The 72,089-nt window shown below is 32.3% G+C and overlaps 2 protein-coding genes across 2 annotated transcripts; one reads left to right on the top strand and one right to left on the bottom strand.

The window, feature by feature from the left end:
- Positions 1 to 5,330: 5,330 nt before the first annotated feature.
- LOC135128881 (odorant receptor 33b-like) lies at positions 5,331 to 6,528 on the top strand. The gene is made up of 6 exons (XM_064055957.1): positions 5,331 to 5,619; positions 5,695 to 5,899; positions 5,947 to 6,020; positions 6,101 to 6,195; positions 6,274 to 6,429; positions 6,478 to 6,528. Exons 1-6 carry the CDS (start codon positions 5,331 to 5,333, stop codon positions 6,526 to 6,528), a joined length of 870 nt encoding a protein of 289 aa, XP_063912027.1.
- Positions 6,529 to 28,752: 22,224 nt separating this feature from the next.
- LOC135129017 (clotting factor C-like) lies at positions 28,753 to 45,276 on the bottom strand. Its single transcript, XM_064056100.1, has 7 exons — positions 45,168 to 45,276; positions 39,145 to 39,357; positions 38,810 to 39,087; positions 29,970 to 30,111; positions 29,491 to 29,914; positions 29,281 to 29,442; positions 28,753 to 29,018 (listed from the first exon to the last, which is right to left on the bottom strand). Exons 2-7 carry the CDS (start codon positions 39,340 to 39,342, stop codon positions 28,813 to 28,815), a joined length of 1,410 nt encoding a protein of 469 aa, XP_063912170.1. The 5' UTR covers positions 39,343 to 39,357; positions 45,168 to 45,276; the 3' UTR covers positions 28,753 to 28,812.
- Between the last annotated feature and the right edge of the window lie 26,813 nt (positions 45,277 to 72,089).

The raw sequence follows: 72,089 nt of genomic DNA, 5'->3' as shown, positions 1-72,089 counted from the left end.
ACTGTGAATTTACAAACAATAGATTAAATTTACACCACGTGTTGGCTCGGCAATCGGCTCGATTAATTTTCGTTAAACAAAGGCTTCCCTTTTTTCTAACTACCAAACCAACTAAACTTAATCTAGCTTCCTTACCGCGTGCTTTCGCTCACACCAAACAAAACAACAGTGACGTTGCCAACCCTTTCACTAGATACTACCCAGAAATTTTCTAGGAGAGCTACCAACTGCCAAAAAAGTACTAAACTTGCACATGGTTGCCTATGTTTAACGATTTTCTGAATTCATTTTTTTTCAAATTCAAATTATTATTCGAATGCGATTTCGCGCCGTTGTTTTTTTCTGCAGCGCGAAATTTTAATTCAGATTTGATTACCACACTATTGACTCTATTTTTTCTTTTAGAATTATATAGATTCGCCTTATTCTGTGGAGTTTTCAGGTTTATCGAAATAATAAACAACATAACCTCCAAAAGTTGATCTACGATGCTTCCACGTTCATAAATTGCTTTTTTCAGCAGCATTGAATTATAATATTCCTAATCATTCTAATCACCTTGCTAAAAAATAAAAAAAAACGGTAAACTTCTACATTATAGAGGAAAATTGTCACAATTACTAGCAGATTCAAGGAAAAATTTCTTTTTCAGAGAAAAAATTGCTTTGGTAGTGTTATTGTAAAATTCTATTTGCTCTCCACACATTTATTAAAATTTTTCTAAATTTTTGGATAGATAATACACTTCTGTTATGGTAATATTCTTGACATTTTACATATCATTTTGTTAACAACATCATAATAAAAATAAATAAACTGGGGGATAACTGACGATCAGATACAAAATATTGTAAAAGCAATACCGACTTATCCAAGGGTTAAATGACGGTATATATTTATACCTTGGATAACTAGTCCCATATTTATCAAGGATTTGTAAAAGCGGACCTAAGTGGGTTAAGAGCCGCCAAGACGCTAACTGACGCAACTGCTTTTACGACGAGCGAATCACACAGAGAGTCGCACTTCGACCCTATTCGTGACGAGAAGATTGCCCGGAGTGATTGATATTTATCAATCCGTATATTTGATTGGTGTATATAAAAATAACAAGAAATTGCTTGTAACTGCACTACTGTAATTAAATATTTTTGTATTTTTATAGAAATAATTTAGCAATGACTGAATATCAAAAATTGTGTTTCCTGCTACTTCTTGTTGTCGCTTGCTTTTTAAATAAATATTGAATCGGTATTTCTTTGCAAATAAATTTTTGTGCCTTTCCCCTATACATAACTGCACTTTGACATATTCATTTCTTTCAATTTGTGATATTCTTTCCCAAATTAAAGACAAATATTTAATTAGAAACAGAACAGGTTTTTCATTTTGTCAAAAAAATAATTACTTAGACTATCGATAAGAAAACTTCAAATGTACTAACTCGAAAAACCGAAAAAGCCAGAGCAAGATTTTCGAAATTTTCGGTTTCAAAAACAAATTTTTAAAATATGCAGAAATTACTATATTTCATCTTGATGATGCCAGTATAGTTGTTATCAACTTATCAGTCTTATACTATTATCCAAGCTGTATATTTGTCTCCAAAATTTGTTAAGAAAATGTCACTTGAACATAGAGCAGGGAATATTTCTTTACCTGTAGTTCGTCGACAGCATCACATCATCTTGACTTGACCTGACTTCTATACAAAGTCTGTATCCTTTGTGCAGATGGCGCGATAAATCCCGCCAGCTCGACTAGGAACCGCACCCTCCGCTTTTGCCACGTAGTTTAGTGTTATCTACCCTCAATTCCATTTAAATATTCAATTTCTATGACTCTGATATTAAACTCTAACTGAACAAGTGTGAAAGTTTTAAAAAGACCAATAAACAACATTTAAATTCGCCATACATAAATAGTTACAAACTAAAAGAAACTAGCAAAAATTGAAAAAAAAAACAAAAAAAGATCTGATGTGAAGTAAAACTTCAACAAACATTATGTGAGGTTAGAAACTGTAGAAATAGAAAGTATACAACAAAGAAAATTACTGAAGTTAAAATTGTGAGAGAGAAAAAATTGTGTGAGGTGAAAATTTGCAAAGCTAAGAAAATTATGTGAGTTTAATACTTATTTGCCACACTTTATCAACGATTCAAAAAAAGAATTTACATTAAGTTAAATTATGCCGCACTTTATCATAGATTCAAACAAAGAATTTAGATGATGTTACATTATGTCAGGATCCAAGTGATTGGTTACTTAGAACCATCAACTTTGAGAGTTTATATCGTGACTGCTCTCAGTTTATCCCAAACAAAACATATGATAAATAAACAACTCAACATGTATCCGGCGTAGCGAGAAAAGCTCTTTGGTGATGTAATTATCCATTTTATTAACTACCAAACCAACTAAGTTATCCTACTAAACGCACCACGTGGTTTTTACTCACAACAACAAACCAAAAGTGACCCTCTCTCCTCTCTACAAAGCCGCCATCTTCTCTCACTACCAACTCTCTCACTACCAGCCCTCTAACTAACGTTCCAAGCAGAACTACCAACACCAGAAAAAGAACTAAACGTGCACATGGTTGTCTATGTTTAACGATTTTCTTGATTATGTTTTTTTCAAATTCAAATTATTCAAAGTGATTTCGCGCCGCTGTTAATTTTTTTTTCGCGTGAATTTTAATTCAAATGTGCTCACCATAATGTTAATGTCCAAAATCCTTTGGATATCTCATTTGTCCTACGTGGTCCCTGATCTCTTCATTACTATCGATATCAAATATTGCTATCCCTAAAAATAACTGACGATCAGATAAAAAGTATTGTAAAAGCAATGCCGACTTATCCAAGGGTTAAATGACGGTATATATTTATACCTTGGATAATTATTCCTATGTTTATTAATGGATTTCTAAAAGCGGAGCTAAATGGATTAAGAGGGCTTAGGAATTGCATTTATAGCCAGTGCCGCCAATACGTTGACTGATGCAACTTCTTTTACTACGAGCGAGTCACACAGAGAACCGCACTTCAGCCCCATTCGTGACGAGAAGACTTCCCGGATCGGCGTACTTATCTCCGCGCCCTGAACCTCTAGAGTGTGTACATAAATATAACAAGAATTTGCTTGTAACTGCATTATTGTAATGAAATAATTTTGTATTTTTATAGAAATAATTTAGCAATGTTTGAATATCGAAAATTATGTTTTCTGTTATTTGTTCTTGTTGTCTGATTTTTAAATGAATATTGACTCGGTATTTCTTTACAAATAATTTCTTGCACCTTTCCCCTACACTTAACTGCGCTTAGACATATTTGTTTCTTTCAATTTGTGATATTCTTTCCCAAAATAAAGACAAATATTTAATTAGAAACAAAGAATAGAAAGATTTATTTCAAAACAAGTAAAAAAATAATAAAAATTCAATACGGTGAGGGTAAATACAAAAAAAATTACCTTCCCATCATAGTTTCTAATTTCACACATGTACATCTTCCTTCCAGAGAAAAATATTTTAGCGAAAATTTTAAGCAATGTAAATACAGTACGAATTTTATTTCATATTTCAAATTGGTTTCAAATTAATAACATTATTTACTAGAACTAGATTAAATACACAAAAATTAAGATGTTAAGAAGATTTCGTAGTAAAATCTACTACAGTGACTTATGTATGTTTATTATGAGTTATGGCAGTGCCGGTTTTTGAATCCGCGAATTTTATTTTACCCTGTTGTTAACTGTAATCTCATTTTTTTTTAAGTAATTTCTTAAATGAAACTGCAAACAGCAGTAAAGTTCTGGAAAATAGATGTGAATCCTCTGCAAAGTCAAAATCAAATTTATAAAATATCCCAAAAATTCTTTTAAGGTACTTGATCTTGGCGATTCTGCAAAAATGGTTGAAATTTACCAAGAAATGAAACCTAAACTAACTTGTACAATTCTAAGTCAATAAAATAGTCTGGTTACGTGATTTTCGGAAGTGATTGGAAAAAAGTCAAAAATTTCTTGAAAAATTGAACTTCTGACAAACTTGTTAAAAAATCCAAAATTATATGAAATACAAATGGTCGAGCTAATTGGGAAGACATAACCTGCTGATGAACTCTTACTAAGATTTTTCAAATTGAGTAATTTTCGAAAGTGCTTGGAAAAAGGTAAGTTCATAACGATGAAGGAAGGGCGTATTGAAAATTTGAGCTTTTGGCAAAGTTTCCTAAAACTATGCAACCTTTTGTAACAATCTCGCCAAACTAACTCGAAAGATCGAACAACCCGGACAAAGGTTTTCGATATTTTTGGTTTCAAAAACGAATTTTTAAAATATCCAAAAATTACTATATTTCATCTTGGTGATGCTGGAGAAATGGTAGGAAGTTTCGGAGAAATGGAGAACAATAAAAAATCTCTTGAGGTAATTTCCCAAAGTTCTCTCTTGAATTGTGTGGGATAATACGTACAATTTCTTAATCCATTTCTTTGCACTGATACAGGATATCATAAAACATACAATTTTGGGAACCCAGTATAGTTGTTATCAACTTATCAGTCTTATACTATTATCCAAGCTGTATATTTGTCTCCAAAATTTGTTAAGAAAATATCACTTGAACATGGAGCAGATGTTTCTTTACCTGTAGTTTAGTAATACACTCTTATTTTTTTAACATTCAGAGGTTAATAAACTAAATTTGTTGAACTAATCGTGAGAATTTTAAGTTTAAGGAAAATAACGTCCATTACAGGATTTTATAGTTGGATTTACACCACTAATCACACAATTATCACATAAATAAAATCCCGTATTTAAAACGATTTCATCAGAAACATGCACTTGAAAGAAATGCCGTTACGGACACAATAATTAATAATTTATGAAACCAAGATAATAATTACAGGGACTGGACATTCGCTATTACAAACGATAAAATGTGCAAGAGGAATGAATATTGAATAAAATTAACTTTTATGTTTTAGTCTTTTGATGAAAAATTTATAATCGTCTATTATTACGAGGTATAGCTGCTCATCCCTCCAACGAGTCAATATATAAAGATCAACCTATTGTCAACGTCAGTCTCAAGAAAATGCCGAGCATCACACAAGTTAACTTTGCCTTAAACCTACGTTGGATGAAACTTATTGGGCTCTACCCTCCAGAAAAACAAACACTTTGGCATAAGTTTTGGTCTTTCGTGTTATATTTCATAGCACTAGTGCCATTTGCAGTGCTCGGAGTTTTTGGTTTCGTTTTAAACGTTGGTATGCAGATTATGGATTATAACTCATTCATCATTGTTGGAATGGTGATTTATATCCCGAAGTTTCTGCCCTTTGTGACAAATGGAAACGAAATTAAACTGTGCATTCACTACTTCGATTTGGAAATATTCAGTCTGCTTGAGGATGCTGACGATGTTCTTGTTGAATGTACAAGAGTGTGTCGAAGAAATACGAAGTTCTTTTTCAGCGGAGCGATTTTCTGTTGGATTAGTTTGTTGATTAAGCCGTTCATTTGGGGTGGTAGTTACCGGTTACCAGTCGAAGTGTGGCTTCCGTTTTCAGTGGAAAATCAGCCTGTGTTGTATGTTTGTGTCTTTGCGATGCTAGCAGTGGATAAGCGATTTATTTTAATTTTTTTTTTGGTGTGGAAATTTTGATTTTCAGGGATCGGTTACTCGGGAATTGCTTGTGGAACTGTTGATCCGTTAATCTGGGGATTGGCTTGTAATACCACTGCTCAGTTACAAATTTTGAAATACAATCTTCGCCACTTGGATTATGATGAAGATCGGGAGATTAATTTATGTCCTAAAGTGACCATAATTCAGAAACTGAAACTTTGTATTCGTTATCATCAGGCAATAGCCAGGTAATTCTTGAGTTGATGTTATAAAAGTCATAAAAGTACTGTTTCAGTTTTGTGGGTCAGTATGAAGATTGCTTCTCCCAAGTCATCTTTAGCCAATTATCTGGAAGCATCATCATGATCGGTATTTGTTGTTTTCAGTTAAGTGCGGTCCGTTTTGTTATACAAATTATAGCCAAAATTAATCAGAAACTCGTATTTTAGGATTCACTTTCCAGCGTAAATTCCGTAACTATGATACTTTATGTATCTGTGATTTTGTTTCAAATTTACTGCTTCTGTTACTACGGTACAACGCTGTATGAAGAGGTGATTGTTTTTTGTAGTATGTAAGTGTATATATATATATAAAATAATATTGTTTTGTACTTTTTTAGAATAATTCCTTGCCGGTTTCTATATATATGGGACGATGGTACAATTATGACCATGCAACCAAGAAGGCTCTGATACTGTTCATGGAACGGTCCAAACGACCAATGGTGGTGACAGTTGGAAGGCTGCTTGGGCTAACTTTGGATACTTTTACTCTGGTAACGTTAAAGGTTGTGTCGTACTATTAATTTTCATTTATGTTTTAGATCATCAAACGGTCCTACTCTTTCCTTGCTTTGCTTAAAACATACGAATAATTGTTTAATTGCACAGTTCGACTGTTAAACGTAGGCAACACAATGCTGTAGTGTAAATAAATTATGATGCTCAAAAAAAAGTTTAGTTTTTCGAAAAACATTGAAAATATAACTCTTTATCAAAACAGTTTCTCTTCTAGATCGTTTAGATCTATTGTGATATTAATGTTCCTAACGTTTGTAAGATATTTTCCCTTTTAGCGAATGTTTTGTGTAGAATTCTTTAATAGTGAAATATTAGTTAACTTTCAAAATTTTTTCGTATCATTTGCACAGTTTTGTAAAGATAGTTGTAATTTTAGGAATATGGTTTCTAACAATTTTAAATGAGTTAGGGTGAAAAATAACACAAAAGGACTAAGGAGTCTGAAAACTTCATCGAATTTAAGGTGTAATTAATTTGTCTTGTAAATGGAATTATTTTGTTGGCAAATAAATCTTTATTAATTAATTAATTAATTTTTAATTTTTCCTCCTTCTCACTGCGGGTTTTCATAATCCCTTAACACTTAGAAAGAATAAAGTGGGCACGACTGACAATTTCCTGACGAACTTTATGAGATATTATTTTAAACCAAACCAAAATGATTTTTCAAATGATGAAACATGTTCCCGGTTAATTTATTTTTTTTAATGACGTTTAATGTTTTTTTTCATTTGTTGAGTTCTTACTCTAGATATTCAGCTTTTTTGAATAAAAAAATTAAAATTGTATAACAATATTTATACTTCTGCAGTTGTGGTTTACCGAAACTTTATAGCATCATATTATTTAACTTTGAAATTGTAAAACCGAATGCTCTGGAATCTTACAAAGGTTGGACTAGAAATTTTAATAATTATATAACTACAACTGGAAATTTTAACAAGTATGTAACTACAAATCTACCAGTTGCTAATATAATAATCGAGACAATAGTTCATATCTTTGAAAAGTTGCCGAAAAATCCATAAGAACTTTTTGTTTATGTTGTGTTTATGGTCCAGGATCAACATTTCCCAAATATACGGTTTTAAATTAAATTTGTTTTTTGAGTCGTAAAAATTGCCAAAAAATGGCCATAAATTTTCTGATACAGAAAAATTATGTGTATGGTTTACGAAAATCCTAAAAATTGCAAAAATGTCATTAGGGTCTTTCAAAGAAATGAATATTGAAAAATTGAGCTTTTGCTAAAGTTGCCTAAAAATCCACAAATAATTCAGAAAAATAGATTTTGAGCGTGTTTATGATCCCGGGGGAATATTTTCGAAATAGATACAGTATAACCTCGATTATCCGAATTAATTGGGGAAAGGTGTGTTCGGATTAGCGATTTCTTCTGAATTTCCCAAAAAGTTGAAAGGGGATTGAATAACAATTTCATACCCTGCTGAAAACAAATTTCACGAAATAAACCCTAATTTTATTAAACAGAAATAAAGTATTCTTAACCAACAATGGAATCAACACGTCTGAATTTATTCAAAATTTTTAGACAGCTTTTTCAAAAATGAAATTTTACTATGGTAGCACTTGCCAAATAACCTACCCTCTAAAAAAATAAAAGGAGGGTGGGCCAGGCTAGTACTTGCTAAAATAAGACTTATTTGACAAATGACATACTCTTCTAAGAAAAGTACTAGCCCCGCCCACCCACCCTTTATTTTCTTAGAAGAGTAGGTCATCTGCCAAAATCAGTCTTATCTTGGCAAATATGACACTGATTTTTGCAAATGACATATCCGCTAAGAAAATAAGGGTGGGTGGGCGGGGCTAGCCCTTGCTAGTCCTTGTCAAGATAAGACTGATTTTGGCAGATGACCCACTCTTCTAAGAAAGAAAGGGCGGGTGGGCGGGGCTAGTACTTGCCAAGATAAGACTGATTTTGGCAGATGACTTATTCTTCTAAGAAAATAAACGCTGGGTGGGTGGGGCTAGTACTTGGTAAAAATAAAAAAACTTAAAAATCAAAAAACGACGAATTGAAAAATTGGATAAATGAGAAATCGGAAAATTGTACAGCTGTTTAATCGGAAAATCAAAAACTGAAATATCGAAAAATTTAAAAAAGAAAACAAATCTTATAAAATCGATTTTAGTTTTTAGATTTTTCGACTTTGGAATGTTTCATTTGATATATAATTTGTTTGACAATTTTGAAGTTTTTAATTCCAATCTTTTGATTTTTCGAGTGTTAACTTTACAATTTTGGAATTTTTTGATTTTTAATTTTTCCAGTTAAAATTTTTCCTTTTCGCGATTTGTCATTTTTCGATTTTTTAACTAAAAGAACAAATTTATTCGAACCCGAAATTTTGAAAAATCGAAATATCCAAAAATTGAAAATTAGAAACAAAGTTTTCAGGTGCTTTAAAGTTACGGTAAACATGGCAATCGCTGATCAAAATTACTTTTAAAAATCGAAAATTTAAAGAAATCTATTTTCTTGATATTTTTAAAAATCAAATAATTGCGAAATCGGAAAACTGCCAAAATTGTAAAATTAAAAAATCGAAAGTTTTTTGCAGTTGGACAGAGAAATGAAAACTCGAAAGACAGATCAAAAAATTGAAAATATAATAAACGAGAAATTGAAAAATTCGAAAGTTGAAAATCGAAATATTGAAAAATTTAGTAGTACTCGCTACGATAAGACTGATTTTGGCAGATGATTTACTCTCTAAAAAAACAAAGGGCGGGTGGGCCGGGCTAGTATTTGCCAAAATAAGACTAATTTTGCCCAATGTTCTACTTCTCAAAAGAAATAAAGAATAAAAAAAATGGCATCCTCTAAGAAAAAAAGGGTGGGTGGGCGGGGCTAGTACTTGTTAAAATAAGACTGATTTTGGCAGATGATCCACTCTTGTAAGAAAATAAGGGGTGGGTGGGCGGGGCTAGTACCTTTTCTTAGAAGAGTAGGTCATTTGCCAAAATGAGTCTTATTTTGGTAAATATATACTAGCCTGGCCCAGCCGCCTTTTATTTTCTTAGAGGGTAGGTTATTTGACAAGTACTACTGCTATTTTAACTAAATATTTTTTCTTGTAGATTTCGGGGCGCAAAAGTCACTTCCGGCGTCATTTTTTCGATAACTTCAACCTTTTTTCCAGAATTAGTCAATTAATTCAAAGCATTGAAATATCACAATTTTTGAAAATTAAAAAAAATTCAATACAACACGTACAGAACGAAGATCTTGCGTCATTTTTGCAAGTAGGTGCATGTTTTCAAGTTAGTTCGGATTGCAGAATTTTGGTTCGGATTAAAGAGAGATCGACTTCAACTGGCCTCTCTTCGGATTACTGGATGTTCGGATAATCGTGGGTTCGGATTATAGAGGTTATACTGTATTTGATTTGTATATTAAAATTTTCAAAAATCTTAAGAAATGCCAAATTTCATTGGTGTGTGTCCTTTTCCTAGAGTGCGACAACGTTAATTTAATTTAACTGCCCTAAATGAACAACTAGCTAACTTGTGTGAGGAATTAAGAAGTGTCAAGCATCCAGAAACCTTATTGATAACTTGATATCAATGGATGACTCCTGAATAAGTGAATTTCATGAAATCTCCTAGCAAGTGCTTTATCTGAACAATCTCATGACTGTTAAATTGTGCTAGAACTAGTTAACGATTAAAATCCTAACATGAATTTACAAACAATGAATCAAATTTACCACGTGTTGGCATTGGTCGAAAATTCTCATATTTCCGATTAGAAAAACAGCAATAATTAGTTATGCTTGTTGAGAAAACTGTGATTTCCTTTTTGTCTAACTGCCAAACCAACTAAACTTAATATAGCTTCTTTACCGCGTACTTTCACGTACGTTCATATTTTGTCGACGTTCGATGATCCCTAGAGTGTGGAAAAGTAGGTCTCCCGTTTCCGTTTGCCTGCTGTCGTCTCTCTGATAATTTCCGAAACCACTGGACCGAATGTTGTCAAATTTTATGTAGATGTTAGGAATATCGTGTGGACCAACAATGTGATGAAATATTGTTTAGTAAATGTTATTTAAATGAACACTCTGACACAAAAGATATTTTTTAATCAGATGAGTGTATCAAAAGGATGACTTTGCATGTTCACAGTAACGTTTTTCATTAATGGAACAAAAAACCAGTGTCCAAATTATACTGAATGTTATAAAAAAAAATTAAATATTGACACAAAACTGGGCTTATAAAAATTTTAACAGCTAACTTAAGCAGAGCAATTTGTTTTCCAGTAAATATTTCTGGATAACAACAAAGTGACATTAAAATGTATTACAGTACTTACAGTAGAAGAAGGACTTTCCATCGTATTTTAAATTGTAAGATGATATAGTAATATTGCATTCGGACATTGTTTTACATTTTAGAGTACAGTATATAGCATCCAAGTTGAAAAGTAGTGTCGACAAATCCAACGTAACAAAATTTCTTAAATTTTCGTACTATTCATTATTTCTTTCATTTTAATTTTATATTTTACTACTGTTCTCCCATATGTCTCATTCTCTAATTATCATTTTTTTAGGATTGATTCAATAATTATTATTTTGACTTTTGTTCTAGTTTCTTTGCACAATATGGTGTTTTTTTATTACAGTTTCTCTTAAGTTCCTTTCAACACACATTTTGCGCTCTGTTAAATTCAATTGTCTCTACGTGTTTCTAATTTCAGTTAACGTTACAATTTGGTGGCATCTTTTCTGATCCCTCGACTTTTCCCACTAATAATAATAATTAACTTCGTTTGTCTTGTACCATTTTCTCCATTATTTACTTCCGTATTTTAAAGTCTTTGATGTAAAATTAATGTAATTAAAGGGAGAGATCACCGCTGGACTTGACAAACGTATTGATCACGACAAGCAGATATAAGCCCTGAATTGATGCAGTAACCCCCATTGTAAAAATGAAAGGCGTAGTTGAAACCAGTTTCAAACTAAATCTAACCGTCATGAAAATCCTCGGCTTATATCCCTTCGAAAATTATCCACACCTTTACAAAATTTACGCCCCCACAGTCTACGCTTTCGCCATGTTACCAGGATCCATTCTTGGTTTCATCCAACTGTTTTTTGAAAGAGACACGGATGGAGTGAAATACGACGACTTAATTTCAATGGTTGTTATTTTTCAAGCACCGAAATTTTTATCCGTCGTGGTAAACGGAAGCAACATTCGAAAATGCATCAACTATTTCGATGAATACATTTTTGTAAAACAGTCAGCGAAACACGAAAACATAGTTGAAAATTGTGTTAGTGTATGTCGAAGAAACTCAAACGTATTCTTTTTCGGGTGTGTCGCGTCTATTTTCAGCTGGTGTGGGCAACTTTATTTTCGGGGGAAGAATGACGATTTGCCTGTGAATGTGTGGATGCCACTGTCTTTGAAACAAGAACCAGTGTTCAACAAATTCTTATATTTCAACCTTGTGATAGGTATTTGCTTATTAGATAATAAGTTTTTCAAAAATAATAGTATTTTGGTTCAATTTTAGGAGTAATTTATGTGGGGCTTGCTTGCGCAACGATAGATCCTTTAATCGCTGGACTTATTTGTCATGCTTGTGGTCAGCTACAAGTTCTTAAAGAAAATCTTCAAAACCTTGAAAAATCTGTAGCGGGGCATATTTATGGGAAAGTTAAAGCCAACATCGTTCATTATAACTCAGTTTTAGAGTAAGTTATTTCAGATGCTTTATGGTAGGTATTTAAGTATTTTATTGTCGCAGATTTGTGAAAGAGTACGAGAAAAGTTTTTCGTCTGCTATATTTTATCAGTTCATGGAAAGTATAATAGTAATTTGCATTTGTTGTCTACAGATAAGTAAAGTAAGTGTAGATATCTTGTGATTAGATGAAAGACTGCTCAGTTGATTTTTTAGTTTCAAAATTTTGACCTCAATTCTGTCATTATGGTAAATTATTTATGTTTTTTGTTGCTGCAAGTGTACTTTTATTGCTACTATGGAACGATTCTCATCGAAGAAGTACGTTTATAAATTTTGTGATTTTTCATTTTTTAAGTGTGTTAATTTTAGAATAATTCGTTAATAGATGCAATTTATATGAGTGCTTGGTATCAGTACGAAGAAGACTCTCAAAAAGCACTAATCATTTTAATGGAACGTTCGAAAAGACCTTTGGTGGTTACGGCTGGAAAAGTTCTGGATTTATCGTTGGAGACTTTTACAGTGGTAGGAGGTTCGACAAGATGGTGATTCACTGAAATATGACTTTGTTGTTTTAGATTTTGAGACGTTCTTACTCGTTATTAGCAGTTTTGAAAAATTATTAGTGTATTTTTAGGTTTTTAGTGTAACGATTGTGTTCAAAATATTTTGTATGTACTGTGCAAAATTTAAAGATAGAAAACAAACTGTTTAATATATTGGCAGCTCTTCTATGTCTATATTTGAGCACTTGAAGAGAATAAATAACAACATAGGTGAAAAAATCCTAAATTGAGTTTATTTATCCCATCCAATAAACTAGTGACGTAAGAATAAAAGATTGTGAAGTGAAGGTATTATTTTTGCAAAATTTCGTGGAGACATATTTTGCACTTTTGCACGTGCAAGTAGTACAGTTACAATTACCACTGGTTTAAAATACACCAAAAAATCCCCTATTTAAATGAAAATATACTGAGATCAATAAAATCACGATTAAATGCAGTCATGGATTTTTGGAAGTTTGACTTTGATCATTGCATTTTCAACTCAAAATGGACGATATTCTTATAAGGCAAAAAATCTATCAACGACAAATCTTCAAAAATATATGGCTTCCTTCTGTAAGACGTGATTTTGCTTGTTTCAATGACAATCCCATTTATTATCTAAAAAAAAATACGTGGAAATTCTTAGACAGCTTTTCGAAAACAAAATTTCTCAATATGAAAATTTCGGCTTACTTTCGAATATTTTCGAAATTAACCAAAGCTATTCTCTTGCAGATTTTGACCTCCGAAAGTTACTTTCGGCTCCATTTATTCGAAAACTCCTATCATTTTCCTGGAAGCGCCAACTGAAATAGAGCAATTTTTATGATTTTTTGAACAAATAAGTTTCAAATAGAATATTTCCAAAAGGTACACCCGGGACATTAAACACCCCATGTTTTTAGAATCACCAAGTCGAGATCTATATTCTAGAAATTTTTTAACAAATTTCGATACATCTCTGAAACTTAATTATTTTTGTACATTACCTTGTATAAATTTTTATAATAAAAAAAACTTTCGATTTGAAATATTGCTAAAATATTGCTCCCTGACCTATTATATTCTTGGAATCAGTACGTCGAAATCTCTGCCCAGAATTATTTGAGAATTTTTAGGCAACTTTTAAAAAAAATTCCAAATTTTATTCGATTTTTGAAACTTAACTAAACACATTTTTTGTAGATTTCGGATTGCAGAAGTTACTTCTAAATTCGTTTCTCCCATTACTCCAACCCGTTTTCCCGAATGTTTCATTGAAATATCTCAATTTTTAGATTTTTTAGAATTTTTAAAAAAATGTAACTTTCAAATAGAATATTTCGAAAATATTGTTCTCTATTCATAAACGCGCAATTTTTTCAGGTTCAGTATGTCGAGATCAATGTTCCAGAATTTTTTAAAGATTTTTAGCCCATTTTTACAATAGTGAAATTTTCCAATACCCTTTTGCAAATTGTGACCCATTTTTGAACATTTTCGAAATTTAAATAAATACATTTTCTTGTTGATTTCCGATTCAAAAGTCACTTCTGGACTTGTTTCTCCCATTACTCCAACCGGTTTTTCAGAATGCGTCATTGAAATATCGCAATTTTATTTTTTTGTCAATTTAAAAAAAAAATTATTTTCAAATAGAATATATCGAAAATATTGTTCTCTGATCATAAATGATCTGCTATATTTTTGGAGTCAGCACGTCGATATCTGTGTTCCAGATTTTTTTGAGGATTTTTAGACAACTTTAAAAAAGTGTAATTTGCCAATTATTATTATGCAAATTTTGACCTACATTTGATCATTTTAGAAATTTAACTAAATATATTTTCTTGTACATTTCGGGCTCCAGAAGTCAATTCGGGACTAGTTTCTACCATTACTACAACTGGTTTTCAAGAGTGCCTCGTTGAAATATCGTAATTTTTGGATTTTTTTTTAATCTTAAAAAAATTGATTTTCGTACAGAATATTTCAAGAATATTGCTCCGAGATCATAAACGAGCTATATTTTTTAAATCAGCATGTCGAATTCTCCATTCCAGATTTTTTTGAGGATTTTGAGACAACTTTTATAAAAGTCTAATTTTCCTATGCCACCCCGTTACGCAAATTTCGGCCTATTTTTCACCATTTTCGAAATTTCAACTAAATATATTTTTTTTGTAAATTTCGGGCTTGAGGAGTTATTTCTGGACTAGTTTCTCCCATTCTCCCATTGGTTTTCCAGAGTCCTCATTGAAATATCGTAATTTTTGGATATTTTTTGAATGTTTAAAAAATTTATTTTCGAACAGAATATTTCAAGAATATTGCTCCGAGATGATAAACGCTCTATATTTTTGAAATCAGTACGTCGAATTCTCTATTCTAGAATTTTTTGAGGATTTTGAGACATTTTTTACAAACGTCTAATTTTCCTATGACACTCGCTTACGCAAATTTCGGCCTTTTTTGACCATTTTCGAAATTTTAACTAAATATATTTTTATGTAAATTTCGGGCTTGAGGTGTCATTTCTGGACTAGTTTCTCCCACTACTCCAACTGGTTTTCCAGAGTGTCTCATTGAAATATCGTAATTTTTGGATTTTTTTAAATCTTCAAAAAAATTGACTTTCGTACAGAATATTTCGAGAATATTATTTTGAGATCATAAACGCGCTATATTTTTGAAGTCAGCACGTCCTTTTCTCTGTTCTAGAATTTTTTGAGGATCTGTGGACAACTTTTACAAAAGTAAAATTTTCCAATAGCCCCTTATACAAATTTGGACCTAGCTTTGGAAATTTTTGAAATTTAACTAGATATATTTTCTTGTAGTTTTCGAGCTTCACAAGTCATTTCTGGACTAGTTTCTCCCATTGTTCCAAAAGTTTTTTAAGAATTTGTCATTGAAATATCGCAATTTTTGGGTTTTTTAGATTAAAAAAAAAATTGAGTTTCGAACAGAGTATTTCGGGAGTATTGCTTCGAGATCATAAACGCGCTATATTTTTAAAATCAGCGGATGGATTTCTCTATTCTAGAATTTTTTGAGGATTTGTAGACAACTTTTACAAAACGGAAATTTTTGAAATTTAACTAAATATATTCTCTTGTAGATTTCGGGTTTCAGAAGTGATTTCTGAACTAGTTTCTCCCATTACTCCAACTGGTTTTCCAGAATACCACATTGAAATATCGTAATTTTTGGATTTTTTTTAGAATCTACAAAAAATTGACTTTCGAACAGAATATTTCAAGAATATTGTTCCGAAATCATAAACGAGCTATATTTTGAAATCAGCACGTCGAATTCTCTGTTCTAGAATTTTTTGGGGATTTTGAGACAACTTCTACAAAAGTGAAATTTTCCAATAGCCTCTTATGCAAGTTTTGACTAATTTTTGGAATTTTTTGAAATTTAGCTAAACCTATTTTCTTGTAGATTTCGGGCTTCAGGAGTGATTTCTGGTCTAGAGTCTCCATTACTCGGTTTTACAGAATGCCTCATTGAAATATAGTAATTTTTGGATTTTTTTTAGAATCTTCAAGAAAATGGACTTTCGAACAGAAAATTTTAAGAATATTGTTCTGATCATAAACGCGCTATATTTTTGAGATCAGCACGTCGTATTCTGTTATAGAATTTTTTGAGGATTTTGAGACAACTTTTATAAAAGTGTAATTTTCCAATACCACCCTCTCATACAAATTTTGACCCATTTTTGGACAATTTTGAAATTTAACTAAATATATTTTCTTTTAGATTACGGGCTTCAGAAGTCATTTCTGGACTTGTTTCCCCTTTTATTCCAACAGTTTTTTCAGAATGCCTCATTGAAAAATCGAAATTTTTGGATTTGTTCAGACTAAAAAAAAAAAATGAGTTTCGAACAGAAGATTTCGGGATTATTGCTTCGAGATCATTAATGCGCTATATTTTTGACGTCAGCACGTCGTATTATCTGTTATAGAATTTTTTGAGGATTTTGGGACAATGTTTACAAAAATGTAATTTTCCAATAACATTCCCTTATGCAAATTTTGACCTATTTTTGACCATTGCCGAAATTTAACTAAATACATTTTCTTGTGGAGTTGAGGATCCAGAAATCACTTCTAGACTCTTTTCTCTCATTACTCCAACTGGTTTTCTAGAATGCCTCATTGAAATATCGTAATATTTTGAATTTTTTTTTAAATTTTTAAGCAACTTTATTTTCGTACAGAATATATTGAGAATATTGCTCCGGACACGTCAAATTCTCTGTTCTATAGTTTTTTGAGGATTTTGATACAACTTTTAATACCACCCCTTACGCAAATTTCGACCAATTTTTGATCATTTTTGAAATTTAACTCAATATATTTTCTTGTAGATTACGAGCTCCGGAAGTCATTTCTGGACTAGTTTATCCGATTACTCTAACTGGTTTCCACAGTGCCTCACTGAAATATCGTAATTTTTGGATTTTTTTGGAATCTTCAAAAAAATTGAATTTCGACCAGCAGGTCGAATTCTCCGTTTTAGAAGTTTTTGGGGATTTTTGGACAACTTTTACAAACCTGAAATTTTCTAATATTATGCAAATTTGACTTATTTTTGACCATTTCCGAAATTTAACTAAATACATTTTCTTGTAGATTTCAGGTTACAGAAGTCACTTCTACACTCTTTTCTCCCATTACTCTAACTGATTTTCTAGAATACCTCATTGAAACATCGCATTTTTTTTTTATTTTTATAAAAATTGATTTTCGTTAAAAACATTTTGCGAATTTTGCTCCAGGATCATAAACCCGTAATATTTTTGGAATCAGCACGTCGAATTCTCTGTTCTAATATATTTTGAAGATTTTGAGACTACTGTAAAAAAGTGTAATTTCGACCTATTTTTCACCATTTTCTAAATTTAATTAAACACATTTTCTTGTAGATTTCGGCCTCCAAAAAACACTCTGGACTAGTTTCTCCCATTATTCCAACAGATTTTTCAGAATGCCTCATTGAAATATCGCGATTGTTGGATTTTTTATAATCTAAATAAAAATGATTTTCGACCAGAATATTTTGAGAATATTGCTTCGAGATCATAAACGCGCAAAATTTTTGAAATCAGTACGTCGTATTCCCTGTTATAGAATTTTTTTAGGATTTTGGGACAACTTTAATAAAAGCGTAATTTTCTAGTACTACCCCCTTATGCAAATTTCGGCCTATTTTTGACCATTTTCGAAACTTCGCTAAAAACATTTTCTTAAAAATGTGGGTCACCCGAAATCAGTTCGGGACTCACTTCTTATAACTCTAACCGTTTTCCCAGAATGGCTCATTTAAATATGGCAATTGCTACAATTTTTAAAAATTTGGCTTTCAAACCCATTATTTCGAAAATACTCTCAGTGACCAGAAACATACTGTATATTTGGAATTAGGACGTCGAAATCTGTATCCCTATATTAATTTTAATATCAATGTTGCAATGAAGACCGAAATCTTTTATTATACTTTTTAAATGTATTACGTCATCAACGGCTTCTGAACAGAAAAATAACGTAAAGTGTAAAAATAACACTATAAATTGTCACCCGGAGAAAAAAAAATGTAAGTAACTTCTAAAATCTTGTTTCATTTTTTGCGAACACACTGTAGTTTCGACCATATCACTGTAAATCTCGACACAACACAGACGTAAACTTCGACCTTATCTTCTTGTATTTTAATTTACTAACCTCGTGAACCTTCTTTTGTCAGTTTATATTTTTTATTTGTTGTTTGTATTTCTTTGTAAATCTTTCCTGAGCTCCTTTTTGTATTAAATTTTACACCACTGCAACAACACAATCCTGATATTTGTCACAAAAATTCAAAGTCGTCCGTTAAAGTTACACCATGCCCACCCCGTAATTACATTACAAACAATAAGTTTGACTTTCATTTAATAACCGTGCTACACAAGTCCATTAATTAATTAAATTTTGACCAGTGCTCTTTTTACTAAAGCGAGCTTTAACTTTCGTGCTGCGCGGGCTTTTGATGTAAAATTAATGTGATCAAAGGGATCGACTACACCCATCCTTTCACAAAAAAAGAAAACAGGAATTACCCCTTACAATAAAACGCAGCTTCAATCGCCCTGCAAGCTCATTCTAAACTGAAAAATGAAAAGCATCGTTGAACGTAATTTTAAATTAAATTTATCAGTGATGAAGCTCATAGGGATTTATCCTTTCGACAAGGACAAACCCTTACACAAACTGTACGGATTTGTTTTATACACACTTGTTATGGCACCAGGAGCTTTTCTCGGTTTTATACAATTATTTCTCGGAGAAGACGCCACCGAAATTAAGTATGACGACTTAGCCACCATAGTGATGATTTTTCTCTCACCCAAACTTCTGTCCGTGGTAACGAAACGATCCAACATCTACAAGTGTATCCACTACTTCGAGAAGGAAATTTTTGTAAATCAAAGCAACGACCACTTTTACATCATCAACGACTGCGTTAAGACGTGCCGAAGAATGAACATTTTCTTCGTTGGATGTGTCATATCCATTGTAACTTGGTGTGGTAATTTGTTTTTCCGTCACGCTCATTACCAGCTACCCATAAATGTGTGGTTGCCGTTCAACTTGGAAGACATGCCTGTGTTTTTCTACTGTTTTTATTTTGATCTTGTTCTTGGTAAAAAAAATGTTTGATTATGCGTCATTTTGTTTTGGTTTAAATTTTAGGAGTGATTTATCTCGCTCTTGCCGCTGGAACAACCGATCCTTTGATTGCTGGGTTGATTTGTCACGCTGCTGGGCAAATTCGCGTTCTTAAAGAAAATTTGCGACAACTTAACGAACATTTTGTTAAAATTGACTATAAAGGTGATATTTTTGACTCGAGGTACATGTACAACATGATTAGAGAGTGTTTAATTCACTATGATGGAATTACTCAGTGAGTATTTAAATTTCGTTATACTTATTTAGTAAGTCAAGATATATGTATTTATTTTTAGGTTTGTTAAAGAGTACGAACAGAGCTTTTCAGTGGTTATTTTTTTCCAGTTTATGGAAAGCTCCATCGTGATTGGTATTTGCTGCTTTCAAATAAGTAAAGTATGTTAATAAAATCGGCAAGTTTTCGCATTTATCAACTATTTTTTTTAGATGCAAGTCTTTGATGTAAACTTTGCCATAACCGCAAATTATCTGTCGTTTCTTTTACTTCAAGTGTACTTTTATTGTTATTATGGAACTCTGCTGATCGAAGAAGTAGTTATTACAGAAGTATTCAGTATTAGTCATACACTTCGATTTATTTCAGAACAATTCCTTGAGTACTGTGATTTATACGAGCAATTGGTACGAGTATAGTAAAGATTCCAAAAAGGCCTTAATTATTCTAATGGAACGTTCTAAAAGACCTTTGGCTGTCAGTGCCGGAAAAATAGCAGACTTGTCTTTAGAGACATTCACTTTGGTGAGTTACCAATTTAAAAGAAAAACGCAGTAAAATATCTTTGTTGCAGATTTTGAAAAGATCGTACTCGTTGTTGGCTGTGTTAAAAAATTATTAATTTTAACAAAAACTGTATCCTATTCTCTGGTCAAATGTATAAGTGATAATAACTTCAATTAAATCTGCTGTCTATGTATTCATTATAAATTAGGTAACTCTTAATGGTAGAATTTTTATTTCACAACATTGTGTCTAGAACGAGATTTTTAATAAACTAAACAAAAATTTGAAATTGGAGAAACAAAAAAAAAATTAACAAATAGACATTAATTTTTAAAATTTATCACGTCATCAATGATTTTTTTTAAATAGTATAACTTTGATTGCATTATTTGATAAAGTTTATTTTTTGCATACGAAAATGTAGGTTGATGTGTATAACAAAAAAAAAATGGAAAATTAATAACAAACAAAATAAACTTGATGATGTATTTCAAAATCTAATTTCTTTTCAAGATCGGGACAGATTGTGAATCAGTATTACGGAATCTGCTTTTTCCCTTTCAAGTATGCATTATTTATTTATTTTTGTTATGTTATTTTGTTTACTTGTTATATTTTTTTCGTTTTTATTTTTGATACTAAAGTTATTATTACTATTAATAATAATATTAATAATATTATAAACAGAACAATACGTTGGAGTACAAATTTATGCAATAGAAGTTGTTCCAACTGTTCCCCATTCACTGTCTGACACAAACCCAGACGATGGTAGACCTGATTGACCGAATTTTCAGTACTCTGGGGACTTAAACGAATCATTTCATGATGAATTCATGCTTTCAAGTCATCTAAATTATCTGGTCTGTTCATATAAACACGACTATTTAAAAGTCCCCATAAAAAAATCAAGGGGTGTCAGATCCAGAGACCTAGGTGGCCATTCTATTGGTCCACGCCTTCCAACCAACCTTCCATAAAATTGATTATCCAAAAAAACCCTTACATTTACGCCATAACGTGGTGGTGCCCTATTCTGTTGGAAGTAAATCTTTTTTAACTTGTAATTGTACCTGCTGAGTTTTTATCTTTGACATTCGAAATTTTGGGAAAATTTTTGCAAATTACATTGCAAAAAACAAAATTGTGGACGACATCTTAAAATTAAATAAATTAAATATTATTTAAATAAAAAAAAATACAAACTCCTCCAATTTTAGTTTACCTGTGTTTAGTTTTCACCCTAGACATGCAAATTTTTCAAAAAAAAAAAAACAAAATTGTACAGAAACATTTTACAATTTAACCTTGAAATTGCAAATCAAAAAGTCTGAAATCTTGCAAACGTGTGTGTTGTAAGCATGGTAAATCATTAATGAAAATGTAGGCATTTGTTCCTTTCATTTTCCAAAATTGATAAGGCCGTCCCAAAATTTCGCCAATTAAATCCTATCTAAGACATGTAAAACATTGTGAGTCATACATTTTTTAGGATTACTTATACAGGCTGAGAAAAAATAAATAAATGAGGCAATCTATTATTGCATTGATCCAATCAAAAAGGGCTTATCCTCGTTTCTTCTTATCCTCTATACATTTGCCTATTTAACTAGCCATCATGAATTCTTCTCATTCTTCATCCACTATTTCCTTCTCGATGTTTCCCAATCGAGGTCTTTCTGGAATCCATCTTCCGTTTCTGGGCCTTTCTTTAGAGAACGCCGCTTCGAGCGTTTTTCTGGACGCCGCAATCGAGACTTCCGGTAATAATCTGCTCGAGGCCTGTCTTTGTGCGAGCGCTGTCTGGGTGAGGTCATCCACGATGCGTCATTATCGCCAGAAAACTCGGGAACCCATAGGCGGCGTATGGGTTTATTTCGTAACAATATTATTTTGTCTCTTATCAAATTTCTCGGCCTCAAACCAGTTTCATCCACATCCTTCTTAAGAACCTGGCATTCGGGGTAAAAATTATGGCCACGTCTTAAGCTTCAGGCCCCAGCTTATTGTTACTCTGTACGAAACGATTGAATTACCGTCTTCTATGGTAATTAAACACCAAAACACCAATTACAGAATATTTTTACTACCGATGATCAATCCTGTTTCAAATGTCACATAACTGGTCATATAACCAGTCAGTGTCCTACCCTAACCCTTACTGCTGCCACACCAATCACTACTACTGCTCTCAACTCCGCAAACTAATGATAAAACTCAAGATCCAACAAAAGATTGGTTCCCTTAGACGACACTCCTCTTCAAGGAGCTGGTAACGATATGATCAAGGGCGAATAAACAATGAGGGCCCTCAGGAAAGTACGACCTAGTGATTCCACGGAGAATCTTACTGGCACACTGGAATTGCTAGAACCCATAAAAGAATTTTGTATGAAGCCCGACTTCAATTTGCCGTTAAACTTTGATGAACTGGATAAAGTTGGATAAAGGACGCCTCGTGGATATTGTCTATTTTGACTTCTCAAAGGCGTTCGACAAGGTCCCTACTCGTCGACTGCTAGTTAAGTTTGAACATTTCGGTATAAGAAGCAATCTACTTAGGTGGATTGAAGAATGTCTTACCCATAGACTGTTCCGTGTCAAAATTGGTAACAGTCTTAGTTCTCACTGTGGGTACTCAGCGGTGTACCGCAAGAGTCCGTTTAAGGGTCTCTGCTCTTCATTGTATTTACTGCTAATTTTGCCCAAATTATCTCGAATCCCTTTGTTTTTTTTGAAGATGACTTAAAATTATACAATAGAAGATCGAGTGGCTTCTTCCGCTTAACGTTTCACCTCTACAAAATAATCCGAAATTTTGGGATTACTTTCTCCAGTGACTTAACTTGATCGTCGCAGATTCAGGCCAGTGTCAGAAAACCATTTTTTCCGTTGTCTTCCTCATCAAAAAGGTATTCCCCAATGTATCGGTAACGACGATAGCTAAACTACACAAAACCTGTGGCTGGTAGTATACGTGGGGATTTCAGTCTTTATCCCGAAGACGGATAATCCGCGAACAAACGCGGACTACAGGCTTATTTCCATCGGGTCTGTAATAATACGGCACTTCCACAAGGTTATCGCCTCCAGAATGCGACGCATTCCCAACTTGCTCACAAGTTTCAGAAAACCTTCGTCTAGGGCGTGCATGGTCCGGTAGATAATCTGTTTGTGCTGGATACTGTCTCGTCATTGGGTCGAAGGAACTTGAGGTGTAAAAGCATCTTGCCATAGTAGCCGCCTGCGAGAGGTCTGGACTGCCGGCTCCATTCGTGGAGTATGTCCGGTCTTTATATGGAAATGCCTCAACGGTACTGGAAGTTAGGGAGTGTGATGGAGTGCCGGTGACCATTCGCCTCGAAGTGAAGCAGAGAGGTCCGCTTTCTCCATTGCTCTTCAACCTGATCCTAGACCAGGCTCTGAGGAGTATCTCACCTGACGTTGGTTTTCGGGTGGATGATGCAACCGTGCGTATCTTTGCGTTTGCGGATGATGTTGTCATCGTCTCCTCCATGGTGTTCGGCCTCTAGAGTAATTTGGAAGTGCTGGACGCTGAGGTTCCCCAAGCTGGTTTCATGCTTAACCCGGGCAAGTACTGTGCTGTTTCTCTGGTGGCCTTAAGTCATGGCAAATACCCTCTCAGAAACTGGAAGGCGGGTGGGTGGGACTAGTAACTGTTAAGACTGATTTTAGCAAATGACATATTCTCTTATCAACTACTAGCCCCGCCCACCCACCCTTTATTTTCTTAGAGGATATGTGATTTGCCAAAATCATTTTTATCTTAGCAGTTACTAGCTAGGATGAGACTGATTTTGGCAAATGAGATCCCTCTAAGAAAATAGAGGGTGGACGGGCGGGACTAGTACCTGCTAAGCTAAGAGTGATTTTGGCAAATAACTTACCTTCTCAGAAAAAAAAAAGAATGGATGGGTGGGACTAGTAACTGCTAAGACAGATTTTAGCAAATGATATATTCTCTTAGCAGCTACTAGCCCCGCCCACCCACCCTTTCGTTTCTTAGAGGATGTCATTTGCCAAAATCATTTTTGTCTTAGCTGCTACTAGCTAGGATAAGACTGATTTTGGCAAATGACATACCTTACAAGAAAAGAGGGGATGAGTGGGCGGGGCTAGTACCTACCTGCTAAGATAAGACTGAATTTGGCAAATGATTTACCCTCTCAGAAAAAAGAGAACGGATGGGTGGGACTTGTAACTGCTAAGAGAGATTTTATCAAATGACATATTCTCTTAGCAGCTACTAGCCCCGTCCACCCACCCTTTCGTTTCTTAGAGGATATGTCATTTGCCAAAATCGTTTTTATCTTAGCAGCTACTAGCTAGGATGAAACTGATTTTGGTAAATGAGATCCCTCTAAGAAAATAGAGGGTGGACGGGCGGGCCTAGTACCTGCTAAATTAAGACTGATTTTGGCAAATGACTTACCTTCTCAGAAAAAAGAGAATGGATGGGTGGGACTAGTAACTGCTAAGACAGATTTTAGCAAATGACATATTCTCTTATCAACTAGTAGCCCCGCCCACTCACCATTTATTTTCTTAGAGGATATGTGATTTGCCAAAATCATTTTTATCTTAGCAGCTACTAGCTAGGATGAGACTGATTTTGGCAAATGATTTACCCTCTCAGAAAAAAGAGAATGGATGGGTGGGACTAGTAACTGCTAAGACAGATTTTAGCAAATGACATAATCTCTTAGCAGCTACTAGCCCCGCCCACCCACCCTTTCGTTTCTTAGAGGATGTCATTTGCCAAAATCATTTTTGTCTTAGCTGCTACTAGGTAGGATAAGACTGATTTTGGCAAATGACATACCTTACAAGAAAAGAGAGGGTGGTGGGCGGGGCTAGTACCTGCTAAGATAAGACTGATTTTGGCAAATGAAATATCACCTAAGAGAAGAGAGGGTGGGTGGGCGGGGCTAGTACCTGCTAAAATAAGACTGATTTTGGCAAATACCCTCTCAGAAAAAAGAGGCCGGGTTGGTGGGACTAGTAACTGTTAAGACTGATTTTAGCAAATGACATATTCTCTTATCAACTACTAGCCCCGCCCACCCACCCTTTATTTTCTTAGAGGATATGTGATTTGCCAAAACCATTTGTATTTTAGCAGCTACTAGCTAGGATGAGACTGATTTTGGCAAATGAGATCCCTCTAAGAAAACATAGGGTGGACGGGCGGGCCTAGTACCTGTTAAACTAAGACTGATTTTGGCAAATGACTTACCCTCTCAGAAAAAAGGGAATGGATGGGTGGGACTAGTAACTGCTAAGACAGATTTTATCAAATGATATATTCTCTTAGCAGCTATTAGCCCCGCCCACCCACCCTTTATTTTCTTCGAGGATATGTGATTTGCCAAAATCATTTTTATCTTAGCAACTACTAGCTAGGATGAGACTGATTTTGGCAAATGAGATCCCTCTAAGAAAATAGAGAGTAGACGGGCGGGACTAGTACCTGCTAAACTAAGACTGATTTTGGCAAATGATTTACCCTCTCAGTAAAAAGAGAATGGATGGGAGAGACTAGTAACTGCTAAGACAGATTTTAGCAAATGACATAATCTCTTAGCAGCTACTAGCCCCGCCCACCCACCCTTTCGTTTCTTAGAGGATGTCATTTGCCAAAATCATTTTTGTCTTAGCTGCTACTAGGTAGGATAAGACTGATTTTGGCAAATGACATACCTTACAAGAAAAGAGAGGGTGGGTGGGCGGGGCTAGTACCTGCTAAGATGAGACTGATTTTGGCAAATAAAATATCACCTAAGAAAAGAGAGGGTGGGTGGGCGGGGCTAGTACCTGCTAAAATAAGACTGATTTTGGCAAATATCCTCTCAGAAAAAAGAGGCTGGGTGGGTGGGACTAGTAACTGTTAAGACTGATTTTAGCAGATGACATATTCTCTTATAAACTTCTAGCCCCGCCCACCCACCCTTTATTTTCTTAGACGGTATGTGATTTGCCAAAATCATTTTTATCTTAGCAACTACTAGCTAGGATGAGACTGATTTTGGCAAATGAGATACCTCTAAGAAAATAGGGGGTGGACGGGCGGGACTAGTACCTGCTAAACTAAGACTGATTTTGGCAAATGATTTACCCTCTCAGAAAAAAGAGAAAGGATGGGTGGGACTAGTAACTGGTAAGACAGATTTTAGCAAATGATATATTCTCTTAGCAGCTACTAGCCCCGCCCACCCACCCTTTCGTTTCTTAGAGGATGTCATTTGCCAAAATCATTTTTGTCTTAGCTGCTACTAGCTAGGATAAGACTGATTTTTGCAAATGACATACCTTACAAGAAAAGAGAGGGTGGGTGGGCGGGGCTAGTACCTGCTAAGATAAGACTGATTTTGGCAAATGAAATATCACCTAAGAGAAGAGAGGGTGGGTGGGCGGGGCTAGTACCTGCTAAAATAAGACTGATTTTGGCAAATACCCTTTCAGAAAAAAGAGGCCGGGTGGGTGGGACTAGTAACTGTTAAGACTGATTTTAGAAAAATGAAATCTTCTCTTATCAACTACTAGCCCCGCCCACCCACTCTTTATTTTCTTAGAGGATATGTGATTTGCCAAAATCATTTTTATCTTAGCAGCTACTAACTAGGATAAGACTGATTTTGGCAAATACCCTCCCAGAATAAAGAGGGCGGGTGGGTGGTACTAGTACCTGTAAAGACTGATTTTAGCAAATATCATTTGGCAAAACCAGTTTTATTTTAGCGGATACTAGCCCCGCCCACCCACCCTCTCTTTTCTTGGAGGATGTATCATTTACCAAAATAATTTTTATTTTTATTAGCAGCTATTAGGTAAAGAGGGCTCATGAGTTGAGAAAATGAGGCAAAAAACAAGATGCTCAAATTTCTGAGCATCGAAAAACTTACATACATTGTCGTTTTTAGGAGTTGAGGTAGAAATTTCTTGGCAAAAAATGGAATTTTGGAAACATTAAGCAAGCCAAAAAGCGTGTAATGTATAATTTTTCTATACCAGAACGTCAACTTTTGTTTGATAATTTTTTTTTTAATATTTGATTTTTCAATTTGTCGTTCCTTAATTTTTCGATTTGCAGTTTTTCGTATTTTCAAATTTTGGTTTTTTCGATTTTTGATTTATGGACTTTTTAATTTTTCAGTTTTACGATACACATCGGTGTCTTTGGAATATTATTGGTTTCACCACGTTTATTTACATCATGTTGACCGAGGATTTTTTAATAGCACCCATTTTCGAATTTTTAAAAATTACACCGTTTTTTTTTGATTCTCAACATTTGATTTTCAATTCTTTCAATTTTTCAGTTCCAATTTATCGATTTTACAGTTAGCTCGACTGTCAATTTCTAGATTGTTTATTCAATTTTTGGATTTTCCAGTTTTCGATTTTTAATTTTTCGATTTTCATGTTTTCCACTTGTGAATTTTTGTGTCCTCAGTTTTTCGACTTTACAGTCTCCCGATTTTAGGTTTTCTAGTTTTAAATTTTTAATTTTTCAATTTTACAATTTTTTGACTTTTTTATTTTTCGGTCTCTTAGATTTTTGATTTGCAATTTTTCGATATTTCAATTTTACAATTCCTCATTTTTGCAAACTGTAGATATTTTAATTATTCCTTATTTCAGTTAATCGAGATTTCAATTGTAGGGATTCTAATTTTTAATTTAAATAATTCAAAAAGAACAAATTTATTAAAACTGAAATTTTCACGATTTTACAGTTTTTGGATTTTTCAATTTTTTACATATATATTGTGTTGACTGAGAATTTTTTTAGCAGCACCCATTTTTGAGTTTTTAAAAATTCATTAGTTTTCCGATTTTGCAATTTCTCGATTTTTCAATTTTTGTTAGATTTTACAAATTTTAGACTTGCCATTTTTCGAATTTGTTTTAAATTTTTCAAAATTTCTATATTTATCAGCTCTTGAAATTTTCAGTTTTTCGATTTTATAATTACTTACATTTTTAACTTTTTCGATATAAACTTGTTCAATTTTACAGTTTTTCGATTTGACAGTTTTTCGCTTTCAAGTTTTCTTGTTTTCGATTTGTCGAATTTTCAGATTTTTGATTTTGCAAATTTTTATTCCTTTAGTTTTTCGATCTGTAATTTTTCGCTTCTTAGATGTTTCGATTTTTTAAGATTCCGGTTTTTCAATTTTTCGATTTTTCAGTTTGTAGATACATATTTGAATTTTTCTTTATTTGAATTAAACGATAATTCCAATTTTCACGTGTTTAATTTTTGAATTTTCAGTTTTTCTACTTTTCAATTTTTAATCTTTCCAAATTTTAGCTTTTAAATAATCAAGTCTTCGCTTTTGCATTTTTAAATTTTGGACAAAAAAACAAGTTTACTACAAACTGAAATTTTGAAAAATTATAAAGCAGGAATTTTTTTCATGTTGCTCTTATATTTTCGATGTGTTTCTTATTTCTGTGATTTCTGGAACTGAACTTAGTTTCGAACACAATAGTGGTTAGGTTGTAATGAAAGTATTATTAAAACGTGGAATAACTGTATAACTTTTATTAAAAATACAATTCCTATATGTAGTAAGGCTATACGTAACTGCGGCTTTTTATCTTAAAATATTTTAATTAAGGGAGGCGTGAATCCAGTCGAGGTATTTGGCCACATCAGTAAAGATCACATAGTTTGAAGGGTCGCATCTCGTTTGGTTTTTCAGAGCGACGCTAACTGAAACAATCCCTCGCAATTGCCATACTCGGCTTTCTGAATTGGAATACGTTTTTGGGAAAACCATGCCGGCCCCTGAGTCGCCGTTGCATACGCTAGTACCTTCAATTAAAAAAAAAATTGTTTAGATGCGACGTTAAAAACTGTGTAGGAAGCCTACTTTGTCGAATGTATGTTACAGGATTTCTATAAATGACTCTAGGGTCGAAGTAGGTCATGGAAGCGTGCCGCCTATCATTTTATATGTATTTTACTAAATGCCAAAGGACGTACAAGAAATACCACACGCATCTGTATAACTGTTTGCTTAATTGCTTCATATATTATTACATTTTACAAATGATGCTAGAATAAAAATACTTACCATTGTTAAACCCTGCACAATACGACGTGCTAGATGTATACCTTGAATAAAAGTCCGGGTACGAATAAATACAAGTCTCGTGAGAAACCACCGGCATTCTTGCCTTCGTCAGTTTTTCAGGAAAAAGACCATTTTCATCCCAACCCCAACCAACAACGTTGCCTTAAAAAACACGTAATTTTGGACCTCTTTTACTAGTTGTCGACTTACCAACCCTGCTGGTAACAGCAAGCAACCGGGTGTCTTCGTCCCACAGACACACCGGCCGCACATAAAAGGTAATTTCGGCCGGGGAAGCGAGTTTGACCACGGCGATGTTGTTCATGAAAAACTGAGGATTGAACTGCGAATGGATTGTAATCTTCTCGACTTGTCTATTTTGAATGCCCGGATTAGTCCATATCTTCGAATAGTATTTTCCCAGATAGACCAGCAAATCATCCGGATTAACAGTCTCCCGAGATACGCGCTTAGTTACACAATGTGCCACGGTTATTAAGTGGTAACGTGTTATAAGAGAAGCTCCACATATGAATCTGAGGTCTACGCCTTGGGCGCGGTAAATGGCGGCGTGCCAGGGGAATTCGGCCTCTTGGGTGGGTTGGCTGTAGGTGATTAAAGGGCGTGGGAGGGTCTGAAAAAACGTAATCAATAAAATTTTGATTTTTTGGGTGGAGGGTTTTTCTTACCACAACCGTGCCGCAGGTTGCGTCGTTGACTGAGGTTAGTGGCCTGGGGTTATTGAAAATAGCAAAATCGCCCTGGAAGAAGTCGCTTTCGTCTTTATTGGACGATTGTTCACTCTGATTGGAAGCTCCATGAGTTGGTACACTAAAATCGTCACTAGATGAAAAAAATTGATCGAAGAAGAATTAAATTTTTCAATCTTTCAGTTTTCCGATTTTCCAACTTTCGAATGTTTCAGTTTGTAGATTTTGCAGTTTTCATTTCTTTATTTTTTTACAATTTTTCGATTTTTCGATGTTCCGATTTTATAATTCTTTGTTTACCCAATTTCAGTTTTTTCAACTTATCGATTCTTGAATTTTTCGATTTGCATTTTTAAAATTTTTCAGATTTCCGATTTTCCAACTTTTGGATGTTTCAATTTTTGGATTTTCTGTTTTTTCTAATTACAATTTCAGGTGTTTTCAATTTTTAATTTTTGTTTTTTCTATTTCAGATTTTCAATTTCTCATTTTTCCTATTTTTCGTTTCTTCAATTTTTTATTTGCAGTTTTTCTAGTTTTCATTTTAAATATGTATCATTAATAATTATAAATAATAGAAAAACACTTTTTCAGGATTTTAAAACTTTTCAATTTTCGATTTTTAAGTTTTCAATTTTTCCGTCTTTCAGTGCTACAGTTTTCCGACTTTACCATTTTGATGGTTCTATAGTTTTTGGATATGACAATTTTTTGGATTTTCTATTTTCAGATTCGATTCGTTTTTTCTTCATTCCACTCTTTTAATTTATTAGTTTTATTTTATTTTTATTTTCTCGCTTTAGAGTTTTTCAAAGTTTCGTTTTTACGTTTCTTCAGTTTTTTGAATTGCAATTTTTCAATTTTCCACTCTATTCAATTTTGCACTTTTTCGTTTTTTTAGTTTTCGATTATGAGATTTTTCTCCCGAAAAAATGGAAAATTTCCAAAATTTTTAAACTGAAAAATCTAAAATAAAAAAAACACAAAAGTATAAAACAACACATTGAAAATTTTAAAAATTGGAAATCTAGAACTTGAAAAATTGAAGAAATAAAAATTTGAAAAATAGAAATATGAAAAATTGAGGATCTTAAAAACCGAAAATTCAATATTTTGTTTTTTCGATTTTGCAGTTTATTGATTTTGCAGTTGATTGATTTCCAAGTTTCCCAAATTCTAATTTTTCAATTTTATAGTTTTCAGTTCCACAATTTTTGGATTTCTCAATTATCCGATATAAATCTTGAAATTTCAATATTGCGATTTTACAACATTTTAATTTTAAAGAAATCGGAAAATCGGATAATTGGGAAATCGAAAAATTTCGAAATCGAAAAATTTAAAAATTGGTAAATCGAGTAGCTGAAAAATCAAAAATTGATGTTTTGATGAATTGAAAAGACGAAAAATAATAAAATCAGAAGGAACGTTGGAAAATTGAGAAAACGAAAAATTGTGATATAAAATCGGGAAAGTGAAAATTAAAAGCCAATAATTTGAAAAATTTAGAAAACACTGAAAAATTTTAAGTCGAGAAATTGAAAAATTGAAAAAATTAAATTTGCAAGAACGAAAAATTGTGAAACCGAAACACTATAAAACGAAAAAACTGAAAAATTAAAACAATGAAAAAACGAAAAGTTGTGACATCACAAAATGAAATTTTCCCAAAAAGTATCGAATTGGATGTTTCAGTTTTTAAATTTTCTAATTTCTCTGTTTGCAATTTCAGGAGTTTCATTTTTTAATTTTTCAATTTTTAGATTTTTAATTTTTCGTTTTTTCAGTTTTAGATTTTTAGTTTCTCAAATTTCCAATTTTTAGTTTTTCAATTTTTAAATTTGGGATATTTCACCGGAAAAATGTAAAAATTTCAAAATTGTAAAATTGAAAATTTTTAAATGAAAAAAGAAGAAATTGTAAAACAAAGCATTGAAAAATCTAGAAATTGGAAATCAAGAACTGGAAGAAATAAACAAATGAAAAATTGAAAAATGGAAAGATTAAAACTTGAGAATCATAAAAATTGAAAAACTGCCAACTCGAAAATACAAAATATGGTAAAACCTAAAATTTTGTTATTTCGATTTTCCAGTTTATCGATTTTTAAGGTTCTTCATTTTAAATCTTTCAATTTTCAGATTTTTCAGTTTCATAATTTTTGGATTTTTTAATTAGCCGACATAAATATTGAAAATTCAATATTGCGATTTTGGAATATTTTGTTTTTTTTTTATTTTAAAGAAATCGAAAAATCGGGAAACAAAACATTGTAACATCGGATAATTAGGAAATCCAAAAATTACGAAATTGTAAAATTTAAAAATTGGTAAATCGAGTAACTGAAAAATCAAAAATTGAAATTTTGGGGAATTGAATAAACGAAAATTTATTATACAATCGAAAGAAACATTGGAAAAGTAAAAGGAATGAATGAACGAAAATCTGTGATATAAAATCGGGAAAAGTCGAAAATCAAAAAATTAAAAATTGAAAAACTGAGAAATCGAAGAATGAAAAATTGCAATATCGCAAAATTGCAAGATTGGAAATTTGAAAAATTTTAAGTTCAGAAAATTAAACACTGAAAAAATTAAAATTGCAAGAACGAGAAATTATGAAATCGAAACACTGTAAAATGAAGAACTGAAAAATTAAAAAATGAAGAAACGAAAACTTGAGATATCAAAAAATTGGATTTTTCGAAAAAGCATGCAGTTTCAGGAGTTTTCAATTTTTAATTTTTCAATTTTCAGATCTTTGAATTTTTCGGTTTTTTAGTTTTAGATTTTCAGTTTCTCAATTTTCCAATTTTTCGTCTCTTTAAATTTTTATTTTAAGTTTTACTAGGTTTCGTTTTAAATATGTATCTAATAATAATTACAATTTAAAAAAAATACTTTTCCAGTTATTGAATTTTAAAACTTTTTCATTTCTTCGGCTTCAATTTTTCGATTTTAAAAATGTTTTAATCTTTCGATATATAATTTTACAATTTTTCGACCCGATTCGTTTTTTCTTCTTCCGAAATTTTCGATTAATTAATTTTTTTGATTTTTAGTTTTTCGTTTTTTAGTTTTTCAATGTTTCGGTTTTGCGTTTCTTCAGTTTTTCGATTTGCAATTTTTTGATTTTTTTAATTTTCGATTTTTCAACTTTTTCCGATATTCAGTGCTACAGTTTCCCGACTTTATCATTTTGATGATTTTGTAGTTTTTGGATATTACAATTTTTTGGATTTTCTATTTTCAGATTCGATTCGTTTTTTCTTCATTCCAATCTTTTAATTTATTAGTTTTTTTTATTTTTATTTTCTCGCTTTTTAGTTTTTCAAAGTTTCGGTTTTGCGATTCTTCATTTTTTCGATTTGCAATTTTTTGATTTTCCACTTTCTTCAATTTTGCAATTTTTGGCTTTTTTAGTTTTCGATTTTTCAACTTTTTCCGATTTTTTAGTTTTTCGATTTTTAATTTTGGGACATTTCACAGAAAAAAAAATAGAAAAATTTCAAAATAGCAAAATTGAAAAATCTGAAGCGAGCAAAAAAAGCATAAAATAAAAAATTAAAAAATCTAGAAATTGGAAAAGAAGAATTGGAAAAATTGAAGAAATGAAAAATTGAAAAATTAATTCAGAAACAAAAAATCGAGAAACTGCAAAATCGAAAACACAAAATATTGCAAAACCGATATATTGAAAATTCAATATTTTGATTTTAGAATACTTTGTTTCTTCTTTAATTTTAACGAAAACGGAAAAGCGAATAATCGTGAAATCCAGAAATTGTGAAATTGAAAAATTGCAAATTTGAAAAATTGAAAAAATTAAAATTGCAAAAACGAAAAATTTTAAAATCAAAACATTGAAAATGAAAAATTTCAAAAATTAAAAGAAATGAAATAATGTAAAATTGTGATATCAAAAAATTATATTTTTCGAAAAAGTATAGGATTCGATGTTTTCAATTTTTAGTTTTTCAATTTTTAGATCTTTGAATTTTTCGTTTTTTCAGTTTTAGATTTTCAGTTTCTCAATTTTCCAATTGTTCGTCTGTTTAAATTTTTATTTGCAGTTTTACTAGGTTTCATTTTAAATATGTATCTAATAAAAATTATAATTAAAAAAATACTTTTCCAGTTATCGAATTTTTGAAAATTTTCATTTATTCGACTTTTCAATTTTTAGATTTTTAATTTTTTACTATCTCGATATATAATTTTTCAATTTTTCGATCTTTCGGTGCTACAATTTTTCAACTTGACAATTTTGACGATTCGATAATGTTTCAATTTTACAATTTTGTGTTTTCCAGTTTTTCGATTCAATTCGTTTTTTCTTCTTCCCAAATTTTCGATTAATTAATTATTTTTATTTTTAGTTTCTCGCTTTTTAATTTTTCAAAGTTTCGTTTTTACGTTTTTTCAGATTTTCGATTTGCAATTTTTCAATTTTCCACTCTTTTCAATTTTGCAATTTTTCGTTTTTTTAGTTTTCGATTATGAGATTTTTCACCAAAAAAATGGAAATTTTCAAAATTTTTAAACTGAAAAATCTAAAATAAAAAAAACACAAAAGTATAAAACAAAACATTGAAAATTCTAAACATTGGAAATCTAGAACTTGAAAAATTGAATAATGAAAATTTGAAAAATAGAAAGATTAAAAATTGAGAATCTTAAAAACCGAAAATTCAATATTTTCTTTTTTCGATTTTGCAGTTTATTGATTTTCTAATTTCTCAAATTCTAATCCTTCAATCTTTATAGTTTTCAGTTCCACAATTTTTGGATTTTTCTGATATAAATCTTGAAATTTTAATATTGCGATTTTACAACATTTTAATTTTAAAAAAATCGGAAAATCGCATAATTGGGAAATCTAAAAATTTCGAAATTGAAAAATTTAAAAATTGGTAAATTAAGTAGCTGAAAAATCAAAAATTGACATTTTGAGGAATTGAAAAGACGAAAAATAATAAAATAGAAAGAAACATTGGAAAAGAAAAGGAAATGAAAAAACGAAAAATTGTGATATAAAATCGGGAAAGTGAAAACTAAAAGCCAATAATTTGAAAAATTCAGGAAACACCGAAAAATTTTAAGTCGAGAAATTGAAAAATTGAAAAAATTAAATTCGCTAGAACGAAAAATTATGAAACCGAAACACTGAAAAAACTCAAAAATTGATACAATGAAAAAACGAAAAATTGTGCCATAAAAAATAGAATTTTTCCAAAAAGTATCGGATTCGATTTTTCAGTTTTTAAATTTTCTGCTTTTTCTGTTTGCAATTTCAGGAGTTTTCAATTTTTAGATTTTTAATTTTTCGTTTTTTCAGTTTTAGATTTTTAGTTTCTCAAATTTCCAATTTTTAGTTTTTCAATTTTTAATTTTGGGATATTTCACCGGAAAAATGTAAAAATTCAAAATTGTAAAATTGCTGCGATTTTTGAAAATTTTGTTTTTTTTTTATTTTAAAGAACATCGTAATAGGAAATCCAAAAATTACGAAACTGTAAAATTTAAAAATTGGTAAATCGAGTAACTGAAAAATCAAAAATTGAAATTTTGAGGAATTGAATAACCGAAAATTTATTATAAAGTCGAAAGAAACATTGGAAATGTAAAAGGAATGAACGAACGAAAATCTGTGATATAAAATCGGGAAAAGTCGAAAATCAAAAAATTAAAAATTGAAAAACTGAGAAATCGAAGAATGAAAAATTTCAAGTCCAGAAAATGAAACACTGAAAAAATTAAAGTTGCAAGAACGAGAAATAATGAAACCCAAACACTGTAAAATGAAAAAATGAAAAATTAAAAAATGAAGAAACGAAAAATTATGATATCAACAAATTGGATTTTTCAAAAAGTATAGGATTGAATGTTTCAGTTTTAGATTTTCTAATTTTTCTCTTTGTAGTTTCAGGAGTTTTCAATTTTTAATTTTTCAATTTTTAGATCTTTGAATTTTTGGTTTTTTCTGTTTTAGATTTTCAGTTTCTCAATTCTCCAATTCTTCGTCTCTTTAATTTTTTATTTGCAGTTTTACTAGGTTTCATTTTAAATATGTATCTAATAATTATTATAAAATAAAAAATTACATACTTTTTCAGTTATTGAATTTTAAAACTTTAATTTTTTAATTTTTTATTTTCTCGATATATAATTTTTCAATTTTTCGACTTGACTATTTTGACGATTCGATAATGTTTCAATTTCACAATCTTTGGGTTTTCCAATTTTTCGATTCGATTCGTTTTTTCTTCTTCCGAAATTTTCGATTCATTAATTTTTTTTTTGATTTTTAGTTTCACGCTTTTTAGTTTTTCAATGTTTCGTTTTTACATTTCTTCAGTTTTTCCATATGCAATTTTTTGATTTTCCACTTTCTTCAATTTTGCACTTTTTTGATTTTTTAGTTTTCCATTTTTCAACTTTTTCCGATATTTTAGCTTTTCGATTAATAATTTTCGGATATTTCAACGAAAAAATGGAAAAATTTGAAAATTGGAAAATTGGAAAATATAAAATGAACAAACAAAAAGTATAAAATAAAACATTGAAAAATCTGGAAATTGGAAAAGAAGAATTAAAAAAATTGAAGAAATGAAAAATTGAAAAATAGAAAGATTAAAAATTGAGAATCTTAAAAATCGACAAACTGCAAACTCGAAAACACAAAAATTGTAAAACCGAAATATCGAAAATTTAATATTTTGTTTGTATATTTTGTTTCTCAATTTCCATATTTTTTGTTTCTTCAAACTTTTATTTGCAGTTTTACAAGGTTTCATTTTATATGTATCTAATAATTATAATAAAAAAAAAAAACACTTTTTCACTTATTGGATTTTGAAACAACTTTTTCATGTATTCGATTTATTAATTATTCAATTTTTAATTTTTCAATTTTTCGATATTTAATTTTTCAGTTTTTCGTTCTTTACAATTTGGCGATAATATAATATTTCGAATTCACAATTTTTGCGTTTTTCAATTTTTCGATTGGATTCGTTTTTTCTTCTTTCCAATTTTTCGATTCATTAATTTTTTTTGATTTTTAGTTTCTTGCTTTTTAGTATTTCAATCTTTCATTTTTACGTTTATTCAGTGCTCCGTGCTTTTAGTTTTAGCTTTTTCAAATTTTTCCGATTTTTAATTTTAGGATTTTTCACCAAACAAAATGGAAAAATTTCAGAATTGTAGAATTGAAAACTCTAAAAGGAAAAAACAAAAAAGTATAAAACAAGACGTTGAAAAATCTAAAAGTTGGAAATCAAGAACTTGAAAAATTGAAAAATCGAAAGATTAAAAATTGAGAAACTAAAAAATCCAAAACACAAAATATTGTAAAAACCGCTATATTACAAATTCAGTAATTTGTTTTTTCGATTTTGCAGGTTATCGATTTTTAAGTTATTCAATTTTTAATTTTTAGATTTTTATATTTTACAATTTCGCAATTTTTGGTTTTCTCAATTATTCGATATAAATACTGAAAAATCAATATTTCGATTTTACAATATTTTCTATATTCTTTAATTTTAAAGAAAGCCGAAAATCGGATAATTGAGAAAACCAAAAAGTGCGAAATTGAAAAATTAAAAAATTAGAAAATGGAGGAATTGAAAAATCAAAAATTGATAGTTTGAAAAATTGGGTATGCGAAAAATTATCAAATCGAAAGAAATATTGAAAAGTAAATTAAAAGAAAAATCGAAAAATTGTAGTTTAAAATCGCGAAAATGAAAATAAAAACACCGGAAAATGAAAACTAAAAGTCAAGAATTTGAAAAATTGAGGAAACGAAAAATTGAAAAATTGAAAAATTAAAAATTGAGAAACTGAAAAATCGAAGAATGAAAAATTATAATATCAAAAAATGCAAAAATTCACAAATTAAAGGAAATGGGAAAAAGAATTGTGATGTCAAAAAACTGTTTTTTTCGAAAAAGTATAGGACTTTGTGAATTTAAATATTTTATGATACCCTTATATTTACTTTTACTTTCCAAAATTTGTTAAATACTAATAATAACAGTATTGGATTACTAAGTTTTCGAGAAAACGAAGGGAGCCGTTCTTGATTTAATCAACAAAACAAATTAACACGTTAATTTTTTTTATTTATCCATAGGCAAATCTAAAAAAATTAACGCAATACTTATTATTTTTGCACATAGATGTGACATCATAAATTTTGAGGGGTGGGAGGGAATAAACAAATATACCTTGATTAAAAATTTACTATACTTATGACAACCTCAAAACATCTGCAAGATTTCAAAGCATAAGGTTTTGCAGTTTCAAAATTAAATTGCAAAATGTTGTTATATATTTTTTTTTCCAAAAAAATCTAGACTTTTCGGGTAAGAACTCAACACGGATTCATAAACTACACGTATCAAGCTATGCTACTTTATACAATTTAAAACCCATTTAGAATGTACAATTTTGTGTTGACGTCATCACATAGTTGGTGGGGATGATTAGACAAACTTTGGTTAGTGTTTTGCCATGAACATGATATTCGTAATACCCATATAAAATTTAACAAAAGCGGTTATCTATCTATCAAAAATTGACACAGACGGTGGACAGACAGACAGACAGACAGACAGACAGACGGAACTGGGACTCATTTTTTCGTAATCTGGGGGTTATGATCCAGAAAATAGAGCAGCCAGTCGTCCAATTTACAATACTTCCTTAGCTTTCGCTAGATAAAAAAAAACAAATTGATAGTTGAAGAGTGTTTCATTTTTTAAGCTTTTTGAAATCCTTCAGGTATTTGAATGTGTAATTTAACAGGCTTACAAAGTTCCCTCGGTACTCTTGTCGCTGTCATTGCTCTTGTTGGGAAAACGATTCGACAACAAAGTGGTTGTCGTAACCGACGGTTCCGTGCTAACTTCTCCCTCAGGACACACTATCTTTCCATTCAACTTGACCATGGTGAGTTGTGCAGGCGTCTCTTTCGGATTGTAATTGATATAAAATCGAAGATTGTACGACTCATTTGCCACCAACTTATGGTGAGGATTTTTCAAAAGGTACTCTTTATTATCCTTAGTAAGTGCCTCGCCGAACCAATTCTACAAAATGTCTGCCCATTAAAATCAAATTTGGCAAGGAAAAATGCAGCTTTTTACTCCGATCTGTATAGACTCTTTGTCGAAAATCAAACGCAGCCATACACCTGTAATGTTCACGTCGCTGAGTACCGTGAATACGCCGTACCATCGACCTTTTTCTGCCAGCTCTGGTTCATATTTGAAGAGTCTGGGACAGGGGGAAATGAACTGGGTACTTGCCGGAACCACAAGAAGAAAATAGAACAGATAGTCCATTTCGATTTCTTGTTACTGAAAAAAATTAAATGTATTGATAAAGGGCAAGGTTATGTCTGTATTTCTAGCGAGTTTTTCCACTTGAAAATGATCGGTTCAAGATTATTTCAGCACGCACACTTATGTCAATTTCAACATGTGCAGTGGATTTAAGTAATCAAAAAACTTGATTTTAACAGTCACAGTTTAAAAGAAAAAAAAACCACTGTAGATTTTTTCGACAGAACTTCCCTCGACCTGGAGGCGTAGTAAATTCCGAGGGCACGCGTTCCGCACAAGTGCGGACAATATGAAATATATTTAAAGTGGACAACCAAGGAGAAATATTCTTTTCAAAAAATCGAAAAGCTGAAAAATGGAAATATCGAGAAATTGAAACATTTCAATTGCTAGATCTTTCGATTTTTCCAATTTTCGAATTTTACATTTTTCGACTTTTTAATTTTTCAATTTTTCATTTTTTCGATTTTTAACGTTTCTAAATTTTTTCCTACTTCTAAATTTCACGACTTTTCAATGTTTCAATTTTTCGATTTTTCAGTTTTTCGACTTCTCGATTATTTTCCAATTCTTCGGTGTTTTTATTTTTCGACTTTTTGATTTTCCGATTTTTCGATATTTTACTTTCTCGATTTTTAAATTTTAGATGTTTCAATTTATCGATTTTTTAATTTTTTTAATTTTTAAAATTTTTGTTGTCTCGATTTCTCGATATTTTGGTATTTCAGTTCTTCGATTTTTGGATTTTTCGAATTTTTAAATTTCAAATTTTTCAGTTTTTTGACATTTCGATTTCTCGATTCATGGATATTTTGAATTTCAATTTTTTTATTGTTCAATTTTTCCATTTTTCGATTTTTTCTTAAATCATCCAATTTTTCATTATTTAAATTTTAGATTTTTTTTTGCCGAACCATCGAAAAATTACATAAATGAAAAATTAAAAAATCGAGAATTCGGAAAGTCGAAAAACTGAAAAATTGGAAAATTGAAACATTGAGTTGAGAAATCTAAAAATGAGAAAATCAAAAAAATCTATTAACTGAGATATTGAAAATTTGGAGACGTCAGAAATCCACAAATTGAAAAGAAAACTCGAAAAGTCGAAAAACTGGTAAATCCGAAAGCTAAGAAGTCGAAACATGGAAAAATTGAGAAATCGAAATAGGCCAGAAGAAAAAAATCTAATAGTTAAAAAATGAAAAATTGGATGATTTAAGAAAAAATCGATAAATGGAAAAATCGAAATTTTAAAAAACTCAAAAATTTAAAATTTAAAAATTCGAAATATCCAAAAATCGGAGAACTGAAATATCAAAAATTGAAAAATCGAAACAAAAATTTTAAAAATTAAAAAAATTAAAAAATCGATGAACTGAAAAATCTAAAATTTAAAAATCGAGAAAGTAAAATATCGAAAAATCGGAAAATCCAAAAGTCGAAAAATAGAAACACCGAAGAATTGGAAAACAATCGAGAAGTCGAAAATTGAAAAATCGAAAAATTGAAACATTGAAAAGTCGGGAAATTTAGAAATAGGAAAAAATTTAGAAACGTTAAGAATCGAAAAAATGAAATATCGAAAAATTAAAAAGTCGAAAAATGTAAAAATTGAGAAATCGAAATAGGCTAGAAGAAAAAGAATCTAAAAGTCAAATAATGAAAAATTGGATGATTAAAAAAAATCGATAAATCGAAAAATTGAAAAATCAAAAAACTGAACAATAAAAAAATCGAGATTCAAAATATTCATGAATCGAGAAAACGAAATGTCAAAAAACTAAAAAATTTGAAATTAAAAAATTCCAAAAATCGAAGAAGTGAAGTATCAAAAAATCGTAAAATTTTAAAAATTAAAAAAATTAAAAAATCGAAACTTGAAAAATTTAAAATTTAAAAATGGAGAAAGTAAAATATCGAAAAATCGGAAAATCGAAAAGTCGAAAAATAGAAACACCGAAGAATTGGAAAATAATCGAGAAGTCGAAAAACAAAAAATCGAAAAATTGAAACATTGAAAAGTCGGGAAATTTAGAAATAAGAAAAAAATTAGAAACGTTAAAAATCGAAAAAATGAAAAATCGAAAAATTAAAAAGTCGAAAAATGTAAAAATTGAGAATCGAAATAGGCTAGAAGAAAAAAAATCTAATAGTTAAATAATGAAAAATTGGATGATTAAAAAAATCGATAAATAGAAAAATTGTAAAATCAAAAAATTGAACAACAAAAAAATCGAAATTCAAAATATCCATGAATCCAGAAATCGAAATGTCAAAAAACTGAAAAATGTGAAATTTAAAAATTCGAAAAATCCAAAAATCGAAGAACTGAAATATCAAAAAATCGAGAAATTGAGACAATAAAATTTTGAAAAATAAAAAAAATTAAAAAATCGATAAATTGAAAAATCTAAAATTTAAAAATCGAGAAAATAAAATATCGAAAAATCGGAAAATCGAAAAGTCGAAAAATTGAAACACCGAAAAATTGGAAAATAATCGAGAAGTCGAAAAACTGAAATATCGAAAAATTGAAACATTGAAAAGTCGGGAAATTTAGAAATAGGAAAAAATTTAGAAACGTTAAAAACCGAAAAAATGAAAAATCGAAAAATGTAAAAATTGAGAAATCGAAATAGGCTAGAAGAAAAAGAATCTAAAAGTTAAATAATGAAAAATTGAACAATAAAATAATCGAAATTTAAAATATCCATGAATCGAGAAATCGAAATGTCAAAAAACTGAAAAATTTTAAATTGAAAAATTCGAAAAATCCCAAAGTCAAAGAACTGAAATATCAAAAAATCGAGAAATTGAGACAACAAAAATTTTAAAAATTAAAAAATTGATAACTTCAAAAATCTAAAATTCAAAAATCGAGAAAGTAAAATATCGAAAAATCCGAAAATCGAAAAGTCGAAAAATAGAAACACCAAAGAATTGGAAAATAATCGAGAAGTCGAAAAACTGAAAAATCGAAAAATTGAAACATTGAAAAGTCTGGAAATTTAGAAATAGGAAAAAATTTAGAAACTTTAAGAATCGAAAAAATGAAATATCGAAAAATTAAAAAGTCGAAAAATGTAAAAATTGAGAAATCGAAATAGGCTAGAAGAAAAAGAATCTAAAAGTTAAATCATGAAAAATTGGATGATTAAAAAAAATCGATAAATCGAAAAATTGAAAAATCGAAAAATTGAACAATAAAAAAATCGAAATTCAAAATATCCATGAATCGAGAAATCGAAATGTCAAAAAACTGAAAAATTTAAAATTTAAAAATTCGAAATATCCAAAAATCGGAGAACTGAAATATCAAAAATTGAGAAATCGAGACAACAAAAATTTTAAAAATTAAAAAAATTAAAAAATCGAAAAATCTAAAATTTAAAGTCGAGAAAGTAGAATATCGAAAAATCGGAAAATCGAAAAGTCGAAAAATAGAAACACCGAAAAATTAGAAAATAATCGAGAAGTCGAAAAACTGAAAAATTTGAAATTTGAAAATTCGAAAAATCCAAAAATCGAAGAACTGAAATATCAAAAAATCGAGAAATCGAGACAACAAAAATTTTAAAAATAAAAAAAATTAAAAAATCGATAAATTGAAAATTCTAAAATTTAAAAATCGAGAAAGGAAAATATCGAAAAATCGGAAAATCGAAAAGTCGAAAAATAGAAACACCAAAAAATTAGAAAGTAATCGAGAAGTCGAAAAACTGAAAAATCGAAAAATTGAAACATTGAAAAGTCGGGAAATTTAGAAATAGGAAAAAATTTACAAATGTTAAAAATCGAAAAAATGAAAAATCGAAAAACTAAAAAGTCGAAAAATGTAACATTCGAGCAATCGAGAAATCTAAAGGAAAAAATTTAACAGTTGCAAAAATTGAAAAATCGAAAAACTGAAGAATCGAGAAATTGAAAAATTCCAAAACTGAAATGAGGAAAAATCGAAAAATTGAAAAATCGAAACTTGGAAAAATTGGTAAATCGAAAAGCCAAGAAGGTGAAAAATAGAAAAATTGAGAAATCGAAATAAGCCAAAAGTGAAATATCCAAAACTTAGATATTGAAAAATAGGATGATTTAAACAAAGATTGATAAATTGAAAAATTGAAAAATTGAAAAATTGAAAAATCTAGAAATTGAACAATCGAAAAAAATAATGCAAATTCGAAAAATCAAACATTTGAAAAATCTCAAAATTGAAAAACCGAAAAGTTTAAAATCAAGAAGTCGATATATGGAAAAATCGAGAAATCGAAATTTAAAAAAATTGAACAATCTAAAATTTAGTACTTCGAAAAAGTCAAAAATCGGAGAATTCAGATCTCAAAAAATTGAGAAATCGAAACAACTAAAATTTTAAAAATTAAAAAATTAAAACATCGAAACATCTAAAAACCGAAACAACAAAAAAAATTGAAGAATCAAAAATTGAAAAATTCCAGAGCCGACACATCGAAAAATTAGAAATATCGAGAAGTCGGAAAGCCCAAAAACTGAAAAATCAAAAATATAAAAAATCGAGAAATTGAAAAGTTGAAAAATGTAGAAATGGAAAAATAAAAAAAAATCCTTTAACCGAGAAATTGAAAATTTAGGAACGTCAAAAATCGAAAAATTGAAAAATGGAAAATCAAAAAGTCGGAAAATCTAAAATCTGAGCAACGAAGAAATCGAAAATAGAAAATTTTAAAATTCTAAAAATTGGAAATCAATCGGAAAACTGAAGAATCGAAAAACTGAAAAATGAAATGGAGACTTCAAAAAATACAGAAATCGAAAAATCGAGATGTCGAAAAATTGAGGAACCAAAATAGACCAAAATCGATGATAAACCGAAAAGTTAAAAATTCAAAAAAATTAAAATAAAAAAAAATGTTAAAAAAAATTGAAAAATAGAAAAAATGAAAAAACGAAAGAATGAAAAATCGAAAAATTGAAATATTCCAAAACTGAAATATCGAAAAATTAAGAAACTGAAAAATTGAAAAATCACAAACTTAAAAGTCGAAAAATTGAGGAACTGAAAAACTGAAAAATCTCAAAACTATAATATCGAAAATAAAAATTGAGAAATCGAAAAATATTGACATATACAATTTTTATTTTTTTTTTTCTAAAACTCTCGTTGTTTAGGGTAAACGGGATAAATTTTGATTAACGATTTACCATGCTTCCGAAAACATTAAAACGTTTACAAGATTCGATTCTCCAATTTTAAAATAAATTTAAATTAGAAAATGTCACACAATTTTGATTTTCTTTTTGAAAAATCCAAATGCCTAGGAAAAATGGAGTAGTACGTTATTTTATAAAATTTAAATGACATTTATTGTGGTAATATTTAAAGATGACGTCACTGCATTTTTTTGCGAAAATTTGGATGTCTTGGAAAAAAATTGACACAGACGAGAGACAGATGACAGACAGAGAGAAAGGGGAGACCATTTTTTCCGTACTCTGGTGGTCATGAAACGTCAAGAAAACATGAAACCTGTACGCCCATAGTGATTATGGATTTTCCGGAGACATAATTCCATAAAAATGTATTAAATATGTATGTAATTTTCTTAAAAACAAGGTTTGCATGACCTTTACCAAACCATAACCCGCAATATTTTTAGCGATTGATGTTTTCCAGTAGGTAACAGAATATTAATATCCAACTGCATGAAAAAGAGAAAAACAACACTTAACCCACTTCACATGAATGTAATCAATTTTAAAACAATTAGTGAGGTGAAATATCAAGGCAATTTAGCGAAAACCGGAACCTTTTGGAGTTTTAATTTTTCCAACAAAAGAAACGTACATACCTAAGGATAAAATTTTGCAAGCGACCGTTGTTAGCTGAGCACTACCACGTAACTGTGCGTTTCGTATCGATAAAACCCATAAATACTAAATAACATTGAAGAGACATGTCGTTCCCAGAATTTAAAGAGGATTTTCGAGTCAAAAAAGTTCATGTTATCAATCACAAAATTGAGTAATAGAATTAACCAAAGCCGCAGATTTTGACTTGTTGTTGATATGATACGACAATGGTAATGTCTTCATAAACCAGTTTTACGCTAATGGTTGCTGGTAGTGTCTACGATTGATGATGTAGTCAAGGACAAGGTGGGAATATCCATTGCCACTGATGGGTCAATTCCGGTCAGCCGTCTGAATTTCCCATTTTCAAAAACAGGTGTTGGTATTTTCGGTGCATTATTGTTATTAATTTATGTAGATAATTTGTGTGGGTTTTTAAGAAAGTGACCAAACGAACTGGTTTCAGAGTTGATTATTTTAAATATATGGTATCGTAGTATTTCCTAAAATTAAATTATTGGAAATAATAGCCACGTCGAAATAAAGTTCTTAAGAAATGTAGATGAAACTGTCACGAAATTAAAATTAATGTCATAAAGGTTGGGGTCGTGCTTCATGGCTTTGATGTAAAATTTATGTAATTAAGGGAGCGATACTCCTTCTTAAAACTGAATCAGGAAACCCCAGTCGTCAGACTGATTTGTACAATGGAGGGTTTAATATCGCAAAGCTTCAAACGCAATCTACACATTTTACAAATAATTGGATTGTATCCAACCTCCGCAAATAAGTTTTTACACAAAGTTTTCGGTTACAGTGTCTACATTTTTGCACTGTGGCCACAACTAGTGCTAACTCTTGCGAAAGTTTTCCAGGAAAGAAATATAAATGAGCAAAATCACAACAATTTTATTTCCACCGGAATGGTCTTTCTTACAGTGAAGTTTTACTATTTTTTGGTAAACAGCGATGATTTGGAACTGTGTATAGAAAACTTCGATAAAAAATTTGTCAAAGGGTGCAATATTAAACAAGTGGAGATTACTCACAAGTACGTAATCAGATGTAAAAATTTCTGCAGTGCTTTTTTCGTTGCTATTTTTGTATCCTTGTTTGTATGGATTGTCACACTACAATTTCAAAATTATTGCTCGAATTTACCGTTAGATGTTTGGTTTCCTTTTTCTTGTGAATCACAACCGACACTTTATTTTTGTACTTATTCAGTATGTGTTATAGGTGAGTGAAAAATTTGTTATTGTTTATTATTAATTTTGATTTATTTATTTTTTAGCAGTAGTATATGCAGGAGCTGCTTGTGCAGCAGTAGATTCCTTAGTTCCAGGTTTGCTTTATCTTGCTGTGGGACAGCTCCAACTTTTGAAAGAAACGTTAGAAAATATAGATGAAGGAATAGTAAAAACTCATGAACATGTATCAAAATCACAACAAACTTATAATTATTTTGTGAGATGTATTCTCCACTATAGAGACATTCTGGAGTAAAATTCAACGTGTCTTCGTGCGAAAACATCTCTGTTTATTTTGTTTCAGGTTTACTCAAAAATATGAAAGTTGTTTTTCGAGTGTGGTGTTCATTCAGTTTTTCGAAAGTATAATGGAAATAGGTTTATGTTGCCTGCAAATTATAAAAGTACGTGTAACTTTGGAAGTATCTAATGTTAAATAATTTTGTAATTTTAGGAACAAGGAACCGATTTCAACCTATTAATTTTGTTGGTGTATCTACTAATGCTGCTATTTCAAGTCTACTTTTATTGCTATTTTGGAACCCTTCTGGCAGAAGAAGTAGTAATGACACAATTTCCATTGTCGATATTTGTATATTCGATTTCAGAACAATACCTTATCAAATGCTGTATATATGGGCAAGTGGTACGAATGTGATATAGACTCAAAAAAAATTCTTATTACTTTAATGGAACGTTCGAAAAGACCGTTAATTATAACGGCTGGAAAAATAGTGGTGTTGTCGCTGGAAACTTTCACAGCAGTGAGTTTCTTTTATACTAAAACTGACATTAATATTTCTATTATTTTTCAGATTTTAAAACGTTCTTACTCGGTTATTTGTATTTTAAAAAACAACTAATTATATAAACAATAAATTACAGCGACTAAATTTCTACAGATTAAAATAAATCATAATGTAGCAAAGTTTTAATAAACAATATTGTATTTTTGGTGTGTAACATTTACAGGAGTGCTAAAAATAAAACGAATGGAGTCTATTCACAGAAATTAGTTAATAATATTAACACCATTCCATTTGTTGCAATTATTAGGTCCTAGAAAATTATTACTTAGATAGGTTAAAGCAGGTTTTGTCATTCTTCTATAGGTAATATACATTCTGAGTTTGGATTCATATTCAGGAGCTATAAATTAGTAAACACAGCAAATTTTAGGTTATCGAATAAGAAAGTTACATTCACAAACTATTTGTCATGGAAGATATTTTACAAAAAAAAAATTAGGGTCTGTGAGCTCAACATTTCAAAACGATTCAAGTATCCTTCTTCTGGTTGAAACCATTCGATTTCTGGAAGCTTTTAAATCAGAAGAAATTAATTTCTAGCCCGGGTAAGTTATCTCTTTTGGATTCAGAGGCTGTTAAAACAGATATGATTTTTTAGACCAAGCATCCATGATTAGGAGGAATTAGTAAACACAGCAAATTTAAGGGGTCACCGTTATCGAATAAGAAAGCTCCATTTGTCAGGGAAGATACTTGGAATAAAATATTTTTAGAAATTGTGAATTCACCATTTCAAAAGAATGCCAGTAAGGTTACTTTCGGTTAAAACCATGTATTTCTGGAGGCTTTAGAACCGAGAAATTAATTTTCAGACCGGATGAATTAGCTTCTCCACTTTTGAGAGACTTAAAATCAGACGATTTAATTTTTCTTCAGATACTAAAACATAAAAAAATATAAAAATCAGAGGGCTTCTTAGGTCAATTCTGAGCACGGATTCTTAATTAGGAGTAACAAATTAATAAACACAACAAATTTTAGGAGTCTCCGTGAACGAATAAGGAAGTTTAGAAGCACAAACTCCATTTGTCAGGGAAGATATTTGTCATAAAATATTTTTACAGTTTGGGAACTCATTATTTCAAAACGGTGCAAGTAATGTGACTTTCGGTTACAACCATTCGATTTCTGGAAGCTTTAGAACCGATAAATTGGTTTTAAGTCCGGATAAGTTAGCCCTTCTATTTTTGAGAGACCGATAAATCAGACGATTTCATTTGTCTATAGATATTAAAATAAAAAAAAATAATAAAAAAATAGTGAACTTTTTAGGTGAATTCTGAGCACGAATTCGTAATCAGGAGTTACAAATTAGTAAGCATAACAAATTTCAGGAGTCTCCGTGAACAAATAAGAAAGTTAGAAGCACAAACTCCTTTTGTCAGGGAAGATATTTGTCATAAAATATTTTTAGAGTTTGTGAACTCATTATTTCACAACGGTGCAAGTAATGTGACTTTCGGTTACAACCATTCGATTTCTGGAAGCTTTAGAACCGATAATTTGGTTTTAAGTCCGGATAAGTTAGCCCTTCTACTTTTGAGAGACCAATAAATCAGACGATTTTATAGATATTAAAATAAAAAAGATAATAAAAAAATAGTGAACTTTTTAGGTGAATTCTGAGCACGAATTCGTAATCAGGAGTTACAAATTAGTAAGCATAACAAATTTCAGGAGCCTCCGTGAACAAATAAGAAAGTTAGAAGCACAAACTCCTTTTGTCAGGGAAGATATTTGTCATAAAATATTTTTAGAACTTGTTAACTCACCATTTCAAAACGTGCAAGTGTTGTGACTTTTGGTTAAAACTATTCGATTCCTGGAGGCTTTAGAACCGAGAAATTAGGTTTTAAGTCCGGATAAGTTAGCCCTCCTACATTTGAGAGACCGATAGATCAAACGACAGTAGTAACGGTGGGGGTTTAGTGTTTTATTAATTGAACGGATTAATCCGTAATTAATCCTCAATTAATCCTCAATTAATCCGCAATTAATCTCCCTTAATCCCCAGCGCTTTTACCTCCAAAACCCCAGCGCTTTACTTCCCTAATCCCCAGCGCTTTTACCTTCAAAATACCAGCGGGTCTTAAATCGTAGCGGTTTTTAATTACTAGCCGGTTTTAATTGCATAGGGTTTATTAATTGATCGAATTAATCGATAATAATTAATCTCCCTTAATCACCAGCGGTTCTTAAATCCCCGCGCTTTTAATTAATCCACCCTTAATCCCCAGCGGTTCTTAAATAGCAGCGCTTTCACCTCCTAAATACCAGCGCTTTTACTTCTTAAATACCCGCGCTTTCACTTCGTAATTGCTAGCGGGTCTTAAATCGTAGCGGTTTTTTAATTACTAGCCGGTTTTAATTGCATAGGGTTTATTAATTGATCGAATTAATCGATAATAAATTAATCTCCCTTAATCACCAGCGGTTCTTAAATACCAGCGCATTCACTTCCTAAGTATAAGCGCTTTTTACCTCCTAAATACCCGCGCTTTTTTATATCGTAAACTCCAGCGCTTTCACTTCCTAAATACCAGCGGGTCTTTAAGCCGTATTGCAAGCCCTACCAAAATTTATATATTAATTACCAGCGCTACAAATGAGCAAAATATCTAAATTACTAGCGCTTTTCAACCCTTAATTACTAGCGTTTTATTATTTTGACAGCAGATTTAATTGATTAAAATTTAAATATATATATACATATATTTTTTTATTCGTGCATTGTGGGTTACATATACATACATACATAGAGACAATTACCAGAGTACTAAGATGACCATCAAATACCTATAATTAATCAAGAACGATATCAAATTCTAATATTCCTTTAATTACCATTATGGTTTTTTAAAATTATTTTAGGTACATTAATGAATTAAGTAGGAATATTGATATTTTGGGGATCGCATGATTAAATTTAATAATTCATGCATTTATTACACAAAACCTAAAAGTGTTTTGAAAATGACAGTCGCGCATTTGTTCGGTACGTAAACTTTCCATTTTTGCATTGCTTAGGTCTTTATATTTATACGCATAATTTCTTAACAAAATATTGCAGAAGAGTCATTTTGGTGGTCAGTATTATGAATTAATATGATATAGGTATAAGTCCCTAAGGCATCTTGGATTGGTATTCGTTATAAACTTTCCATTTTGTTACAAAGTAAATAGATTAATTCTTAACTATCTATCTATTTTTGAAATCCCTGAATTTGTGTGTGTATGTGTGTGTATAAATAACTATGTGTATGTCACCATATGAATCAGCATTGTGTATACTTTCAAAATGGTAAAATTTTACTTAATATAATTGCATTGACTGTAATTGCATTCCTTGAATTTTTTGTGTGTACCTAAGTGCGTGACAATTTTGGACGACCTAAAGGTGTTTTGAAAATGACATTCGTGCAATTGTACGGTGTGTAAATTTTCCATTTGCATTCGTTGCATTTTGACAATTTCTATAATGTCATTCGGTAAAACAGGTATGAAGTCATTACAAAATTTCATGAAAAAGGGAATTTGAAATTTTCACCCACTCATTTTGGTCTCGTTAGTAATGAGCCGAAGCCACTTTATTTCTATGTCGTGTATTTATAATATTTAAATCTTAAGATGGAGTTCGCCACGTTCTTAAATTCCTTATTAAGTAGTTTGTCAAGTTTTCATATGTGTAGTAATGGGATATTTTCAAATCGTGAAGTGTAACGCGTAGTTAGTGATTATTATTTGTCGTAATTTTATTTAATATAACTTTAATTGAATTAATGCGCTATCTAAATAAAAAATATATATAAGATCAATAAGACATCTCTTTGATTGGAATTCGTTGGTAAATTTTCCATTTTTGTTACAAAAGTAAATATATTAATTCTTAACCATCTATTTTTTTCCATTCCATCAATTTACCACCCACTAGACAAAATTGACACAAAACCTAAATTACATACATGATTGTAAATAGGTATATCTGATCTGATGAGACACACTTGTGAGACACATAAAGTCGTTCAATACGACAGACAGAACTTCAAAATCTAACTAATTGTTTTCTGTACCTCTTGTTAGCTGTTTAAAAATTAAACAAGAATGCATGGGATGGTTTAGCTGGTCTGTTAGTAATTTAGGCGAAGACCAGATACATCAATATGTATCAAGACGGGGCTGGAATTGTTTATATAAACAAAAGATATATAAGAACTGCAGGTCTTCGGCTTATTGTTTAAAAAATAATGTAGCATTCATTTTGTAGCAAATTTCGCCAGTGCGAAAATACTCATCAGACTCAGTTGTAAGCCTAAATAGTCGTCTGAAGTGTGTTGAAGTCTCAAAATGGGTATTGATTTATCAAAATGTCGAAACTCTAGACGAAAATATATATATTCAACGACTAGTCTTATGTAAAAGTCAAAAATATTCGCAAAATTCGTTTGTTTGTTAATTTTATGTTAACTCCAGTGGACTGGTGCCAATTCACTCAGGGGGATTTCGACGACCAGAAGAACGTCAATAACAAAAAGGTGTGGGATTCGAACCCATGTTCCCTTTCGAGCATCAGAGCTTAAATCTAACGTCTTATTAGACCCCTCAGCCAACCTGACTACACATTAATCTTTTTATATCGAAATGCAGACGATAAAAATACAATCAACGAATAGTCTTACGTAAAAAAAAGAACAATTGTGCCAGCAGTACCAGAAACCGATACTACATGTATTCTCTTATGATATACGAGAGCCAGATGCCGCCGCATAATTATGTGTGTTTGCTCGAAAACATGAAATTTAAATTTAAAAATTGAAAAATTAATTTTCACACCAGTTGAGAAAATGATTACACATTGAGTAACTCAATCCATTATTAAAAAAAAAAAACGGTATATTTTGGAAAACAAATATTCTTATTCAAACTTATTTTGACTTTTAGCATTAAAATGTGCTTTCGTGAAATATATTTTTCAATTGTCAGTGTGTTAACTTTTTTTAAGTGATTCGATTTTCCACGAGCTATCATACTATTTCACGCCTAAATGTCAGGTTTGCAATCAATTAAATATTTTGTTCATGAATTTTGAAAATTTTCAATATACACATACGTAGTTATCTATGTATGTCAACTTAGAAGCAACTTTGGCGAATGTAGATACCTTTTATAAATTAATTTGAGGGGTTGAATGACAGCGTTACCAATTAAAACTACTACTATTTCACAACGCAAAGTTAGAATAGTTTTTTGAAAAGTTTGTTTGTTATATTATGTTCATTACGTGTTAATAATAGCGATTTTATGCTAGGATATTTATTGTTTTATTCAACTTTATTTTCACATGTTTATTTCGAAAACGTGTATTTTCACAAGTTCATTTTAAAGAGAATAAGAAAATGTTGGTAATGAAAAAATGTACAAGTCAAATGCTCAATTATGAAAACATAGCAGTTCATTTTTATGTTTTAAATAAATGTAAATTTTAAATTATGTAACAGTTGTTGTTCTTTTATTATTGATTTCCTCAATAAGCAATTTAATGCGTTTCTAAATCCATACAGTTTCAAAGTACCGATCAAACGCACATCGTTCTGATATTAAATGTGTTCTATTCATATTAGCCTACATATTTCATAGTAATTACATAAGATATATATCTACAGGGTGTTCATTTATCTGTTCATGCCTGAATATTTCTGCATAGGCATCCCATTTTACGGTTCATAAACAGCTCTGATTAATTTTTATTTTTAAATAATAATGAACGCATAGATAGCAGTGATCAGAACCAAAATTATGACAAATTATATCTGTCAAACAAATATTTGCAATTTTCGTTTGCTTTAAAATGTTTTCGAATACCGAAAAATAAGACATGCTGTTAATATTGGGAAAGTGTGACAAAAATTTTGATGCTGCTGTTCGTCTCTACTCCTGGCAATATTCCAATAGAATTACTCCCTCAAATTGAGCGTTTACAAAACTTGAAAAAGAATTTACGAGATTTTGGGCAATTCAAAAAAAAAAGTTGGACATCGAACTGTAACAATATAATAACAGATAATGAAACTGCTCTAATTGAAATTGTAACAGAAATTCTCTACGTGAGTCAAAGACAGATTGCAAGACAAATGGAAATTAGTTTGGGTTCGGTTTTCAACATCTAAAGGCAAACCGATATCAACCACACCATGTGACAAATGTCCAACATTTTACTGAACGCGATTTTATCCGACGGTTAGTGTTTTGCGAATGCGTGAATTCGTGTCAATTACGAGACAATCAAGATTTTTTATTTAAAATTTTGTTTACGGATGAAGCCACATTTACCAATAACGGATGTGTAAACAGACACAACTCACATTACTATGCCCAGCAAAATCCCCACTGGTATCAGGAAAAGCACTTCCAAGAAGTTTTCAAAGTTAATGCTTGGTGTGGAATTGATGGTAACCACGTCATTGGTCCACATTTTTGAAGGAAATTTGAACGGACTTATGTACCTAATTTTTTTTAAAGAACTTTTTACTTAAACTGTTGGAAAACGTAGAGCTAGACATATGAAGAATAATTTGGTTTCAAAATGATGATGCAGCTGCTCATTATTATCAGAGAGACGTTAAGAACTATTTACACAGAGCGTTTGGACCAAGACTTATTGCTAGAGAAGAAGAGTACACTTGGTCCCCACGGAACTCTGATCTAATGCCGTTAGATTTTTTTCTTTGGGGACGTTGAAAAATGACGTTTGTACTGTCCCAATTGAAAATGAAAACCACGTATGTGAAAGAATAATAGCATCATGCAGATCTATAACTTCAGACATGTTAAATAGGGTTCGTAGAAATTTTGAACGTAGGATAGAACTTTGCGAAAATAGTGGGGGCAAGCATTTTGAACATTTATTATAAATTCATTTTCGTTGTAATCTTATCCGTTAATAAATTGACTATTATTTTTTTCAATTTTGTCATTATTTGACATTGATATCTTTGTCATTTTTTTCTGTGATTGCTATGATTGCTTATTAAAAAAAATAAATTGGTCGAAGTCGTCTCTAATGTGCTGCCTATGCAAAAATTGTCAGGCGTGAACAAATAAAATGAACACCCATGTATATACATACATATATTCCTTATTTCAGTTACAAAGCTAATAATTTTATGTAATTACTCTGTTTGTATATAAGGACAAAAATAAGAAAAGGGTATGACTTCGATATTGTTGTGTTCATTGTTAAATTCATATAGAGAGTATACTTATGATGTTTTTTATCCAGTAAATTTAAGTAAGGCAATAATTTCAGATACCATTTTAAAATTGTTGTTTGTACCTATAGGAAAATGACAACAGAAACATAAAAGACATTGTGATACAATTTTTTATTCCTTTTCTCTTAGATCTATGAAAATTCATCTTTTGTAAAGACACTAGTCACTACCGAGGTAACATTTGAGTTTTAGAGGAAATAAACTAAGAAACTACAATAACAATGAGCCATTTTGACAGAATCACCTTAAAGGATTCAAAAGTGTTGCTTCCCTATTCATCAGTATGCCATCGTCAGCAGGATGTCATTTTTGGCCTTATTACTTTTTTATCTTGCATACAATTTTTGATTTGATTTGCAGCAAAATATCCTATAAAGTGTATTTATTATTTAAACACATTTTCCCCATACGATTATTGAAAACTCTACAAAATCTGCAAGCAAAATTTATTTACGTTTACTTATACATGATTCGAAAGGTACCTATTTATTTACTAATTTTCTTTATGATTGCTATGTCGCAAAATCATATGTGTATCTCGGTCATAACTTGTGCTTTCTTATTAAGACTGAGATTCCCTGAATCAAAAAATGTATATTTCCTGCATATTTATTTATGTATTTGATTAGGTATACTTTGCTCATAATTACCTTAAATGAATACATAACTTGTTACTTACAACTTACAAATTTTGCGAGATCGTTTTTTAAAAGATAATAGAAGTTATAATGATCAACATTTTGACGCAACTACTTATTTTAAATTTTGTAAAGATTCATTACTATCAGTTGAAGTTGCTGTCTTTGTTAAGATTTCGTGTGCAGAGTAGAATTATTTATTTTTATGTAACTGCTGTTATCAGATGCGGAATGTACTAATTATTGATGCGACCTTGAAAAGCATATTACAATTACATTAATGCAAAAAAAAAGAAAAACTATTTTTGAATTCACCTACCAATACAACAAATGTTGTATAATTTAAAATTACATTGGTTTAAAATGGAAATCTTAATGCAATAGTAGTTATATATTATACGTTACTTATTTCCTCGAAATATTATAATACACTTGTTATATAGTATTTCAAATCAGGGAACTACACAAGAATCCCTTTAACACGGATAAGGCTGTGCCGTCCGTGTTTTAGGGATGGTGCAGTTCTCTGATTTGAAATACTATATAAAAAGTGTATTATATTATTTCCGGTAAATAAGTAACGTATAATATACCTATAACTACTATCGCATTAAGTTTTCCATTTTAAACCAATGTAATTTTAAATTATACAACATTTGTTGTATTGGTAGGTGAATTCAAAAATAGTTTTTCTTTTTTTTTGCATCAATGTAATTGTAATATGCTTTTCAAGGTCGCATCAATAATTAGTACATTCCGCATCTGATAACAGCAGTTACATAAAAATAAATAATTCTACTCTGCACACGAAATCTTAACAAAGACAGCAACTTCAACTGATAGTAATGAATCTTTACAAAATTTAAAATAAGTAGTTGCGTCAAAATGTTGATCATTATAACTTCTATTATCTTTTAAAAAACGATCTCGCAAAATTTGTAAGTTGTAAGTAACAAGTTATGTATTCATTTAAGCTAATTATGAGCAAAGTATACCTAATCAAATACATAAATAAATATGCAGGAAATATACATTTTTTGATTCAGGGAATCTCAGTCTTAATAAGAAAGCACAAGTTATGACCGAGATACACATATGATTTTGCGACATAGCAATCATAAAGAAAATTAGTAAATAAATAGGTACCTTTCGAATCATGTATAAGTAAACGTAAATAAATTTTGCTTGCAGATTTTGTAGAGTTTTCAATAATCGTATGGGGAAAATGTGTTTAAATAATAAATACACTTTATAGGATATTTTGCTGCAAATCAAATCAAAAATTGTATGCAAGATAAAAAAGTAATAAGGCCAAAAATGACATCCTGCTGACGATGGCATACTGATGAATAGGGAAGCAACACTTTTGAATCCTTTAAGGTGATTCTGTCAAAATGGCTCATTGTTATTGTAGTTTCTTAGTTTATTTCCTCTAAAACTCAAATGTTACCTCGGTAGTGACTAGTGTCTTTACAAAAGATGAATTTTCATAGATCTAAGAGAAAAGGAATAAAAAATTGTATCACAATGTCTTTTATGTTTCTGTTGTCATTTTCCTATAGGTACAAACAACAATTTTAAAATGGTATCTGAAATTATTGCCTTACTTAAATTTACTGGATAAAAAACATCATAAGTATACTCTCTATATGAATTTAACAATGAACACAACAATATCGAAGTCATACCCTTTTCTTATTTTTGTCCTTATATACAAACAGAGTAATTACATAAAATTATTAGCTTTGTAACTGAAATAAGGAATATATGTATGTATATACATGGGTGTTCATTTTATTTGTTCACGCCTGACAATTTTTGCATAGGCAGCACATTAGAGACGACTTCGACCAATTTATTTTTTTTAATAAGCAATCATAGCAATCACAGAAAAAAATGACAAAGATATCAATGTCAAATAATGACAAAATTGAAAAAAATAATAGTCAATTTATTAACGGATAAGATTACAACGAAAATGAATTTATAATAAATGTTCAAAATGCTTGCCCCCACTATTTTCGCAAAGTTCTATCCTACGTTCAAAATTTCTACGAACCCTATTTAACATGTCTGAAGTTATAGATCTGCATGATGCTATTATTCTTTCACATACGTGGTTTTCATTTTCAATTGGGACAGTACAAACGTCATTTTTCAACGTCCCCAAAGAAAAAAATCTAACGGCATTAGATCAGAGTTCCGTGGGGACCAAGTGTACTCTTCTTCTCTAGCAATAAGTCTTGGTCCAAACGCTCTGTGTAAATAGTTCTTAACGTCTCTCTGATAATAATGAGCAGCTGCATCATCATTTTGAAACCAAATTATTCTTCATATGTCTAGCTCTACGTTTTCCAACAGTTTAAGTAAAAAGTTCTTTAAAAAAAATTAGGTACATAAGTCCGTTCAAATTTCCTTCAAAAATGTGGACCAATGACGTGGTTACCATCAATTCCACACCAAGCATTAACTTTGAAAACTTCTTGGAAGTGCTTTTCCTGATACCAGTGGGGATTTTGCTGGGCATAGTAATGTGAGTTGTGTCTGTTTACACATCCGTTATTGGTAAATGTGGCTTCATCCGTAAACAAAATTTTAAATAAAAAATCTTGATTGTCTCGTAATTGACACGAATTCACGCATTCGCAAAACACTAACCGTCGGATAAAATCGCGTTCAGTAAAATGTTGGACATTTGTCACATGGTGTGGTTGATATCGGTTTGCCTTTAGATGTTGAAAACCGAACCCAAACTAATTTCCATTTGTCTTGCAATCTGTCTTTGACTCACGTAGAGAATTTCTGTTACAATTTCAATTAGAGCAGTTTCATTATCTGTTATTATATTGTTACAGTTCGATGTCCAACTTTTTTTTTTGAATTGCCCAAAATCTCGTAAATTCTTTTTCAAGTTTTGTAAACGCTCAATTTGAGGGAGTAATTCTATTGGAATATTGCCAGGAGTAGAGACGAACAGCAGCATCAAAATTTTTGTCACACTTTCCCAATATTAACAGCATGTCTTATTTTTCGGTATTCGAAAACATTTTAAAGCAAACGAAAATTGCAAATATTTGTTTGACAGATATAATTTGTCATAATTTTGGTTCTGATCACTGCTATCTATGCGTTCATTATTATTTAAAAATAAAAATTAATCAGAGCTGTTTATGAACCGTAAAATGGGATGCCTATGCAGAAATATTCAGGCATGAACAGATAAATGAACACCCTGTAGATATATATCTTATGTAATTACTATGAAATATGTAGGCTAATATGAATAGAACACATTTAATATCAGAACGATGTGCGTTTGATCGGTACTTTGAAACTGTATGGATTTAGAAACGCATTAAATTGCTTATTGAGGAAATCAATAATAAAAGAACAACAACTGTTACATAATTTAAAATTTACATTTATTTAAAACATAAAAATGAACTGCTATGTTTTCATAATTGAGCATTTGACTTGTACATTTTTTCATTACCAACATTTTCTTATTCTCTTTAAAATGAACTTGTGAAAATACACGTTTTCGAAATAAACATGTGAAAATAAAGTTGAATAAAACAATAAATATCCTAGCATAAAATCGCTATTATTAACACGTAATGAACATAATATAACAAACAAACTTTTCAAAAAACTATTCTAACTTTGCGTTGTGAAATAGTAGTAGTTTTAATTGGTAACGCTGTCATTCAACCCCTCAAATTAATTTATAAAAGGTATCTACATTCGCCAAAGTTGCTTCTAAGTTGACATACATAGATAACTACGTATGTGTATATTGAAAATTTTCAAAATTCATGAACAAAATATTTAATTGATTGCAAACCTGACATTTAGGCGTGAAATAGTATGATAGCTCGTGGAAAATCGAATCACTTAAAAAAAGTTAACACACTGACAATTGAAAAATATATTTCACGAAAGCACATTTTAATGCTAAAAGTCAAAATAAGTTTGAATAAGAATATTTGTTTTCCAAAATATACCGTTTTTTTTTTTTAATAATGGATTGAGTTACTCAATGTGTAATCATTTTCTCAACTGGTGTGAAAATTAATTTTTCAATTTTTAAATTTAAATTTCATGTTTTCGAGCAAACACACATAATTATGCGGCGGCATCTGGCTCTCGTATATCATAAGAGAATACATGTAGTATCGGTTTCTGGTACTGCTGGCACAATTGTTCTTTTTTTTACGTAAGACTATTCGTTGATTGTATTTTTATCGTCTGCATTTCGATATAAAAAGATTAATGTGTAGTCAGGTTGGCTGAGGGGTCTAATAAGACGTTAGATTAAGCTCTGATGCTCGAAAGGGAACATGGGTTCGAATCCCACACCTTTTTGTTATTGACGTTCTTCTGGTCGTCGAAATCCCCCTGAGTGAATTGGCACCAGTCCACTGGAGTTAACATAAAATTAACAAACAAACGAATTTTGCGAATATTTTTGACTTTTACATAAGACTAGTCGTTGAATATATATATTTTCGTCTAGAGTTTCGACATTTTGATAAATCAATACCCATTTTGAGACTTCAACACACTTCAGACGACTATTTAGGCTTACAACTGAGTCTGATGAGTATTTTCGCACTGGCGAAATTTGCTACAAAATGAATGCTACATTATTTTTTAAACAATAAGCCGAAGACCTGCAGTTCTTATATATCTTTTGTTTATATAAACAATTCCAGCCCCGTCTTGATACATATTGATGTATCTGGTCTTCGCCTAAATTACTAACAGACCAGCTAAACCATCCCATGCATTCTTGTTTAATTTTTAAACAGCTAACAAGAGGTACAGAAAACAATTAGTTAGATTTTGAAGTTCTGTCTGTCGTATTGAACGACTTTATGTGTCTCACAAGTGTGTCTCATCAGATCAGATATACCTATTTACAATCATGTATGTAATTTAGGTTTTGTGTCAATTTTGTCTAGTGGGTGGTAAATTGATGGAATGGAAAAAAATAGATGGTTAAGAATTAATATATTTACTTTTGTAACAAAAATGGAAAATTTACCAACGAATTCCAATCAAAGAGATGTCTTAGGGATCTTATATATATTTTTTATTTAGATAGCGCATTAATTCAATTAAAGTTATATTAAATAAAATTACGACAAATAATAATCACTAACTACGCGTTACACTTCACGATTTGAAAATATCCCATTACTACACATATGAAAACTTGACAAACTACTTAATAAGGAATTTAAGAACGTGGCGAACTCCATCTTAAGATTTAAATATTATAAATACACGACATAGAAATAAAGTGGCTTCGGCTCATTACTAACGAGACCAAAATGAGTGGGTGAATATTTCAAATTCCCTTTTTCATGAAATTTTGTAATGACTTCATACCTGTTTTACCGAATGACATTATAGAAATTGTCAAAATGCAACGAATGCAAATGGAAAATTTACACACCGTACAATTGCACGAATGTCATTTTCAAAACACCTTTAGGTCGTCCAAAATTGTCACGCACTTAGGTACACACAAAAAATTCAAGGAATGCAATTACAGTCAATGCAATTATATTAAGTAAAATTTTACCATTTTGAAAGTATACACAATGCTGATTCATATGGTGGATTCTGGATTCTGGATTTTTAATTTATGGGGGCTGACCGCAGCCAGCCGGCACTTAGGCCTCGCCTTTGGGCCCATTGTACCTTCCCCAAGTCCATATCAGGGTGTTTTCCCGCTCCTCTACTCGTCAAGCCATCCAACTGCTTGAATGTACTTGAGTAATGCAGAGGGTGGAAACTCCCTGATATTTGCCATACTAGGCCAGATGTCCCCTAGTATGGATTCCCTGTAGGAGGCTAGGGCTGGACACTCACGAAGAATGTGCTCAGCTGTTTCCTCTTCTTCATTGCATCCACGACAGATTGGGTCTGTTACTACCCCTATCGTATGTAGATGTTTGTTAAACTGGTAATGTCCCGTAAGGAATCCTACCAGTTTACGCAGTTTGTCCCTTGAAAGTGAGAGATAAAATTTTGTCAACTTACGGTCTGGTGTCGCCATACAAGCTCTACTATGCCGACAGCTGCTCAACGTCGCCCATATCTGCTCATGGCGTCTATGGGTATATTGCTTTACGAGTTCGTTCGAGAGGGCGACCGAAGGCGTGATTGCCGGTTCGGGTCCCCAGAAGGGCATGCGCGCGGCTCGCTTCGCCATCTCATCTGCCCTCTCGTTTCCTTCGTTGCCACTGTGTCCTTTGATCCAACAAAGTTCCACACTATTCCTCTGCGTTACATACTTTAGCGTTTGTCTGCACTCCCAAACCAGCCCGGATCGAACCATACAGCTGTCCAGGGCTAGTAGTGCAGACTTGCTGTCAGTAAGTATGCGTATTGATTTGTTGCCGATTTCACGTTCAGCAATGATTCTAGCTCCCAGCATTATTCCCATCAGTTCTGTTTGTAAGACAGACGTGTGGGTGCCGAGAGGTACACTGATTTGTGCGTTCAGTTGTTCGGAGTAGATGCCGGCTCCTGAACCACTATCTGTTTTGGCACCATCGACATAGATATCTATGTCGGCTCGTCCTTCTGAATTTTCATTCATTGATATTCTATATGTCTTCTCATATATTAATTTTGTGCCCATTCGGTCACAACCCATCCTCAACAAGGGTATTCTGTTGAACGCCTCCGTTAAGATCCGAGTGTGCTTCGTTGTGCGGCCTTGCTTGTTCCATACTCCCAGAGAGTGAAGTCTTAGAGACGTCGTCATTGCCGCTTCCTCTATGTAAAGGTTAAGAGGTGCTAAGCAAAGGAGAGTCTCCAGAGCCGCTGTGGGAGTGGTCTTCATTGCTCCTGTAACACTGAGACACGCCATTCTCTGAACGTGTTCAAGTTGCAGGGCTGTTGTTTTTTGTCTGGCTCTGGGCCACCAAACTAAAGCTCCATAGCACAGCATCGGTCTGACTATTGCCGTGTAGATCCAGAGGGCGATCTTGGGATTTAAACCCCACGACCTTCCCACCACCCTACGACATTGCCAAAGAGCCGAGCGTGCCTTTTCTACTTTATCATCTACATGCTTGTTCCAATTCAGTCGCCAGTCCAATACAACTCCCAGGTATTTGACTTCGTCCGAAAGTTGAAGCGTTGTGTTAAATATTTTTGGCATCTGTAGTGTGCCAATTTTCCTTTTCCTGGTGAACAGGATTAGTTTCGTCTTTTCTCCGTTAACGGAGAGGGTATGTCTGTTGCACCATTCCTCGACTATTTTTACTGCAGCTTGCATTATCTCACATAATGTATCTGCGTTTTTTCCTGTTAGCAGAATGACCAGATCGTCCGCGTATCCAATTGTGTGGTAGCCAAGATCATTGAGGCGTCGTATCAGGCTGTCAACGACAGTATCCCACAGTACAGGAGAGAGAACTCCTCCCTGAGGACATCCCCTGTCTACAACAGCCTCGATCTCAGTGCCACCTACATTAATCATTACTTCCCTATTCCTCAGCATACTGGCCACCCACCTACTTAGGGTGGGGTCCACGTCGTGCTTTCGTAGGGCTAGTTCTATGCTTTTGAAGGTCGTTTTATCAAACGCTCCTTCAATATCCAAAAACATTCCTAAGGTGAAGAGTTTGTTCTCCATCGCCCACTCTATACGGTTTACAACTGTGTGTAAGGCCGTATCGGTGGATCTTCCTTGGATGTAGGCATGTTGGTTCGGATGTAGAGGTTGCTTGCTCAAAGCAGTCTCCCGAATCTCTTTTTCGCTTAGTCTTTCTAGCGTTTTCAGCAAGAATGATGTTAAGCTAATTGGTCTGTAGGATTTAGCCAAGGTGTAATCTTGTCGTCCTGGCTTAGGTATAAAGATAACCTTTACTTTTCGCCATGCATTCGGTATGTAGCTGAAAGCCAGACACGCCCGAAGCATTGGCAACAAAATAGGGCGTAGTCTGCTCATTCCCCTCTGCAGGAGGGCGGGATAAATACCGTCAACTCCTGGAGATTTGTATGGGGAAAAGCTGTCCACTGCCCACTCCAGTCTTGCCTCCGTGACTACCTTTGCAGCCAGCGCCCAGTCCTTCGGGGAAGGTTGAGTACCGACTACATCCCTTTTGGAATGGGAGGTAGTCCGTGTGCTGCCTGGAAACATGGTCTGCAGCAAAAGTTCTGCGGACTCTTCTAAGGTGGCTGTAAAGGTGCCATCTTCTTTCTTTAGGAAACCTAGTTGATGTGTGTGGTCCTTCGAGAGAACTCTCTTCAGCCTTGCGGCCGAAGCAGTCGACGTTATGTCGCTGCAGAAGGATCTCCACGTTTCCCGTTTCCTCTTTCTTAATTCTTTCTTAAACTCTTTCCGGTGCTCTTTATAGGCTTCCCAGTCTTCAGTTTTCTTAGTGTTTTTTGCTCTATTGAAAAGTTTTCTTAGCCCCGATTGAAGTAGGCTGAGCCTTTGGTTCCACCATGGTGTACCTTTGCCCAGACCTTCCTTCTTTAGGGGGCTACTTTTCTCATACGCTGACATTAGAGAGTCATTGATAATGGTCAAGGTTTTCTCTATGTCTTCTGTCGAACTGTATTCTGTTGGTATAGACTGCACGGAGGTCCCCAGTCTGTCGTCCAGTTCTTCGTTGTATAAAGCCCAGTTCGTCAGCCTAGGGTTCCTGTACGTCTTTATCTCCATGTCTATACATTTTGATGTATACATGATCCATCTATGGTCTGACACTGACGCCTCTTTAGAGACGTGCCATCCTATTATATATTGTGAGATATCCCATGTAGCCAGTGTAATATCTATTACTGACTGACTACGTGATGTTACGAAAGTTGGTTCGCAGCCTCGGTTGAGAATCTCTAGATTTGTTGATAAAAGATATTCAGCTAGTGTTCTTCCTCTATCATTAGTGTCTTTGCTCCCCCACAACAGACAGTGGGCATTTGCATCGGCACCGATGATGAGGTTTATATTTCCGGTATCACAGTGTTCCACCAAGTTCGCCATTTCCCATGTCGGACATGGTTCCTGTGCTCCCTGTGGTAAGTACACGGATGCTATTACCAGTTGCTCTTCGCCTCTACCTATGTTACACTTAACATTTACCGCAGTCACATCCCTGGAGCTGACCTGAGGTAGGAGAACGGCTTTAATTTTCCTCGGAATGTAGACGCATGTCCTTGGAGATTCTATTGTGGTACCTGAAACAACAGTGCCATTTAAATTTCTCAACCCTGCGATCCTGGATTTTACAATCCATGGTTCTTGGATTATTGCTATAGTGTTCTGCATCTTGTCTAGACGACGACACAAAACAGTCGTCGCCATGCGACAATGCTGCAGGTTAATCTGAATGAAATTTATCTGCTGCAGCGCCATCTCTGCAACCAAAAATCCCATAATTGTCCTAGGAGACACGAGGCACATGTCTCAGGCGGGCCTGCCCCCACTGGTAGAGGCTTCCTCCCCTGGGGTTTCTACCTCTTCCATAGGGGTCTGCCCTTCCTGAGCCGACGCCTCGTTCTCCTTGAGTTTCAGGTTGAAAGAGGACAGCATATAATTGATTCTGCCCTCTCTCTCCCTGATTATCTTGGCCTCTTCCATCCCAAGACCAAACACAAAGAGGTTGCCTGGAGAGGCAGCCTCGGGTTTGGCCTCGCGATGGAAAAGAAGCCATTTTTTGACGTGGGCCCATTGGTTCTGACCCTCCAGGCGGCGAAGTACGACTCCTGCATCCACCGGTGGTCCCGGTATCCACAGGGTCGCCCTCACCAGCCTTGGTAGCTCAGCCAAGGGGACCACGTTAAGTTGTGCGCCCTCCCACAAGGGTGTTAGGGAGCGCACTGTTTGTTGTAGCCATTTCAGGGACAACTCGTCTTCACAGGTTATCCTTAGGACTTCCCCTGTGTACTTCATGCCCCTGAAAGTGGCTGCTTGTCTACCCGATGCCAAGCACTGGTCCAGTTGCCTGTCCAGCGCTCCCATCAGGCCCTTTTGTACTATCTCCACCTGGCCAGCAGTCAGCTTACCAAGTGGATGCTGCACATCAATCACAGCTACACGGAGATGACTTGCAGCCGCCTCCCTGTAGCTCTGTTCTCTAGAGGTAGTCTCCTGCCTCCTCATCCTCTTTTGCTTCTCAGCTGCCGGAGGTGTGGAGGTTGAAGACCTCACTCTCTTCTTTGACCCTGAGGTCTTTTTCCCCGCGGTTTGTTTAGGGTTGGCTATCGTAGCCTGCCCTTTACCCTTGGGGTTTATCCCGGAGGAGGATGGACCCGGTTTCGGCGGGTCGGTATTCGCCGCCTCCGCCTGCAAACGAGCCTTCCTCCGCCTTTTTACCTCAGCCCCGCAGATTCGCTTCCTCCTAGGAGGCTGCGAACCCACATTGGCTGGGTTTTCTGTTTGAGGTGCACCCGAAGGCACTTCCTCAGTGGTTTTTTTAGTGTCGATTTCCATAATCTGGATTTTGATTTCGTCCTCCTGCGTCCCCACCCACCACGGAGTCCAACAAGGGGACGCCGAACTTCGACGTCAGGGCTAGCAGAAGGATATAGCCCCCAGGGAAGCTCATCCTGCAGTACGCAGCCTCAACTAGTGAGGCTACTCGTGCTCAGACTACACTTCCCCCAAGGACTCACCCTGTCGGCGGTCTGACCCGACGACACAGCCGATTGATCTGAGATGGGTTAGTCTCGACCTCCCGTTTTGGTGGAAATCCAGGCCAAAGAGGCGTGTTGCCCAGCCTTGGTGACACACTGCACAAAGGGGGGCTCAACCTCCAGGATTCCTTCATCCCACCTTACGGGTCTCCACGCACGGCACAAACACGCGGGAGCTTGTCCGCGGGGCTGTTTTGACGACCCCACACCAGGGGTTTAATCCCGGGGGGGCACGTTTATTATTTCCAGCCCTCCTCTACTTGTCAAAATGCAACGAATGCAAATGGAAAATTTACACACCGTACAATTGCACGAATGTCATTTTCAAAACACCTTTAGGTCGTCCAAAATTGTCACGCACTTAGGTACACACAAAAAATTCAAGGAATGCAATTACAGTCAATGCAATTATATTAAGTAAAATTTTACCATTTTGAAAGTATACACAATGCTGATTCATATGGTGACATACACATAGTTATTTATACACACACATACACACACAAATTCAGGGATTTCAAAAATAGATAGATAGTTAAGAATTAATCTATTTACTTTGTAACAAAATGGAAAGTTTATAACGAATACCAATCCAAGATGCCTTAGGGACTTATACCTATATCATATTAATTCATAATACTGACCACCAAAATGACTCTTCTGCAATATTTTGTTAAGAAATTATGCGTATAAATATAAAGACCTAAGCAATGCAAAAATGGAAAGTTTACGTACCGAACAAATGCGCGACTGTCATTTTCAAAACACTTTTAGGTTTTGTGTAATAAATGCATGAATTATTAAATTTAATCATGCGATCCCCAAAATATCAATATTCCTACTTAATTCATTAATGTACCTAAAATAATTTTAAAAAACCATAATGGTAATTAAAGGAATATTAGAATTTGATATCGTTCTTGATTAATTATAGGTATTTGATGGTCATCTTAGTACTCTGGTAATTGTCTCTATGTATGTATGTATATGTAACCCACAATGCACGAATAAAAAAATATATGTATATATATATTTAAATTTTAATCAATTAAATCTGCTGTCAAAATAATAAAACGCTAGTAATTAAGGGTTGAAAAGCGCTAGTAATTTAGATATTTTGCTCATTTGTAGCGCTGGTAATTAATATATAAATTTTGGTAGGGCTTGCAATACGGCTTAAAGACCCGCTGGTATTTAGGAAGTGAAAGCGCTGGAGTTTACGATATAAAAAAGCGCGGGTATTTAGGAGGTAAAAAGCGCTTATACTTAGGAAGTGAATGCGCTGGTATTTAAGAACCGCTGGTGATTAAGGGAGATTAATTTATTATCGATTAATTCGATCAATTAATAAACCCTATGCAATTAAAACCGGCTAGTAATTAAAAAACCGCTACGATTTAAGACCCGCTAGCAATTACGAAGTGAAAGCGCGGGTATTTAAGAAGTAAAAGCGCTGGTATTTAGGAGGTGAAAGCGCTGCTATTTAAGAACCGCTGGGGATTAAGGGTGGATTAATTAAAAGCGCGGGGATTTAAGAACCGCTGGTGATTAAGGGAGATTAATTATTATCGATTAATTCGATCAATTAATAAACCCTATGCAATTAAAACCGGCTAGTAATTAAAAACCGCTACGATTTAAGACCCGCTGGTATTTTGAAGGTAAAAGCGCTGGGGATTAGGGAAGTAAAGCGCTGGGATTTTGGAGGTAAAAGCGCTGGGGATTAAGGGAGATTAATTGCGGATTAATTGAGGATTAATTGAGGATTAATTACGGATTAATCCGTTCAATTAATAAAACACTAAACCCCCACCGTTACTACTAACGACTTAATTTTCTATAGATACTAAAATATAAAAAAATACATAAAAAGTCAGGAGGCTTCTTAGATAATTTCTGAGTGCGGATTCGTAATCGGGAGCTACAAATTAGTAAGCACAAGAAATTTCAAAAATCTCCGTGAACGAATAAGGAAGTTAGAGTCACAAATTCAATTTGTCGCGGAAGATATTTGTCAAAAAATATTTTTAGAGTTTGTGAACTCACCATTTCAAAACGGTCGATTTCTGGAAGCTTTAGAACCGAGAAATTGGTTTTTAGTCCGGATTAGTTATCCGTTCTCCTTTTTGAGAGACCGATAAAACAGACGATGTCCTTTGCTATAGATACTAAAATGCAAAAAAAAAAATCAAAAAAATCGGGGACCTTCCTAGGTCAATTCTAAGCATGGAGTCGTGATGAGGAGTTACAAATTAGTAAGCAGAGCAAATTTCAGGGGTCTCCGTGGTCGAATAAAAAAGTTAGAATCACAAACTCCATTTGTCAAGGAAGATGTTGGTCATAAAATATTTTCAAAACATGTGAGCTCACAATTTCAAAACGGTGCAAGCATTCGATTTTCGGCTAAAACCATTCGATTTCTGGAAGCTTTTATGACGCGAGACATAAATTTTTGGCAACGATAAGTTAGTCGTTCTAGTCTGAGAGACTGATAAATCAGGCGATGTCATTCTTCAAGAAATAAAATAATTTCGTAGGTCAGTTCTCAAATAATAATCACGAATTGGTATCAGGAGTTATAATTTAGTATTTTTTAAGGGTTTCCGTAATCTAATAAGAAAATTAGAATATCACAAACTCCATTTGTCAGGGAAGATATTTGTCAAAATATTTATATAGTTTGTGAGCTCAATATTTGAAAAAGTTGTTAGTATCCGACTTCCGATGCAAACTACTGGATGTCTGGATGCTTTTATATGAAAAGAAATTCATTTTTAGTCCGGATAAGTTATCTGTTCTACTTTTGAGAGACCGATAAAATAGACGATGATATTTTCTATAGATACTAGCACATAAAAAAAACAGGAAGTTTCTTAGGTCAATTCTGAGCACGGGTTGAGGATCAGTAGTTACAAATTAGTAAGCAGAGCAAATTTTAGGGGTCTCTGTTGTCGAATAAGAAATTTAGAATCACAAACTCCATTTGTCAGGGAAGATATTGGTCATAAAATATTATCACTCACATAATGGTGCAAGTATTCGATTTTCGGCTAAAACCACATGACTTTCGGAAGCTTTTATAACACGATGCATGTATTTTTAGCAACGATAAATTAGCCGTTCTAGTCTGAAAGACTGATAAATGAGGCGATGCCATTTTTCTGAAGGCGCCAAAATATAAAAATTTCGCAAGAAATAAGATAATTTCGTAGAGTAGTTCTCCAATTCTAATCACGAATTCGTATCAAAAGTTATAAATTAGTATTTTTAGTAGTCTCCCTTACCTAATAAGAAAGTTAGAATTTCACAAACTCTATTTGTCGGGGAAGATATTTGTCAAAATATTTTTAGATTTTGTGAGCTTACCATTTGAAAAGGTTGTTAGTATCCGACTTCGGATGCAAACTGCTGGATTCCTGGATGATTTTAGATCAGAAGAAATTAATTTTTAGTACGAATAAGTGTGAGTAGTCTGAGGGTCATAATAAAACAGACGATGTTGTTTTTCTATACGGACCAAATCAGGCAGCGTTGTAAATCAATTTTGAGCACGGATTCGTAATCAAGAGTTATAAATTAGTGAGCACAGCGAATTTCAGGGGTCTCCGTTATCGAATAAAAAAATTAGAATCACAAACTCATATCATAGTTGTCATAATTTTTTTTAGACTTTGTGAACTCACCATTTCAAAACGGTGCAATTAAATTGACTTTCGGTTAAAACCATTCGATTCCTGGAGGCTTTAGAACCGAGAAATTAATTTTTAGTCCGGATAAGTTAACCTTTCTATTTTTGAGATAACAATAAATCAGACGATTTCATTTTTATATAGATACTAAAATATTAAAAAAATACAGCGGACTCCTTAAGTCAATTCTGAGCACGGATTCGTAATCAGGGGTTACAAATTAGTAGGTATAAGAAGTTTTAGGAGTCTCCGTAAGCGAATAAGAATCACGAACCTCATTTGTTAAGGTAAATATTTGTCATAAAATATTTTTAGAGTTTGTGACCTCACTATTTGAAAACGTTCTTAATATCAACTTTCCGGTGCAAACCATTGGATTCCTGGATGCTTCTATATCAGGAGAAATCAATTTTTAATATGGATAAGCTAGACCTTCTAGTCTGAGAGACAAATTAAAACAGATCATGTGATTTTTCTATAGAAATGAAAATATAAAAAAAAAACTTTTGTAGATCAATTCTGAGTACGGATTCGTAATCACGAGCTACAAATTAGTGAGCACAAAAAAAATTTCAAGAGTCTCCATTATCGAATAAGAAAGCTAGAATTACAAACTCCATTTGTCAGGGAAGATATTTGTCATAAAATATTTTTAAAGTTTGTGAACTCACCGTTTCAAAAGGTGACCTTCGCTTAAAACCATTCAATTCCTGGAGGCTTTAGAACCGAGAAATTAATTTTTAGTTCCGATAAGTTAGCTCTCCTACTTTTGAGATATCGATAAATCAGACGATTTCATTTTTTTATAGAAACTAAAATATTAAAAAAATACAGCGGACTCCTTAAATCAATTCTGAGCACGGATTCGTAATCAGGGGTTACAAATTAGGAAGTATAACAAGTTTCAGGAGTCTCCGTGAGCGAATAAGAATTACAAACCTCATTTGTTAAGGAAAATATTTGTCATAAAATATTTTTAGAGTTTGTGATCTCACTATTTGAAAACATTCTTAATATCAACTTTCCGGTGCAAACCATTGGATCCCTGGATGCTTCTATATCAGGAGAAATCAATTTGTGATATGGATACGTTAGACCTTCTAGTCTGAGAGACAAATTAAAACAGATGATGTGATTTTTCTATAGAAATGAAAATATAGAAAAAAAAGGAACTTTTGTTAAGCAATTCTGAGCACGGATTCGTAATCACGAGCTACAAGTTAGTGAGAACAAAAAAATTTCAAGAGACTGCATTATCGAATAAGAAAATTAGAATTAAAAACTCTATTTTTCAGGGAAGATATTTGTCATAAAATATTTTCATAGTTTGTGAACTCACCATTTCAAAAAGGTGCAAGTATGTGACCTTCGCTTAAAACCATTCAATTCCTGTAGGCTTTAGAACCGAGAAATTAATTTTTAGTTCGGATAAGTTAGCTCTCCTACTTTTGAGATACCGATAAATCAGACGATTTCATTTTTCTATACATACTAAAATTTAAAAAAAATACAAGGGGCTTCTTAAGTCAATTCTGAGCACGGATTCGTAATCAGGGGTTACAAATCAGTAAGTATAACAAGTTTCAGGAGTCTCCGTGAGCGAATAAGAATCACAAATCTCATTTGTTAAGGAAAATATTTGTCACAAAATAGTTTTAGAGTTTGTGACCTCACTATTTGAAAACGTTCTTAATATCAACTTTCCGGTGCAAACCATTGGATTCCTGGATGCTTCTATATAAGGAGAAATCAATTTTTAATATGGATAAGTTAGACCTTCTAGTCTGAGAGACAAATTAAAACAGATGATGTGATTTTTCTATAGAAATGAAAACATAGAAAAAAAAAAGAACTTTTGTAGATCAATTCTAAGTACGGATTCGTAATCACGAGCTCCAAATTAGTGAGCACAAAAAAATTTCAAGATATCCATTATCGAATAAGAAAATTAGAATTGCAAACTCAATTTGTCAGGGAAGATATTTGTCATAAAATATTTTTAGAGTTTGTGAACTCACCATTTCAAAAGCGTGCAAGTAATGTGACCTTCGCTTAAAACCATTCAATTCTTGGAGGCTTTAAAACCGAGAAATTAATTTTTAGTCCGGATAAGTTAACCCTTCTACTTTTGAGATACCGATAAATCAGACGATTTCATTTTTCTATGGATACTAAAATATTAAAAAAATACAGGGGACTTGTTAAGTCAATTCTGAGCACGGATTCGTAATCAGTGGTTACAATTAGTAAGTATAACAAGTTTCAGGAGTCTCCGTGAGCGAATAAGAATTACAAACCTCATTTGTTAAGGAAAATATTTGTCATAAAATATTTTTAGAGTTTGTGACCTCACTATTTGAAAACGTTGCTAATATCAACTTTCCGGCGCAAACCATTGGATTCCTGGATGCTTCTATATCAGGAGACATCAGTTTTTAATATGGATAAGTTAGACTTTCTAGTCTGAGAGACAAATTAAAACAAATGATGTGATTTTTCTATAGATATTAAAATATAGAAAAAAAAACAGGAACTTTTGTAGATCAATTCAGAGCACGAATTCGTAATCACGAGCTACAAATCAGTAAGCACAAAAAAATTT

This window comes from Zophobas morio, unplaced genomic scaffold, assembly GCF_036711695.1.
Source record: "Zophobas morio isolate AGI-343-1 ecotype UQ-CSIRO unplaced genomic scaffold, CSIRO_AGI_Zmor_V1 ptg000014l, whole genome shotgun sequence".
Taxonomy (NCBI): Eukaryota; Metazoa; Arthropoda; class Insecta; order Coleoptera; family Tenebrionidae; genus Zophobas; species Zophobas morio.
Note: the sequence above shows the minus strand (reverse complement) of the source record. Positions and strands in the feature narration are given on the sequence as shown.

Bases quoted from the DNA above. Each gene is read 5' to 3' on its own strand.
- LOC135128881 (XM_064055957.1), top strand. From the start codon at position 5,331: ATGGTGATTTATATCCCGAAGTTTCTGCCCTTTGTGACAAATGGAAAC. The intron at 5,620-5,694 runs GTGTCTTTGCGA...TTTGATTTTCAG, and splicing joins TCAGCCTGTGTTGTATGTTT to GGATCGGTTACTCGGGAATT. The intron at 6,196-6,273 runs GTATGAAGAGGT...GTACTTTTTTAG, and splicing joins TGTTACTACGGTACAACGCT to AATAATTCCTTGCCGGTTTC.
- LOC135129017 (XM_064056100.1), bottom strand. From the start codon at position 39,342: ATGGACTATCTGTTCTATTTTCTTCTTGTGGTTCCGGCAAGTACCCAG. The intron at 39,088-39,144 runs GTAAAAAGCTGC...GACATTTTGTAG, and splicing joins AAGAGTCTATACAGATCGGA to AATTGGTTCGGCGAGGCACT. The intron at 29,443-29,490 runs GTAAGTCGACAA...GTGTTTTTTAAG, and splicing joins TGCTGTTACCAGCAGGGTTG to GCAACGTTGTTGGTTGGGGT.